The sequence below is a fragment of the Eptesicus fuscus genome, chromosome 16 (assembly GCF_027574615.1).
Source record: "Eptesicus fuscus isolate TK198812 chromosome 16, DD_ASM_mEF_20220401, whole genome shotgun sequence".
Taxonomy (NCBI): Eukaryota; Metazoa; Chordata; class Mammalia; order Chiroptera; family Vespertilionidae; genus Eptesicus; species Eptesicus fuscus.
The window spans coordinates 54,332,468-54,402,630 of record NC_072488.1 but is presented as its reverse complement, the minus strand read 5'-3'; the positions used below and the strand labels follow the sequence as shown (position 1 = coordinate 54,402,630).

The 70,163-nt window shown below is 56.1% G+C and overlaps 1 protein-coding gene and 1 long non-coding RNA gene across 2 annotated transcripts in view; one reads left to right on the top strand and one right to left on the bottom strand.

Annotated features, from left to right (window-relative positions):
* Positions 1–27,786: 27,786 nt before the first annotated feature.
* On the bottom strand, positions 27,787–59,009 carry ATOH8 (atonal bHLH transcription factor 8). Its single transcript, XM_028131785.2, has 3 exons — positions 58,135–59,009; positions 50,624–50,815; positions 27,787–28,841 (listed from the first exon to the last, which is right to left on the bottom strand). Exons 1-3 carry the CDS (start codon positions 58,888–58,890, stop codon positions 28,836–28,838), a joined length of 954 nt encoding a protein of 317 aa, XP_027987586.2. The 5' UTR covers positions 58,891–59,009; the 3' UTR covers positions 27,787–28,835.
* A 9,522-nt stretch (positions 59,010–68,531) lies between these two features.
* Positions 68,532–70,163, top strand: part of LOC129151896 (uncharacterized) — a 7,699-nt gene continuing 6,067 nt past the window's right edge. Inside the window, exon 1 of the long non-coding RNA XR_008558610.1 lies at positions 68,532–68,553. This is a non-coding gene — a long non-coding RNA (uncharacterized LOC129151896). The remainder of the gene's footprint in view (positions 68,554–70,163) is intronic.

The window sequence follows — 70,163 nt, the reverse complement described above, 5'->3', positions numbered from 1 at the left end:
GGGGGACACAAACACATGTGAGCTTGAGTAGAAAGTGTTCGGAACAGGTAATGACTGATTTTCTGCCCTCTGCATGTGTCAGTCTGCTCAGCTTTCCCCTTGTAAGGATGAGAGAAATGAGTTCTAAGACCTTTACATGTTGGAGCTGAAATCCTCCATTAGCTTTCTTGAGCCAAAGGGAGTTACAAAGAAAGCGAAAAGTGTAGACAGCCCTGGGGTGCCCTTGAGGATGTGGGCAGAGGCAATGTCTTCATCATGTGTGTGGGAGAGGGAAAAGGTTGCCTTCAGGGGGTGAAACGTAAAGATAGGATGGAAAGAGGGACAGAGAAGGAGAGAGAAGTTCCTACGGGGATCTGAGTCTGTGGCCTCGTAACCCACTCACCATCCTTCTAACATTGCTCCTGTAAATAATGACCAGTTAACTAATACGTGACTGCAGATAAACAGCCTGTTGGCTTAAGAATTCTAGGAACTAACTTCAAAAGAAGCAGACTCCGACCTCCAGACATTCCGGCTCTGAGAGATTTGCTGACCTTCGACCAGTTATCTGAACAGACCGTGTTGGTTTGCACGTAGTCCCCTCAATAATGGAATATCAATCCCCTCCTTTTGATTCCTTTGGTCTGTTTCTGTTTCTTCCTCCTTCCTCATTATAAAAACCCTTGCTCTGCCCTGGCCGGGTGTGGCTTGGTGGAGCTTCGGCCGTGCACTGAAAGGTCTCGAGTTCGATTCCCAGTCAAGGGCACCTACAAGTTTCCATCCCCAGTTCCAGTCAGGGCATTGCAGGAGGCAACCAATTGATAGCTCTCTCTCTCTCTCTCTCTCTCTCTCTCTCTCTCTCTCTCTCTCTCTTCCCTTCCTCTTCCTCTCTCCCTTCCACTCTCTAAAAATCAATGGAAAAAATATCCAAAAATGTCCTCAGGTGAGGAACAACAACAACAAAACCCTTGCTGGGGTCAAGTTGCTAAGACCAACTTTGTGACGTCCGTCTGCCACCTTCTCAGGCTGCTGGCTCTTGATGAAACCTACTTCCTCCCACCAGCCCTCGTCTCTCGCTTATTGGCTTCCCAGCGGCTGGCAGCCGAACCTGGGCTTGGTCTCAGCCTCAGGACCAGGGACAGAAGGCAGCCTGGTGTTCCCACGGGGCATCCCACGGAGGATGTACAGACTCCGAAGGACTCTGGAACACAAGCGTGAGGGGCTCTGGGGGCCTTACGTTCAGTGTGCAGGTTGGATGCCAACCAGTCAGCATGCACAGGGCACTTATAGGATCAGGCAGACGGAACATGCTGTATGGAAGCTGAATAAAAATCTCCACCAGGCACTGGGCCAAGCAATTTGCTAAATCACCAATCCTCACGATAACCCTGTGAAGGTGTGTGATGTCCCCCGCTTCAGAGGTAACAAACCTGAGGCCCCAAGGGGAATAACGACTTACTCCGCCACACGGCTGATGAGTCTGGAGGCCAGCATTCACCTCACAGGCGAGGCCACAAGGGTCCGGAGAGGTGGCGTCATTGCACAGGGCCACACAAAATGGCAAAAAGCCTGGGATTCGATGCACAGGTACTCCCCTGCCCGACCTGCGGTTGGATCTCTGAGTCTCATCAACCCCAGGGAAACCCTGGGAAGGACCTTGGATCTGCAGAATTCAGGAATTCAGAGGAAGGGCTCGCCCAGCCACTGGCCTTGATCACACGGCCTGGGCGGACCTGTGGTCTATGGAGAGCAGGTGTCCCGAGTGAAAGGCTGTTGGGCGCAGGCTGGCACTGCCGCCGAGCCCCTGCGTGGTAGTCAGACAGTCTGCTAGGAATCACCAGCCTGAGTGGTAAATTTAATGCTATGTGTCTTTTATAATAATAATAATAATAATAATAATAATAGAAGCATAAACCTCATGGAAGCATTGTTGAGAAATAGCGATAAAAGGAAATTACCTAAATGTCCAACAATAATGGCCAGCGTTCCTTGGCTTCTTGCTAAATGCCAGGAAACACCTGGATACTTTTAGTGCATTTATCTCATTTAATTCTCATAACATCCGAATGAGGTAGGTACTATTATTATCTCCATTTTTAAATGGGTAGGCTGAAGCACAGGGACATTACACAACTGTCCCAAGGTCACACAGCGAGTGCACGGTAGCGCTGGGATTTTCAGTCTCATTCCAGAAGCTGTTATCTTAAACACTAGAGGCCCTGTGCACAAAATTCGTGCACAGGTAGGGTCCCTGGAGGCCAGCGGCTGCAGGCTGCTGGCCAGGGCCTCCCTTCCCTGGCTGCCAGCTGCCGGTCGGCAGGGGCCTTCCTTTGTTCCACACCGCCCCCTGGTGGTCAGCGCACATCATAGCAAGCGATCAAACTCCCGGTCGGTTGAACTCCTGAGGGAACACTTTGCATATTAAGCTTTTATATATACAGATGATTTGAGTTGTTTCAATAGGAATTGATTATAGTTCATTACCACAGTTGAAACGGTTTACATTTTTTGTCTTATGTAAAGTGGGAGAAATCGTTACAAAATGGCATATGTAGAATGATATTGGGGGGAGGTGCAGCTATTTAGGGGCACAATCTCACAGTACTTAGTCAAATGTAGTGGTCATACCTGTGATCTTTGGCAAAAACAATTTCACTCCTGAGTGTATACTTTTATTGCAGAGAAATCCTCACACGGTTTAGAAGGGGGGCATGTGTGAGAATATTTAACACAGCATGTGGGGTGGCCCTCTGGGTGCCAACCCTGGGGGTGGGGCAGGTGCAATGTGGTCGATACACACCCCTTGCTACCCCGCAGTTAGACGTGACAGACCTAGCACAGATGCTGCAAGATGGGTCTATCTTGAAATCCAAGAACTGGGCACAAAAAGAAAATGAGAGGATGAGATCTGTCAGCCAGTTTCCCATGTACCAGACAGAAACCACTGTAAACATTTCCAACAGGGGGAATTTAACACAGAGCTGCAGTGATAAAGGAGCTGGAATTGCTGCAGGAACAGGAGTGGAAGGTCAGGATACCTACAGTTTGGTACCTGCAGGAAACAGAGTTACTGAGAGCCCACACTCACCAGCTATTACTGCTGTTGTCACTGCTGCTGTCCTGCTACCATTGCGACAGAGAGGGTTGCTACCAGATACCCCACCCTCTCCCCAAAAGCTTCTCCCATACCCCCCTTCCAATCTCCAACCGTTGCTTCTCATTGGCAGAACTTAACAGTCTAGGAATATAGTTTTCAAACTTGCAACCCCCGCAGTCTAGAGGACATTATAGACAGGCAAGTGGGAGACACAGACATGACCCTGCACAGTCCACCCCTTTAACTCCTCCGCATCCAAACCACCCATATGAAACCTTCCAAGTGACTAAACCACTGCGCCCCATGCGTCTGCCTAGCAGGAAGCAACCTCATACGAATGAGGGCACACTGCCCTCTCCACAGAATATTAGACACATCCCACTACTCACTGCCTTGTCTCTGGGCCATGCGAATTCCTCTTCTAGTCCAGCCACCAATGCCCCCTGAATTTTCTGTTACCTAGAAACTATATTGTTACGTTAGACACCATTAACATTGCTTATGTACATGACTAGGGGCAAGACAGGCGGGAAAATGATTAATGTCTGTGACGAGGAAGAGAACATGCACACCTGGTCCCAAGGCCTTGGCGGATATCAGAATTTCAGTGTTTGTCGGACACAGACACGTGGCAGTTCTACAAATGGTACTTTGGGGTTCGGATCCAAGCACTCAAGAGCCTCCCATTTCTGTTGAGGACCGGGCAGGTGGGTGTTACTGGGCAGGTGGCTGGGCTGACAACATAGCATCTACTGATCTAAGTCAGGGGAGTTGTGGTCCGCTCTCCAGGAACCTGCGGGCAGACTCTAGAAACCCAAACCCTAAAGGTCATCCAACTCTGTGGTTAGCAGTGTAGCCTCGGGAGTCAGGCGCCAACGCAGGTCCAGCTTGCACTCCTTCCTCGAGGTGTGGACCGGGGCAAGCTCTGACCTCGCAGAGTCCTCATCTGAAGGAGGCCATCAGTGTGAAGCACTCCATAAGTGTTAGCTATTTGTGTTAACAGCTGTCGCTGTGAATTATTTTCTTATGTCTGAGGGCAGTCCAGAAAGAACTACCTACTTGGGTTTTAAATTAATGTTCCATTCATTAAACTAGAAATAACCGAGTTATCCGTAAGCTGTTATGCTCAGTTTACAAATCTTGTTATTTTGTCTATAAATATGGAAAGATAAGGACAGTGATCCTCAGTTTTCTTTGATTAGTGTCCTATTTACTCAACTTAAAGACCCTCAGCTTCCTTTAAGAATCATTTGCAAACTTAATTAATTAAATTCTCCTAAACACTTTGAACTGCGTCTATAAATTTAGTATAGTACATTTCCTTTGTAAGCACTTCAGTGGCCTAACAAAGGAAACATGATCCTAACAAGATTATAATAAGATATAACAATATCTCCAAGTAATACATTCTTATTAGCCTAAGAAATAAAATGTACGAAAGCACTAGTTTTCTTTAAAATCCCATTAATATACACAAAAATGGAGTCAATTGTTTTTTCCTTTTCCAACTTGAAATCACAATTTTAAGTCCTATTACATATTTAAACTGGAAGCAGCAGGTTAGTCTGTCAGTCTTTAATATGTTAGATCCTCTTGACTATTACAATATTTCAAAGATACAAATATACGTAGGTTACGCCTACACGTTTAACATAAAAGTTTGTTCCTTGGGGCTTAGTTTGTTTTGTCATCTTCATACTTAAACCTGAACTTCCCCGGGTTAGGGAAAGGCCCTGGAAGCAGCAGATGCTCCATGTCCTGCAGGCCCAGGGCGCCCCCCTCAGGGCACTGGTGGCACGAGCCTGGCCGTTTATGGCCACGAGGTGGAGACCTATTGGTCAGAGCTTCGAGACAGGATTGCGGATCTGGGAGCTGCAGAATCCAGAGGGTCACACTGGCACCCTCCAGATCACCCTTTTTATACTTGGGATGACAACTGGGGACCCCAAATTCACTCCTTCCAGATAGGATTGGCTTTGCAGCCCACGCTCTCGGGGCATTTAGCTCCTTATCCAACTTCCTGTCACTTCTTTTTCGACTTTGATTGGTTTAGTTGGGCAGTCAGCATGCCCATCCCCTCCCCCCAGGATTCTTCAATTGGATTCAACCAACCTACTCGCTGTCTACACCATGTCTTTTTGGCTTTAGCAGCATCATGAAGGTTACGCCAAGGACACAGCACGCCCTGCCCCCGCCCCCGCCACCCAGCACAGAGTTTAGAGGGGGAGGAACTTATCCGGAGATAATCATCGGCTGTTTGATCTTGATTTTCCTCCCCCTGAGTCAACCTACTTTCCTGTTTTATTTCCAGCATCTTGAGCAGTTTAAGGGGATTAGACTGGGGGTTGGGGACAGGAGAAAGAGGTGGTTTGGGGAGAACTCCGTGGGCAGGAGTAGCAGTGCCCCCCAGGGAGGGGGCAGGACCTGGGGTGGCAGGGCCGGGCTGTGTGGGCATCAGGGGAGAAGTGACCTGGCCCAAGGCCCAGGGCTGCCAATGTTGGCAAGGCTGTGGCACAGCCCCTGAGGCTTGGACATGGAGCTCCCACAAGGGTCCTGATACACTGAGGAGTTAAACCCTCCCCTTCACTCCCCCTCTTCCCCCCCCCCCCCATTTCCTGGCATCAAGTAAGACTCCTGAGCTCCTGCACAGACCCAGGGAGGGAGAGTCCCACTCCCACCTCCAACAGCAAGAAAGAAGACATTCCCACAGCCCTGGCAGAGTGGAATGAGACCTAATTTGATTTTAACGAAGTAAGGACGAGTGCTATTTCCAGCATGCCTGTCCTGTTACACTCCATGGCATGCGTCTCTCTGGAGTAGGAAGAGCCCAGCGGGATGGGTCTGGCTCAGCCGTCCAGTAGCTGTGGACGCTGAGCAACTTCCTTCATTTCTCCGGCCCTCCGTGCTCTCATTTGTAAAATGGGAATGAGCTTTCCGTCTCCCAGGGTCCCTGCTTGAGTCCAGGGCCCGGGAGACGCTCCTAGTGCTAAGGAGCAGCCTGCGCTGGCCCAGCATGGCCAGCAGAGGGCACTGCCACACCGTGCAGACCGTCCCTGCCTCGGAAGGCACAGCGACCTGGAGCAGGAGCTGGTGCCCATCCCCAGACCCTCAGGTCTCGCCAACCTGTGGGCATCGCCAACCTGTAGGCATCCCCCGAAGCTCCCACTCACAGATCTTCACCCTCCTCAGCACCCTGCCCTGTTCGGAAGCCCCTGGGGTGGCTCCCATGTGGTCACAAACCAGTCTTCCCCCACAGGGCACCACTGCAGCTCTGCCTGGCATCTGGGGTGTCCCACATGGCATCTGTGGCACCTCAGACTCAAAGCATCTTCTACCTGAACTTGGACCCCTCCCCCAGGGGTCAAAGCTGAGAAAAGGCCAGGGCTGAGAACACCCTCCCCGTCAGCTCCGAGCCCTGCAGGGGCCAGACCAGGAGACACGGGCCTTCCCATCGTCAGTTCCTCCCTTCTCACAGCTGGGGCCGGATGACTGGGCCATCCCCTCGGGCCAGCCCCCAGATGATCTCGAGGGTCTGGGTCACCCCAAGTGTGAGACTCTCACCAAAGCAACACTTGGGCCCCGCCAGTGTTCCAGGGCCTCTCACGCCTCTCAGGTCACTTGATCTGGAGAAAAGTCGATAATATCACCCCCGTGGGCTCGGGACAAGTGAAGCGACTTGCCAAGACCTCATGGATCTGCAGTGCAAGGACTCAAACCCAGACCCCGTTTCCTACGGCCATGTGATTCCTACAACACGGTCAAGTCTCTCCATGTGGGCACTGGGGGTCAGGCTGTTTGGGGAAGCAGGGTGGGGGCGCCATCTGCCCAGCAGAGTATAGGCTGGCGCGGCTCGAGCTGAGGTTGGTGTGATGTAGAACATGGGCAGGCCTGGAGAATAGACGCCCCTTGCAGGCTGCTGGCTCGAGGCAGCCCAGCCAGAGGGAGCTCAGACCCCTGTGAGGTGTCTGTCCTTCCCTGAGACTGAGCAGGGCCCCCCGGAGGCCCTCTTGACAGGACCATTAAGGGGGAGGTGGCGGCAGGGCTTGGAGAGCCCCACAGCACCCCTGAGTAGGGGAGCCAAGGCAACATCTCACTGTCCTGGCTGTTTCCTGGGCTGGCAGCGGTGCCAGGGGGCATGGGGCTGATGCCCACCTTGTCCCCCACCTCCTTAAAGCAAGCTGGCTTGGGCCTCTCTTCTGCTTCCTTCACACAGAGATGTCACCCCTCCCCCTAGATTTGCCATCTGTGCAAATTCATCTCCCCCCGTGGGGGACCCTGCCCTGCACAAGGGACTGGGCCAGACCTTCAGGGACAAACACATCCTCAGACCAGGACGGCCCAAGGTCAAGCAGTTAGGCGACCTGGTAGCAGGGAGGAGGCACAGCTCAGAGAAAGAATGAGCCTCTCTGGAGGGGGTGGCGAGAAGGACCTAAGGCACAGGTAGCCAGGAGACACACCCTCCCCGGGGAAGGAGCTGAGCCAAGGCCAAGAGGGGGGAGGGGGGACAGAGGTTCAGAAGCCAGGGAGATGCAAAGGTTGGGGGGCGGTTTGAGGGTGGAGGGGGGGGGGTTGCTGTAGGAGGTGCTTAAGGCACTTGGCAGGAATGAAACTGGGAAGTGGGCTGGGGCCCAGGTGTGGGGGCTCTGTGACAGGCTGAGGATGCCGTGGGGCACATAAGGTGACCAGCAGTTCCGAGGGTCAGCAATGCACCTAAGACTCTGACACAGCCTGCCTGGGCGCCAATCCGGTCCCGGCCCATCACTAGCTGTGTGACCTTGCATAAGCCAGCCGATTCCTGTCGCTTTCGTTTCTCACCCATAAAATGCGGTTCCAGTACTGGCTCAGGAGGCTCCCGTGAGGATTAGATTGAAGGGTGTGCGGCGCTTAGCCTGTGCGCGGCCATAAGGGTGCTGTTCCTACTACTTCATGGGAGAGCAGCTGCCACTGAGCGCGCAGGGATGACCGCCGGACTCTGAGCTGTGTCCCTGCCGCCAGCGTCTCGTCCACGTTCACAGAGAGCCTCGGGGGCGGCTGACCATCCACAGACGCCCACCGTCACAGCGCTGCAGAGGGCGAGCCGGGCTGCATCTGGCGGCGGGGCGGGCGGGGCGCAGAGAGGGGAGGGGGTGCGGGGAGCTAGGCCTGCAGAGCGCCCCGGGACCCTGACCCGCCTTTGTGTTCGCCCCCCCACTCCCCGCGCCCACACCCCGGGGACTTGGTGCAGGCAGCACATCAATGCTGCCCGTTTAAAGCGGAGCCAGGCGCGAGGCGTGGAGCCCTGAGCAGCACAAACGCGTCCCTCGCCGCTCCGACTCCCCGGCCGGCGCCCGCGCACAGACAGAAGTTGTGTACACAGGATTTTAGTGTTTCCTCTCCGGCTCCAGCCCCAATTTGAGGGCCTGTAAAAGCTTGAATGGCGTCCAGTGCGGCGTGGTTTGCCTGCGCTCGGCTCCAGCGCAGGCAGAGCAGCCCACACGGGGCCAACCGCCCGCGGGGGCGCGGGGAGAGGGCGGCGGGGGGGGGGGGGTAGGGAGGGGGCGGACCCCCACACGGCCTGACACCCGCGGGGGTGCAGGGAGGGGGCGGGGAGGGGGCGGGGAGGGGGGCACCCCCACCCAGGGCCGAGTTAAGTAGGACCTGGGAAGCGGGGGAGATTGCATTGCGTGACCCGGTCCTCCTGCTGCGCCCCAGGAAGAAAGTGGGGGCTGCAAACCGCTCACACTTTATTGGGTCGGTGGGGTACGGGGAGGGTTTCTAATAAACAGGCCCCCAGCTCGGGGCCCTGTCTGAAACCACCCAGTCTGGCTCCCTCTCTAGCTGTGTGAGTCGGTACAGCTCACCCGCTTTGGGCCTCAGTCCCCCCATCTGCATAAAGGGGCTGGTGGGCTCCCTCCAGCACCCCAAGGCTCCAGCGTCAGCGCCTGCCCTGTAAGTTGGAGGCAGGAGACAGCAGCCTGGGCTGCAGGCAAGGTCCTCCCCGCGGGCGGAGGCAGGCTCGCCAGCGGCTGGGCCGGGAAGAGAGACCCAAGGGAACCCCACACTCAAGAGACTGGTCGGGGTCTTCCAGGGGTCACCCACACTCTGAGCACGGAACCCTCTGTGGACACAGCTCACATTACTCAGGGCCTGGGCCTCCCACAGCGAAGTCATGGTAACCGCCTTCAGCCTGCACTTCGCAATCACTGCTCTGCAAATCCAAAAGCTCCGAAGACCAAGCGAGTGTGTCCACTCACGTGTGTCATTTGGGGAGCTAAGTCTGACCTGAACAGAACTCACTTGGTGACTTGAACTCACACTTAATCTTAAGCTGTGTTTATCTCATTTACTGGGACTATTCATACATCTCGTGAATGAATATTTATCTCAATGTGTTTGATTACAGGGAACCGCCCACCAACCACCCTACTAGTGGGGAGTTACATAATAAACACCATAGCACTGTATTCCTTTTCTAATCACCGTTTAAAAAAAAAAAAACAACTTAAAAACTTCCTGGCCCCAGGGGTTTCAGATAAAAAGCGATGGATCAATGAAAACCACAAACCAAAAAGACAGAGACAGGAATGTCTGTGGCAATGATTGGGGTGGTTTTTATGCATTCCTAACAGTGACACACCCATCCTGGAGGCCGTCATATTGGGAACAGCTTCTAGATGTAAGAGTGACTTTGGTATTTAAATATATGGATGCTTAGAAAGTCCAAGCCACAGCAATCAGACAAGAAGAAGAAATAAAAGGCATCCAAATTGGAAAGGAAGAAGTAAAACTGTCATTATTTGCCGATGACATGATACCCTATAGAGAGAACCCTGAAGATTCCACACAAAAAAACTATTGGAACTGATAGGTGAATTCAAAGAAAGTAACAGGACATAAAAATAATATTCAGAAGCCAGTTGAGTCTTTATACATCAATCACAAACTAGCAGAAAGAAAAATTAGCCCTAGCTGGTTTGACTCAGTGGATAGAGAGTCAGCCTGCAAACTGAAGGGTCCCGGGTTAGGGTTCCAGTCAAGGGCACATGTCTGGGTTGTGGGCTCAGTCCCCAGTAGGAGGCAGCAGATCAATGATTCTCTCTCATCATTGATGTTTCTATCTCTCTCCCTCTTTCTTCATCTCTGAAATCAATTAAAAAAAATATTTTTAAAAGAAAGAGAAATTAAGTAAATAATTGCATTTACAATTGCATAAAGAAAATACCTAGGAATAAATTTAAGCAAGGAGGTTAAAGACTTGTACTCAGAAAATTACGACATTAAAAAAAAGAAAACGAAGAAGATACAAATAAATAGAAACATATACCATGCTCATGGATAGAAAGATTAACATTCTTAAGATGTCTATTCTATCCAAAGCAATCTATAGATTCCATGCAATCCCTATAAAAATACCAGTGGCATTTTCCCCAAAACTAGAACAAGTAATTCTAAAGTTTGTATGGCACCACAAAGGACCCGGAATAGGCACAGCCATCTTGAGAAAGAAGAACAAAGTGGGAGGTATTACACTACCTGATATCATACTATACTACAAGCTATATTAATCAAAACAGCATGGTGCTGGCATAAAAACAGACACACAGATCAACTGAATAGAATAGAGAGCCCAGAAATAAATCCATGCCTATATGGTCAATTAAATTGTGACAAAAGAGGCAAGAAAACACAGTGAGTATAAAGACAGCCTCTTCAATAAATGGTGTTGGGAAAACTAGACAGTTAAGTGCAAAAAAGTGAAACTAGACCACTTTCTTATACCATATGCAAGAATAGACTCAAAATGGATTAAAAACTTAAATGTAAGACCCCAAACCATAAAACTCCCTGGAAAAAACAGGCAGTAACCTCTCTGACATTGCTCTTAATTATATTTTTTTGGATCTGTCTCTTTGGGCAAGAGGGAAAAAGTAAAATAAACAAATGGGACCACATCAAGCTAAAAAGGTTTTGCACAGCAAAGGAGACCATCACCAAAATAAAAAGACAGCCTACCAAATGGAAGGAGATATTTGCCAATGGTACATCCGATATATCCAAAACACATAAAGAGCTTTTACAACTTAACACCAAAAAAGGAAAACAATCCAATTTAAAATTGGGCAGAGGACTTGAATAGACATTTCTCCAATGAGGACATTCAGATGGCCAATGGACATGAAAAGATGCTCAAGGTCACGCATCATCAAAGAAATGCAAATTAAAATCACAAGGAGATATCACCTCACACTGTCATGAGTGGACCTAGAGGGTGTTATGCTAAGTGAAATAAGTCAGACAGAGAAAGACAAAATACCATATGATTTCACTTACATGTGGAATCTAAAGAGTAAAACAAACAAACAGAACAGAAACAGGCTCATAGGCACAGAGAAAAAACTGATGGTTGCCAAAAGGGAGAGGTTTGGGGGGCTGGTGAAAAGGTGAAGGGATTAAGAAGCACAAATGGGTAATTACCCAATAGTCGTGGGGATATAAAGTACAGCATAGGGAATATATATCCTATATAATAGGAGCCTAATATGCTAATTAGACTGAACAGCAGAACGACCATCCGGACGACCTTCCGGACGAAGCTGGGGCTGTGAGGGCCGAGGCAGCCAGGGCTGTGAGGGCTGAGCCCCTTGCACGATTTCGTGCATGGGGCCTCTAGTATAGTCAATAAGAGTGTAATAACTGTGTGGTGTTAGGTGGGTACTAGACTTATCACGGGATCGCTTAAGAAGTGATATAATTGTCTAACCATTAGGCTATGCACCTGAAATAAATATAATATTGAATGCCAACTGTAATTGAAAAGTAAAAATAAACGTAAAACCACATTTTTTTTTTTAAAAAAGCATGATGCCAACCAGGCTTGCGGAACATGGAGAGGAGTATAACTGAGTGCTCCTCACCGTCACCAAGGAGAAGGCTTTCTGCGTGCACCGTTGCTGCCCTCCGCGGGGCACCTGTTCCCAGCATAGCCCTCCGACCTGCAGCACCTCTTCTCCAAGAGAACCGAATCAAACACCTTGCCCGGCACGACCAGATGTTAGACGCCACGTGGAGGATAAAGTGAACGAAGATACAGGAGAGGAGCTGATTCCAGGTTTCTTATGTGTCTGTGGGAATTTTGCAAAACGTACTGGAAAAACCAACCCTGGTGAAAATCCACTGATTAAAAACTTAATCTTCAGCCACAAGATGGAATGAAGCTCTGGCATGGGCTACAACATGTGTATGAATGTTGAAGACAATATGCTAAGTGAAATAAGCCAGACAAAAGAGGACGAATATTGTATGATGCCACTTGTATGAGGTACCTAGAAAGTAGAAACAGAGACAGAAGGTAATAAAAGTGTAATATGCAAATTGACCAAATGGTGGAATGACCGGTCGCTATGACACACACTGACCACTAGAGGGCAGATCCTCAATGCAGGAGCTGCCCCCTGGTGGTCAGTGCACTCACACAGGGGGAGCACTGCTCAGCCAGAAGCCGGGTTCAAAGCTGGCGAGCCCAGTGGGAGCCTCTCCTGCCTCCACTGCAGGTAGGAGGTAAGGAGCGAGGGGTCCCGGACTGCGAGAACCCCGGACTGTGAGAGGGATTTCTGACTGCTGGCTTAGGCCCAATCCCCGGCAGGAGGACATCCCCTCGAGGGGTCCCAGACTGTGAGAAGGTGCAGGCCGGGCTGAGGGACTCCCCCTCAGTGCACAAATCTCGTGTACTGGGCCTCTAGTTTGAAAATAAGAGCCCTGAACCGAGGAGACACCCAACTCCAAGACCAGCAGCGTAGAGACAGCACAGTGTGGAGGGCGCAGGGAGCAGCAGGGCTTGGCAGCAGAGGAACCGCCAGGTCCCCGCGGGCACCCTCTCCTGGCCCGCTGCTCAGCGTCCCCCTCCTCCCCAGTTATTGGTGAGCAGTGACACCAGAATGCTGATGGTCACATAGATTTGAGTCTATATTTGTGGATGGGTGTCATGTCCCAATGTAAGGTCATCACACTAAAACAGATTCTTTTGTTGAGTCCTGAGTTTAAACAAGAGGGAGGACCCCTCCCGCTGATGACCTGGGTCAGGTGACCCTTACCACGCTGTCAAGACTGGGATTCTGCTGCTCGGAGCGGGTGCTATCAGGGAAGCCTAGGCCCATCCCTCTTAATAGACTTCTGTCCAAGTGAGGCTTGGTTCTGTCTGGATGTGTGACCCGTGACTGTCGTCAGGGAGAAGTGACAGTATTCAACAGCCCACGGGGAGATGGGGTGCGTCCACCTCTGTTCCTGAGGTGGGCAGATCCCAAGAAGGAAGGGACGTTGGGGGATGGATGCAGCTCGATGGACGCAGCTCACAGGGAGGAGAGCAGGAGTCAAAGGCAGACCGAAGGCAGCTCTGGTTCTCTGAGGCTGGAGTCAAGAGCTCGTCCCTGTGGTTTGCAGAGTCAGCCCTGTGTGCAGGCAGGGAGAGTGGCGACCAGCACGGTGGGGCCTCTTGGATGTGGGGGAATCCCGACCACCTGCAACACCCATTAGGCTCACTCGGACAAACTCCTTCGGGGCACGTAACTACTCAGGGACCTGACTAAGGAGGGCAGCACGTGTTAAATGTCCGAAGCAACATCTCATTTTGCAGGGTGTATTTGTTAGGACAAAATCTGGCTGTGGTGACAGAGATCCAAAGCATTCCACATTTCATTCTCATCATGGCACACAGAGGAAATGGTAACAACTATGTAGCTCAGCGGGGTGAAAGCATAGGCTGCGAGTGTGCAAAGGCCGCTGGCCCAGGGTTGGAGGCGATCAGTAGCTTCACACACCTGTAACCCTTTTACACACATCTGGGAGGCCCCACATTGGCTGGGAAGTTCTGGCTTAATTAATACAGATGCTTCTTTTCCTCTCATATGGAAGAGTGATGAGTTGTTAGTTGACTCTGCTCCATGAAGCCATCAAGGGCCCAGACCCCGTCCATGTGGTTGCTCCTGCATCTCTAGCATTTTGTCCTCACCTGCAAGATCCAAGATGACACACCACACACCCACCTCCAATCCGGAGAGAGGGTAAAGGGCAAGGGAAGTCCCCTTCATCCTGTTAAGTTGTCTATTGCTGCACAACAAATTACCCCAAAACTCGGTGGCTTAAACATTTATTATCTCGGTTTCTGTGAGTCAGGAAGTCAGAGGTTGCTGTCAAGATGTCAATGGGGCTACAGTCATCTGAAGGCTAGACTGGGCCTAAGGATTTGCTTCCAAAATGTCACACTCACCTGGCTGTTGGCAGGAAGCCTTAGTTCCTTGCCACCTGGGCCTCTCCATAGGGCCGCTTGATTGCCCTCATGACATGGCAGCTGGCTTCCCCAGAGTGGATAACGAGAGAGAAGCCAACTGCTTCTTCTGTCCTAAGCTCAGATGTCACACACAATGACATCATTCTATTCATGAGAAGCAAGTCCCTCAGTGTGGCGTCAACTTAAGGGAGGGGAGTTAGGCTTCACCTTCAATGAAAGAAAGGGCGTCCAAGCATCTGTGGACCTATATAAAACCACCACAGTGCATACAGGAAGTTGTACACATCCCTCTTCTGCTTGAACCCCGGTGGCTAGGACTCAGGCACATGACCACAGAGCCCACAGAGGACTGGGATATATTGTCTTTACTGTAGTGGCTGTAAACACCCAACTAAAAATCCGTGATCTCTTAGTAGGGGAGAGAAATCGGGAATGAATAAAGTTTCCGCCTCAGAAAAAACAAAAATGAAGATATGCTGGGAGGGAAAATAATCCTGTGGGATATAATTTACATTCTAGGAGAGGAAAAACATGTTTCCCATCACGGGCATCCTTTAAGATACTCATGACATATGGGTGAGTGAAAAACACAGCTGAGCAACAGCATGATCCCATTTAAGACAATGTATGTACACACATCTCAGCGGGTGTGGAGGCAGCGGTGACTGGAAGGGTGTTCGCCAGCACGATACTGGTTACCGCCAGGTGGCTGAATTACTGCGATCTTTTCATACATTTCTATGTCGCTTTTCCATATCATCCCCTGTTTTTCCCCAAACAGAAAAAGCTTTAAAAATATTTCTTCCTGATAAAAATTATGAACAACAAATACATATCTATCAACAAGTGAATCTAAAATTCAAGTGAATAAGAAATCTGATGAACAGAATAAACTGGTGAATATAATAGAATCAGGGGCATAGAAAGGGAGTGGACTGACAATCCTCGGGGGGAAAGGGGTGTTGGGGGTGCGGGAAGAGACTGGACAAAAATCGTACACCTATGGATGAGGACAGTGTGTGTGTGGGGGGTAAGGGCAGAGGGTGGGGTGGGAACCGGGTGGAGGGGAGCTATGGGGGGAAAAAAGAGGAACAATTGTAATAATCTGAACAATAAATATTTATTTAAAAAAATATTTCTTCCTATCCTTTCCAATCAACCCACTTCCCCAAGCTGGGCTAGAGAAGGAGGGTTGGTGAGGAATCCCTGAGCGTCCTATAGTGAGTCTTGCTGGTGAGTCTGTCAGCTCTGAGGCAAGCCAAGGGCAGGGCAGGTAGGAGGGGCAGGGCCAGGGGCCTGGTTAGACAGTCAGGATGTGCCACAACCTCATGGCACAAAGTCACAGCTGGGACCATGGGGGGCGGTCCTGCCAGGAATCATGGGAACAGAAGTCAGAGGCTGGAGAGTCAGGCCAGGAGCGGCCAAGGTGTGGGACCCGGGGGGATGTGCCAGGGTCTGGACAAAGTCACATCTGGGCTGAGGACAGTGCTCCTGGTTCCAACCAGCCCCAAGGTCGAGGAGGAGGAGAGATTCCAGGAAGTGATGGGAGCCAGTGCGGGTTCAAAAGACCCAGGTGCCCGGCCAGGCACACGGCTGGGCAGGAGAGCCGCCTGACTGCAGCCCCAGTGCAGCCATGATGCTGCTGGGAAGCACTGCCTCCTGCCCTGGGCGATGGGGCATCTTGCCTGCCGGCTCTGATCAAGTCTTGAGCAAGGCCGAGTCTGGGCTGAGGAGGACCCACTGGAGTGATGGGTTAGTGACGCCTGGGTTGTAACCTGAGTGCCATCGTTCCGACAGCTCATCCTTTCCCATAGGGCTTCGCTCTCACCTTCCCTGCCTGCCTCCCATCCTAAGAAAGAGCTACCCACAATCCCCCCTTTTCTCTTTGGTTGATTCGCTGCTGGCGTTTCTATTTACAGAGAGCCTTTTGATGTAGCTGTCATCAAAACGTGCACCCTAATCGTGAATGCTTTTTCCACTTGGCATGGCAGCACCAAGATTTTCTGATGATTGTTTCTAAATATCTTTTCTTTTTTAAGTAACACCAGTGTATTGTAGAAAACACAGAGAACCAACAGGGGGAAATAACATTAAAACATCTTTAGTTCCAAAACACATGGGGACCCCAGGGCGTGCCAGGCAGTGCAAACTAATGTGCTCGCTCTGGAGCGACTGCTTCGGAGCCTCCATGATTAGAATTACCTGGGATTTGCTTTTAAGAAATGAAGATGCCCTCTACAAACTCTTAAGGGAAGATCAGCTGTGTCTCCCCCCAGCCCCTGCCCCCCGCAAAAAAAAGACCAACACACATTCACAGAAATAGAAATTCAAGTGGTCCATAAACAAGAAACATGTTCTTCTCTAATTAGTCAGGAAAACGAGCCTTGAAACAATGAGCGGCCTTCCCCTCCCGCAGCACACTGGCCAGAATTCAAGTGCGGTGACATCCAGCACAAGTGGGGAAATGGGCATAATTGCTACAACCTCTTGGAAAAATAATCTTGAGAAATAATCTAGAGTTGTTTATTAAAGTTAAAAATACTTGGTATGAACATTTGACAGAACAGCCTGACTTCCAGGATCTGCTCTACAAAAATAAAAACACCAGAACATGAAAATGTCCGTACAGGGACATCGAGGGAGGAAGCCACTCGTTTGCTCAACGAATATCTGTTGATCGACGCCTGTGTGCCCGGGCACTGCTCTAGACACCAGGGAGACAGTGAGCAAACAACCAAAACCCCTGACCCCGTGGATCCAGAGGAAGGAGATACTCAGCGAACAAATGGATGCATTTAAAAGACAATAGCATGTCAGTGGGTGCTGAGTACTATGGAGAAAAATAAAGCGAGGAAGAGAGAGAGAGAAAGTGGGGTGGGGTGGGGTGGGAGTTGCAATTTAAAGGAGAGTCATCAGGGAAGGCCTCACCGAAAAGGTGGCATTTGATCAAAGAACTGAAGGTGAGGACAACTCATGGGGATAGAGCATTCCAGGTGGAGGAACAGCCAATGCAAAGGCCTAGAGGCAGGCTGGGTCTGGGGTGTCTGTGAACCACACAGGGGACCGGAGTAGGCAGCGAGGTCAGGGAGATGACGGGGCAAGGGGTGCAGGCCTTGGGGGTCTTTCTAAGGATGTGGCTTTCCTCTGGGTGGGATCCAGCCATCTCTCGGAGGCAGACATGCATTTGGAAACCAACAGCCTACAGAGGGCAGGGCACCCTGAGTGAGGAAGGAGAGAGAAGAACAGAGACCCAAGGACCGAGCCCCCGGGCACGCCAACAAGCAGCGGGGTGGGGCAAACAGGGAGACTGAACTCTGGCTCAGGGAGCGGGACGGGCTGTGCCAACTGTGCCCACAGGTGGAGTCATGGGGACTAGGATGACTGCGGACTTAGCAGCATGGCCATCCCGACGGAGAACGGCTGGAAGCGGCAGCGCTGGGCGGGGAAGGGCTCCGGTCCCTGAGGGTGGGCACCTGGACAAGCCCCTCGGGGGGCGGGAAGTGGGACAACCCCCGAGAGCAAAGGCGGAGCACGCGGGCCGCAGCTGACAGACCCCGATGAGCAGTTGCAGCGGCAGCTGGGCTTCCCCGGAGAACAATGGGGTACCCTGTGTCCTTGAGCTCCCCAGGAGGCGCCTGTCACCAGGGCCAGGAGGAAAGCAAGTCCCCACGGTCATTAAGTCTCATCAACAGCAAGGAGGCGCTTGCCAAGCCGATGCCGGCCCTGCCTCTGAGGAAGCGTCCAGGCAGCAGAGACAGTGCTGGCTCCCGGGGAAAGCACGGGGCGGGCGGGCGCGGAGGAGGAAATGAGTCCCAACCCAGGGCCTGGCCAGAGGAAGGCCACAGCCCTGGGAGGGGCCCGCGGGCCTGGGGAGAGGACAGGCCAGCTGAGGCCAGTCCTGAGTGAGAAAAGCAGATGGCACGAGATGCCTCTTCCTTCCCCCTGTGGGTGATGCCTAGCGGGGCAGGGCAGCCTCAGCACGGTGAATTAAGAGTCAACACTCAGCAGCGTTTGCACTCAGCCTGGTGTGAGTGATATTTTCTGGAGAGCTAGGGCTATGGAGCGGGACGAGGCTTCAGCCATCCTGTCCTCTAACTGCATAGTTTGCAAATGGAGAGACTGAGGCTCAGAGAGGGAGTGATTTGCCCTGAGTCACACAGCCAGGGAGTGTCGGGCTGAGCAGCAGCGCCCAGGCCCCTGGCACCCGGGACAGCCCGCATGCCCGGGCAGCCCGGGAGATGCTGCTGCCGCCTGAATCCACACCCGGAGACACCAGGCTGGGAGGGGAAGCAGGACCCAGGAGGGGCAAGGTGGGCTCGGCAGAGGAGGGGAGGGCAGGGGGGCCTGGCTGTGAGGGCAGCGTGGGCTCTGTGGCAGGGAAGAGAGGTCCTGAGAACAGGCTGGCCGGGCGGGCGGGAGACAGAGCGGGAGCTCTGTGAAGGCAGGTCTCACGGGGCTCAGCTCGGGGAGAGCGGACCGGCGGGGAGGGGTGAGCACCTCCACCTTGTGCTGCAGGGGGGCACCTCTACCTCCACCCTGAGCACAGCCTTGGTGGAGAAGCTCAGTGCTCACGGGTTCCCTCCAACTCCCACTTCTTACTCAGTTTACAATCTGCAAACACTCGTCTACTTAATGCCTTTCTCCCTCACCCGAGTCTCCCCTGGGCTCTGCAGGACCGCCTCTCTGGCTGGGGTGGGACAGGCAGCCCCTCGCCCTGCAGCCCCTTCCCCAGGGCAGAGTGGATGCCTCAGTCCCGGGAGCTGTGGGAGCTGTCCCTGCACCGGGGCCAGAGCCAGAGGTGCACAGCCCCCTCCGGAGTGTAGACCGAGCCCGGAAGGTGGGGAGAGGCAGGTACCACCGCCATGAGGGGAGAGAGGGGGTGTCCTGGGAGGCCCACGGTGTACGGAGTTTGGACAAAGGTTCAAGGACCTTTAGTTGAAAGGCAGGTCTGGGTCTGGGAGGTGGCCTATTCCCAGATTAGAAGGCTGAACACTCATTTATTTACCATTTCTCCAGAGATGCTCTGTTGTTTTTGTTTTGTTTGACAACTCCAGAAGGTTTTTGCACCTTCGAATAATTATCTGGCTCAAAAGATAATCCGTAGGGAGGAGAATAAGCCGATCCAGCCAGAGCTGCTTTGGGGAGTTGTAACCTGAGCCCCGAGCCCGGCTAGCAGGCAGGGCAAGGCAGTCTGGGGCCCAGGTTGCAAATCGCTGTGAGGGGTCTTGGAGGTCACAGAGCCACTGTCAAGAGGGGTCACACACAGAGTTGAAGGTCAGGCCAAGCTGGCCCAGGCCTCCAGGTTCCCAGAGGGGCCCATGCTCGCCCCAGTCTCAGGGCTCTGGGCATCTCCCCACTTGCCTGTCCCAAGTCCTCCCCGGGAGAGGAGGGCTGCAGCCAGGCCCTCTGAAACGGGGGTGGACCCCGGGGGGCACGCACCTCACCCCACTGTCCCCAGCAGGTCTGCTAGAAAGGGGTTTCGCACGGGAAGGGCCGGGGGGGGGCGGGTTTGGGATGGGGGGGGCACTGGTTGGGAACAGCCTGTCCAGCTCCCTGGAGGAGGACAGGGCGCACCTGTGGGGCTGCCAGAAGGGGGCCAGGGCCTCTCGGGCAACTGCTCCCCTCAAGCTTGGCTGCGGTCCAGTGCTGTCATCAAAGCCAGGGAAGGCATCCCCGACAGATGTCACCAATACTGAGCTGTCAGTCATCCCCTCGGGGCCCCACAGCACAGCCGGGTCCTGTGTCCTGTGAGGGCTAGAGGCTCGCCCTTGCTTGCCCCCGGGGCAGACCACTGACCACCCCTCCTGGGTACCTTCCAGGTGGCTTCCCCCCTCAGGCTTCTGCTTGGAGGCCAAGCAGGCCAGAGCCCTTCTGGCAGTGCCTGGGGCAACTGCCTGGCTAAGAAAATCCTAGCCTATCCCAAATCCAAGCATTCTAGCGGCTCCATACACCAGCGGTCCCCAGACCTGTTCCAGGGACCCTCCCTGGTGGCCCATGAGAGATCCTGGCATGAAATAAAAACTAAGCACCCTCCATCAACAGATGAATGGGCAAACCAAATGTTTATCCACACAATGAAACATTATTCAGCATAAAAATGAGAGCAAAGCTCTGAGGCATGCTACAATGTGGCTAGACCTTGAAAGCAGTATGCTTAGTGACATAAACCGACAGAGAAGGGAAAATATTGTGTAGAACAGGCAACTTCCTAGAGACAGAAAGTGGAATAGAGGCTACCAGGGGCTGGATGGAGGTGGGAAGGGGAATTTATTTTTTAATGGCTACAGAGTTTTTATTGGGGATGATGAATAGTTCGGGATATAGACAGTGGTGATGGTTACACAACGTTGTGAATGCATTTGATGCCACTGAATTGCATACTTAAAAAATGGTTAAAAGTATAAATGCTATGTTAGGTATACTTTACCATAATAACAATTTTTTTTTTAAAGAATAAGTGCTGAAATAAGTTTGGGAGACAATCAGTTCTCACATGTGAGTGGGCCTCCTTACTGCAGGACTTTTCAGAGCCTTTACAAAAGGGAGATATTATGCGGTGGTCCCTGGTGGAGAGGATCATCGAACCCTTTGTTCTTAGGAGGCCTTCTCCTATTCATCTTAGAGCTCTTTATCACATTGCAATATTTGCCTTCCTAGGCTGCCTCTCACACATGGAAGAGGTATGAAAACTTTGTCAAACCCCTTGCCCTGATTTTTACTTAGAAAATAAAGTTCAGCATAGCTATCCCAAAGTGTACCCCAAAACTTGCTCTTTCGTTCTATTTTCCTCTCCAAAAAAAATGGAGATTTCTTTCCTGGTATTGGAAACATTTTGAGTTATTTAAAAAAAAAAAAAAAAGCCCAACCAGTATGGCTCTGTGGTTGAGCATTGACCTATGAACCAGGAGGTCGCAGTTCGATTCCCGGTCAGGGCACGTGCCCGGGTTGCAAGGCTCGATCCCCAGGAGGGGACTTGATGGAGGCAGCCGACGATGATTCTCTCTCATCATTGATGTTTCTATCTCTCTCTTCCTTCCTCTCTGAAATCAATAAAAACATCTTTTTTAAAAAATAAAACAGAGAACTGGCGTTGTTGTTTTAAAAGTGTGCGTGTAGCATGCATGTGCGTACGCGCAAAGGGAAATTCCCTGGGAACTTCCGGTGTGGAGTTGGGAAAGAAACCCAGAGGGTGAAGGCATGCTGTCTGTGGGCCACATAGCTTTGAAGGTAGCTTGGGGTATGGGTTTGAAAGGGGCTCAATCAGGGGTCTCGGGGCTGGGGTGATGTGGCTGGTCCAGGGCCTGCGTCTCTCCTCCCTCTGCTGAGGGGGGTGAGTGCCCAGGCAGCTGCCGTGTTTGCTCATGACCTTTCCAGTGGGACCATATGCCACAGTCTCCTGTTTGCAGGCCTCGGTCTGAGGGTGCCCTGGAGTTGGGTAGGGGGTGTTAGAGTGAAAAAAGGAGACTGGACTCACTCCCAGCTGTGGGACAACTTCGTGAGTCACAGCCCAGAAATGCAGTCAGGAAGTGGAGCCAGAGGGGAGGGTATTTTTAACTGCCGGAAACATGATGAACCTGTCAAAAATACATGAAATTTGCTAAATTAATTGGGAAGAAAATGGCAAGGTCTTATTTGTTTGTTTTGTGTGAGTGTAAACATTGTTTAATGGCCGTGTTCCCTTGAGCTGAAGCATCAGTCATAGGAGGCAGTGGAGAGAGAGATTATGAGTTCAGAGGACCCAAGAGATCAAAGCCAGAGATAACCATGGGGATACCAGCCCCTGAGAGTCCTCAGAGACCCGGGGCAATGCTGGGCTTCTCACTGGGTGGAGGGGGGATGATTTTATTTCTAAACTAGAGGCCAGTGCATGAAATTTGTGCATAGGGGGTGGAGGGTCCCTCAGCCCGGCCTGTACCCTCTCGCAATCCAGGACCCCTCAGGGGATGTCAGGTTGCTGGTTTAGGCCCGATCCCGCAGGGGACCACTGGCTCCTAACCTCTGGCCTGCCTGCTTGATTGCCCCTAACCACTCGCCTGCCTGCCTGATTGCCCCTAACCACTTGCCTGCCTGCTTAATTGCCCCTAACCACCTCTGCCTCGGCTTCCCCCACTGTGGCTTCATCTGGAAGGACGTCTGGAATGATGTCCGGAAGGTCTTTCGGCTGTCTAGTCTAATTAAGATATTATGCTTTTATTATTATTCATGAACAAGAGCATGTAGGACAGGAGGACAGGGGGACAGGCACCTGGGCCACCGCTGTTGGGGAAAACAGGGTCTCTGTCTGCCCAGGTTCTGGGCTTGAGAGCACTGGAGTTCCAGGGACACCAGAGGGCCGGGTGGGTGCAATGCAGAGGCAAGTTAGATTTAAAAGGAACCGTTTCTCTTTTTCCTGGTGCCTGGGAGGTGGTCAGCTGCTTCAGAGTGAAGCTGAACATCTTTTTCCCAGCCTCTGGCTGCCAGAAAGTCATTGAAATAGACAATGAACACAAACTTCCTACCTTTTAGGCACAGAAGTTGCAGCTGATCCTCTGGGTGAAGAACGGAAGGGTTATGTGGTTCGAATCATTGGTGGGAATGGCACACAAGGTTTCCCCATGAAGCAGGGGTCTTGACCCATGGCCCTGCCCGCCTGCAGCTAAGGGGCGTTCCTGCTATAGACCCAGGAGGACTGGAGAGAGAAAGCGCAAATCTGTTCGGCGGGGGCGGGGGAGGGGGGAGGAGTGGCATTGTGGATGTCCGTCTCAGTATTCTCAGTGGTCATTGTGAAAAAAGGGGACAGGGGGAGATATTCCTGGTCTCCCCGATACCACTGTGCCTCGTCGCCTGGGGCCCAAAAGAGCTAGCCGAATCAGCAAACTTATCAATCTCTAAAGAAGATGATGGCTCTGGCCAGTTTGGCTCAGTGGATAGAGTGTTGGCCTGTGGACTGAAGGGTCCAGGGTTCGATTCTTGTCAAGGGCACATGCCTGGGTTTCGGGCTTGATCCCCAGTAGGGGGCATGCAAGAGGCAGCCGATCCATGATTCTCTCTCATCATTCATGTTTCTCTCTCTCTCTCTCCCTCTCCCTTCCTCTCTGAAATCAATAGAAATATATTAAAGAAGAAGAAGAAGAAGAAGAAGAAGAAGAAGAAGAAGAAGAAGAAGAAGCAGCTGTGCGCCAATATGTTGTGAGAAAGCCCCTAAACAAAGAAGGTAAGAATCCTCGGACCAAAGCACCCGACATTCAGCATCTTGTTACTCCACGGGCCCTGCAGTGCAAACCCAAGTTGGTGTAACTTCTCTGAAGAAACAGCATAGTAAGAAGAAAAAAGGAAGAGGCCACAAAATATCCTAAACTTTGGGATAAGAGAATGAAGAGGCCAAAGAAAATTCCAGGAACAGACCAAGAGACAGAGGCTGTCCTTTCTGAGAGCTTCTCCCTCTCAGCCTGAGTCCAGTCAAAAGTGAGCTTTCCTCAGAGTAACAAATAGATAAGAACAGACACGGGGTGGCGGGGTGGGGGTTGGGGGGAACTCTTTCATTGCAGCAACCAGTAGGGTTCAGAATCTGACGTCGTGGGCAGCCAGAGAAATGGAAACTGGGACGTGCCTGAGGAAGGGGGGCTGCTAGGATGTTAGGCTGAGATTCAGCCAGTGCCCCCAGATGGCCAAACGGGAGGCCCGGAGACTGGAAGGTGCTGAAGACACTGAGAAGAGGATGGGACCATCGGCGACAGGTCCGATGGGCGGCTAAGGCGCCTGGACGTTGACCCGGAGGTGTGGGCCCAGGGAAGGGACTTCAGAAATAAACCTCTCTGTCAGCCACAGCGGAGGAAGGGCTGGCCAGGGACGCATCAGAGGGGGCAGGGGGGGGGGGAGCTAGGAGGTGGCCACCCAGCCCCGGGAGCAATAATGAAGGGCCCTCCTGACACAGCCTCAGGCACGCCACGGTGGTGCCCAGGAGGTCTGCCTGAGGTGTCCCCACTGCAGTTACTCCAGGCAGGGCAGCCCTGAGGCCAGGATGGCAGAGAGAGCGCGCCTCTTCCATTGATGGAGAGCGGCTGCCTGGAGCCCTGAGAAGAAGAACTGCCCCTGATTGGTGATGTCTGGGGTGGGAGGTGCGGGAGTGAGGCGGCGCTCATTCATATTCACCCTCACGCACCCAATAAATGTTTACTCAGCACCGGCTACCTGCCAGGCACAGGTGCTGTGAAGCCATCCTCTCTGCAGGGCTCAGTTCTCTAGGGCTCAGCCACAGAAAGAGCAAAACGCCCCTCTTGCCGCCCCCCCCCCGCCCTGCTCCCCGCACCCCCCCGCCCGGACTCCGCTTCGCTCTGCACCTTCTCCCTCGGAGCTCCTCGGAGGCCTTGGGAAAGGCCTGTGTCCCATTCTTCCAGGGTCTCGAACCAATTAGCTGCTTGGTAGTTATTTGTGGAAGAACATAAATGCATGAATTACCATATTTTCCACTTTTAGTCATTTATTTAACAAGGTAACTAATATAGACATTTTGCAAGACCTTTCCAAGGATTTGGGGGTGAATTATGCCCAAGCTTTGCCCTCTAGGAGGCGCCACCTGAGGATTAAACACGTGCCCAGACACCTGTAAAACCGTCCCACTTTATAAATCCAAACTCCTCGGGGCACCTGGCTTCAGGAAGGCAGACACGCTTGTCTGGGGTCCAGGGGACCAGAGGGAATGTGCATGAGGTGAACACCCATGGGGCAAAGGGTGAGGCCAGCTGCCCCTCCCCCGCCCATGCCAGCCCCAGCCCAGGCAGGGCCCCCTCCATGCCTCCCTGTCCCCCCTGGAGCCTCGAAACAGAACACAGCTGTGCAGGTGGGGTGGCAGCGGGAGGTCAGAGTGAGAATGGCAACACAGATCCCCTGAAAGGAAACACGCGGAGACGTCCGAGTCTTGCTCTCCAAAGGCCAGGCTCTTTGTCACCCCGGCTGCTGGCACCGCCCCCTTTGTAGCCCAGGAAGCCGCACGGAAGGAGCAGGGCAAGCGCAGTCGAGGCTCCAGCCCTGTTGCCGGCTTCCCATGCTGACCGCACGGCACCTGTCTCAGCCCAGTCCGCTGTGCCCACGGCTCTGTCCTATCGCGGGCACAGAGGGGCTCTGTCGGTTCCCCCAGCTCCGAGCACAGTCCCTGCCCGTGGCTGTGCTATCCAGTTCTCAGCCCCTGGGACCTGCCCACTCCTGCCTCCCCGGCTTGTGAGAAAGGGGAGATGGTGGTGGTGGTGGTGGTGGTGGGGTAACCAGGAAAAGAAATAGGACAGCACTTGGAGGACATGGTGAGGTAGAGCGGGGGAAGGAGGAGGTCTCGGGGCAGAGTGGTGGGCCATGGGGACAGGAAGTAGTGTGGGGAGATGGAATCTCCTAGGAAAGCAGGCACGCTTGTCTGGGGTCCAGGGGACCAGAGGGAATGTGCACGAGGTGAACACCCATGGGGCAAAGGGTGAGGCCAGCTGCCCACTCTGACCTCTCGCTGCCACCCCACCTGCTGTTTCGAGGCTCCATGGGGACAGGGAAGCATGGAGGGGTCTGCCTGGACTGGGGCTGGCATGGGTGGGGGAGGGGCAGCTGGCCTCACCCTTTGCCCCATGGGTGTGTCTGCCTTCCTGGGCCAAGCCATGAGCCCCAAAAGGGACCCAAGGACTTGTGGAACCCCCTTATCTTTCCTCCTGCCGAGAGGAGGCAGCATGGGTGCTGCAGGAACCAGGCACGTACACAGATGTGCACACACAGGCCTCTCACGCAGATCCCCAGGTCCCTGGAGAGGGTCCCCGTGCCCCTGTGGCTGGTGGCTGATGAGCCATCACTGCATTTGGGGCCAGGACCCAGAGCAAACGACAGAGCAAGGAGGGCGAGGAGAAACAAACCTGCAGGTGGCTCTGGGACCCGGAACCCTCAGCCGGTGTGGGAATCCCTCACGGGGCCCCAGGAGGGTGCTCGTCAGCGTGTTTATTTTGGTGAGGGTCTTCTTGTAGGGCTGCTTACAGAAAACTGTCTAGCGGCTGCTGATGAACTATTACCGTCTGTCTGTCTGTACAGAAGCATGAGTTCTGTGAAGACAGGCGCTCCGTGGGGTCCATTTCGTTATCACCAGCACTCAGCCTATGGCGGCACGCCGCCGGTGGTCAATAGAGGCTTTGGTGTGACAGGGAAGTGTGCAGTGAAGGCCATAAACAGGAAAGGAGTGGGCAGTGGAGGCCATGGGCTGTTTCTGGGTGGTAAGGCCGTGGGTCTGGTCCCCTGGCAGTGGGATGGGGGTACTCCCCCCCCCGACACCCGTTAGTAACAGAGAGAGGGTCCCCTGGTGCCAGGTTTGATGCTGATTGGTCCCATGTCCTGCTTTCCTAGGAAGTGCCACAGGCATTACTCAGAGGTTCAGAGGGGCGACGGGGTGGGGCTGTGACCTGCGTCTGGAGTCCCAGGGGGGCTGACCTTCCTAACTGTGCCCTCTCAGCCCCCATTCCTGCCCACTCTGGCTGGCTGGCTCCCAGGAGCTGATGAAATTTGAATCTATCTGAAATGAAATTCCCTTACCTGGGAAGGTACATAAGTGCACGTACACACAAGAAGGTGTGTGTGTGTGTGTGTGTGTGTGTGTGTGTTCCGGGGACTCTGAGCAATCTTGGTCCCTGGGTTCTGCCCAGATATTGGTCCTTGCAAGGGGCCACGCAGGGGCCATGAGCGCAGGAGGAGGCTTCTTACCGTGTTTCACCCGCAGACACCCCAGCCCAGCCCAGAAGCCCCCAGAGCAGACAGGAGAGGAAGACACGGGAGGGACAAGGGACAGAGGTGCATCCTGCACGAGCACAGCCTTCTCCCCTCTTCGCCTCCCTCCCCTGGGGCAGCCCTGCCCCACCCCACAGCCCTTCCACAGTCCTTTCCTGGTTCTTAGTACCCTCCCCTGTCTGCAATGGGCCCTTATCGCCCTCTTAGGCACGCGTACTGGGATGAGGTGAGGTGATAAGGCTACCCAAGGACTTTGAGCTGGGACCGACTGGGGGCTGGAAAGGGGATAAGAGCACAGGATTTGGAGTGAGGCCACCCTGCTTTGAGAACCAGCTGTCACTGACGAGCCATAGCTCCATGGGGCCTCAGTTTCCTCAACTATAAAATGGGATTGAAAGTACAGCCCCCACCTCATGCACTTGTGCTATGGATTAAGTGAGGCACGAAGTGGAGCGAGCTCTCCACATGTTCCTGCCAGGCCCCTGGTCATTAGTGCAGGCGGAGGCCATGGTGAGTGCCCCTCTGCCCCTTGCGCGCACGCGCGCGCGCACACACACACGCACACACACACACGCACATACATACACACACACACACACTGCCCACTTCCTGAAGGGCTCCCAATCTCTAGGCAGAGATCCACCTCTCCCCTCCTCCAGCGCGCCCCCCTCAACTCACCAGTCAGAGCCCTGCTCACCCACAGAGTCCACTCAACACAAGCAAGTGTTTTCTTTACACGTTGGGGCTTTTACTTCAATTTGAAGCAGATGGTTGAGCACAGATATGAACAGCTTTGGCCGTTTGAGCAAAGAAAGGAGAAGGCCTTGGCTTTAAACATGCCCCACTCCCCCACATACTGGCCCATTCCGCTGGTCCCTTCCTCCCTCTGCCCCCTGCGTAACTAGTAAGAGAACACTGGCCTCCAAGCAGGCGCCATCTCGTTGGCCCAGCCAGGAGGGCCGGCCATGGGCAGGGAGTGTTGGCTGGGGAGCAAAGACCCCCCCAGGCAGGTCACCTAGAGCCGGTCCCTGGGGTGGGGTATAGGGTGGTCAATATTGCTTCTCTCCCCCCATTCCCCCTTCCCATGATGCTCAGTGCCCTAGGAGAGAAGCCTGGGCCCAGAAAACATTGAGAATCAGGGTCAGAGGCCTGGGCAGCCGGTTAGAGGGAGAGAAGGGGGCCAGGACCTCAGATCCCACTCCCGACAGGCACCCCAGCCCGCCTCTCACAGCCCCCAGGGGGCTTATCTTGAACCCCACTAGCTCAGGGCTCAGTGTAGAAAGAAGGGTCCAGGTCAGAAGCTCAGGTGCACCCAATGATCACCAAACGTCCATCCTTCCCATGAGTTCTGGTGGAACTGCTGACCCGTCTTTGGCTTGAGACGGAAGGCGGGCACCAGGAGGGCACAGGACACAGGGCAGCAGTGTGGCTCTTCTCTGTGGGGCTTCCTCACCACGTCTTGTTCAGTGTCTCTGTGGTGTCTTTGGCAATGAATTGCTGCAGCCGGAAGGTGGGCCTCGGGCCCCAGGCAAGAGGGAGGCTGAGCTCTCCCCTCCCCGCCAGGCAGAGGGCAAAGTGCAGTCACTGTGGAGTGGCCAGGCGGGCGGGAGGGTGAGAGGGAGGCAGCGTGTTCCTGTCTGACCCTGAGAGGCAGTGGTCTGAGCATCGGGCGGCACCTTGAAGAAGACGAGGCTGGATTTGGCGAGCTCCCTTCTCCTCAGGCTCGACTGGAAAGAGGGCCCACAGCACGTCCTTGGTCCAGCGCAGGGCCAGTCACTCCTGAAAAAAAAAACCAGCCAACCATCAGAAGCTGCCCCTACTCATTCTGACTCATTTCCAGAGGCCGACCAGGACCAGCCCCCCAGGCCCTGCTCTCACTCAGTCATCACAGCGGCCCTGGTTGGGCCCAGGCAGGGGGCTGCAGAAAGTGGATGAGCCAGCATTTGGACCCAGGACTGGCTGCCTCCAGGGGCTACATTGTCCCCTTACCCGTCCTCCACCACGGTGTCACCACCACCACCACCACCTTCACCATGACCACCATGATCACGTCCACCATGACCACCACCCCAACATCACCACCACCATCACCACCACCACCACCACCATCACTACCACCACCATCACCATCACCACCATCACTACCACCACCATCACCACATCCACCACCACCACCACCATCACCACCACCATCACCACCACCACCACATCACCACATCCACCACCACCACCATCACCACAACCATCACCACCACCACCATCACTACATCACCACCACCATCACCACCATCACTACATCACCATCACCACCACCACCATCACCACCGTCACCACCCTCACCACCATCACCCCCAGCATTTCAGAGCCACTGCTGATTGTGCTGGTTTGGGGGAGTGGGCAAGGCTGCAGGGTTACAGGCAGCTCAGGGACTCCTGGTCCTGAGACCACAATGCCTGGTCACACCTCTGAGGGATGCCAGTCAGGCCTGCCCCCAGGGGGACGGTGCCCCGGCCCTTTGCCCTGCCCTGGTCGACAAGAGCACCACGCCAGGTGTCAGGGGCGGGCTACTTGCAGCCCCTCCCCCTGCAGCTGGATGACCTGAGACGAGTGACGTAACTCCTGTGCCTCAGTGTCCTCGTCTGTGAAATGACACAACTGGAGCAGGTCGAGAATGTTCAAGCTTTCTCTTAAGCGTTAGAAGTAAGTCTGAGCCGTGGACCCTAACACAGAACCCGGATCAACACGGTTCTGGTCTGCCTGGAGCATCGGGGCGAGGGGGACACCTGGGGAGGGGCCCAGAGTCCTACTGCGTTCCCTCAAACACTGCATCCCTGGGCATCTCGAGAGCCTGGGGCGCTGAGGAGCGTGACTTGAAAATCCCTAGGTTCGTCCACCTTCAAGGTCCTCACAGCCCTAACCCTCGGAAACTTCTCTGGGACCTGAACGCGGTGTTGCTTGCGAGAAAACTGGCCGGAGGGTGTGTCCTGCTCCCAGGAAGGGCCAGGAGATGGGGAAGGTCATGGGGCTGCTGGGGTTTTGGTGTTGGGGGAGGTCAGAGCTGGTGGGGAAGGCCCTGTGAGGGCCCCAAGTCCACCCCAGACATGCGGACGGGTAACGGTAGTCCCTTAACCAGGCCCAGCACACCCTGAATAAAGCAGCTCCAAACACTTCTCTCCCGATTTGCAACAACCCTGACCAAACAGCTAAGCACTTCTTTTTGAAGCCAAACATCTGTCAGGCACCTCCAACGTGCCAGGGCACTTCCTCACTTCCCCTCTCAGCGCCGGCCAGGCAACCCCGGCTCGGGCTCAGGGAAAGACGCGCTAGAAGTTGGCAGCATCAGGATTTGAATCCAGATCGGCAGCGTTAATCCTGCCACACAGGGGCTGCTCCTGCTGAAACGGAGGCTCGGGGAGCCGGGAAGGAGCCAAACCACCAGGCTGGAGGGCCTGCGGACCACAGGCCAGGGGCGCCCCGCTCAGCAGGCAGCCAGGGGGCGAGGCTGGGGCAAGGCTGAAAGCGGGGTCCAAGGAGGGCGAGGGAGCTAGGCCAGCAGGAGGGTGTGTCCTCCAGCAAACAGAGGCCGAGGAGGAGCAGGGGAAAGTGAGAGCGGGGAGCATCTTGATGTGGTGAGTCCTGGCTCACATCCTCCCAGCCACTGCGGTGCGTGGCTGGCCCCAGCAGGAATCTGCTTTTTGTTACCCAGTCTGAGGAGGAGGATTAAGAAGCAGGAAAGGAAACCCGTGGGGATGGCACTGAGTCTGTGGTCCACGGGGTGATTTACAGCCCACGTCATCCTGGCGCTGGATGCCTGGGCGGGCCCCGCCGAGGACAGCGGAGTTCCTTTCTTGTTCGGCTTGCCTGTGGTCTGGGGGAAGACGTGGGGGGGGGGGGGGGAAGCGTGAAAGGCTGGGTCGGCTGGAGTGGCCCCGGTCAGCCGGGGCCCAACCCCAAGACATCTATCAGCTCTCAGGCCCTACTGAAGCCAGGGCTGTCTCCCAAGAGCAAAGCAGAAGAGGTTACTCTGGCCAAGACCTGACCTTCAATTCCTGACCCCACCCTTCCCCTCGAGTCTACACCGGACCTGTGTTCCCACCACCCCGCTGGGCCCCGGAACCCCAGCACATGCATCATCCGTCCCAGGAAGCCTTGCGTCAGTTGGGGCGTGGTGGGAAGACGCCTGGGAGGCCTGAGGTGCCGGGACCTTCCCTGTGATGACCCAGCTGTGTGACCTTGGGGCGTGACCTCCCTCTCTGTGCTTTCAGTCCTTCGCTTGTGCAGCAAGGGGGTTGTCTGTGGGTTTGTACTCCCAGAGGGTGCTCTGCGGCACGCGAGCCAGGTGAGATGGACCTCATGAGTTTGGGAAACATCGCAGACCTTGGCCCCTCCCCGAAAGTTACTATGTCCACTAGCCTATGAAAGGCTCTGTGAAGTCCTGCAGTCGAGAAAGCCCTGTGGCTTTATTTACCCAGTGTTTTCCGAACTCATTCGCTTGATGATGCGATTGCAAGTGCATCATGAGGAGAAACTTACTCAGCCTTCTGGCAAAGTAAAGCTTCTTGAAGGCTACAAAAGGGCCCGGGGAAGTCTCAGGAACAGCAGTAAAGGGCTTGCAAGCCTCAGTCTGCAATCTGTGGGCCTTCCCTCCGGGTGCCCGCCCAGACCGACACGAGGCCACTTGCGGGGACCTGCTTCTTTCCTGCCTGATACCCGCTGGCCCAGGCTCTCAGCATCCCAACCCCAAACGCCGAGTGGAGACCTCGATTGGTGCAGCCTCAGTCCGATTTCTTCCCCTGGACCCGTCAGCTCTGGCTGAGGAACGGGAGACAAACCTGCCTATGCCATCTCTTCAGAAGGAGCTGGGGGGGGGGGTGGAGGGGGGTGAGGGTGTGCACATAAGTGAAAATACAGGGGAGCAGGAGGACAAACACTCCCCACTGTGTGACACTGATACCACAGACACCTGGCAGCATCCCCCCACCCGACCCCCGTGGGAGAAGCACAGCCTGGGAGGGCCTCTGCCATCCCTCCCCCTCTGCTGTTTGTGCTGTGGGCCAGGGCTCTGGGTACGGCTGGGTAAGGCTCTTGTCCTTCAGAACCTCCTGCACCACAGCCCCTCACCAGGGAAGATGCCCTTCAAACACGGGCTCTGCTGCTGACACAAACTCTGAAAACGAGGCAGCCTCTCCGTCCCTTTCAGGGGTCTGCCGTGCTGAGTCGGACCCGGGCGATTTGGTCAGTGAGTTGAGTTTATCACACTCAGAAGTCATCTTTTCACTGGCTCGCTCATTTGCGGTCAGAACATCCGCTCCGCGAGAACAGGGATGGGGTCTGTCGTGTTCGCTGCTGTAGTCCCAGTGCCGAGAACAGTGCCCAACACACAGCAGCATCTCAATAAATATTTGTGAACAAGTGAAAAAATATTTCTAGTTGCAGGGATTTTATTTACTATAGCTTCTCCTCCTCCCACCCCCACCCCACCCCCCCGCATTGATTTTTAGGGAGAGTGGAAGGAAGGGAAAGGGAAGAGGGAAAAATCGATGTGAGAGAGACACATAGATCAGTTGCCTCCTGCACACATCTCGACCCAGGCCAGGATCGGGCTTGCAACCCAGGTATATGCCTTTGACCCGTAATCAAACCCGGACCCTCCCGTCTGCGGCCGATGCTCTAACCACTGAGCCACTGGCCAGGGCCACTGTAGCTTTTATATACCGCAGGGTGTGTTTCCTATTTCAAATATAACATTTGAGCATTTTTGTCAATGTGCCTGTGCTTTAGGGGAGCTTTTGGTAGTTATTGTGAATCCTGAAATAATTCTGCATCTTTTTTGCTCTTGTTCACTTCCAGTGTTTCGTTCCTGATTACAGCCCCTCTGCTCACTAAGCTTGCCTCTGGCTTTAAGAGGGTTGGTTTCCTCTCCTGATCACTTCCGTGTGCTGCAGGGTAATTTCACCACATTGGGGCATTACATAAAGACAATTATATCTGCTTTCTAAATTACTTTACCTTCTAAATTCATTTTCAGTCACTGGTGTCCACTTTATCTGCTTAACCATTTCCCACTATTTTCAAATTAGACATTTTCCTGTATTTAAGCAATTCGGACACAGCCTTCGACCTGCAAAAAAAAGTTATCCAATGGGATTGAAATTCTGAAAGTTTTTTTTAAATTGGTTTGTCCTAAAAAGAGAAGTCAGGTTTCACGTGTTATTTTAAAACTAAAATATGATAGACAAGCAAAGAGGACAAACTATTTGTGGAGACCCACACTATAAAGCATTATTTCACCTTTCCCTTTTAAGTACACCAGCATGTGGGCTAGAAAGGGGGGTTCGTGTCCCATTCTGAATGCTGAACGCTGGGGTTTGTTCATCTTGGCCACAGCGTCAGTGGGCTGTGGGGCCCTGGGCAGCTGGTTAGTCTTTCCAGGCCTCGGTTTCCTCATTGTTATTTTATTTTTTTAAATATGTGTTCATTGATTTCAGAGAGGAAGGGAGGAGAGAGAGATAGAAACATCAATGATGAGAGAGCATCATTGATCGGCTGCCTCCTGCACGCCCCCCACTGGGGACTGAGCTCGCAACCCGGGCATGTGCCCTTGACCGGAATCTAACCTGGACCCTGCAGTCTGCAGGTCGATGCTCTATCCACTGAGCCACATTGTCTAGGGCTCGGTTTCCTCATTTTTAAATGAGCACAGTAGTAGTACCCACTCCTTCATTTACAAAGAATCACGTTGACAATGGAGCTGTGTCCCGTCGGGCCTGGCGTACAGTGGAAGCGCCGGAACGCCCTGGCTTACTTTCCCGCAAAGAGCTGGCTCCTCAGTTTGACTAACTGGTATTTAAAAACATAGAATAGACAGGCTGAAAAGTCTCAAAGCAAGGAACCAGAAACAGTCACTTTGAACCAACTGCCATCTTGAGCGATTTGATGTCAACGTATTCTTTTTAAAAAATAAACACAATTTTAAAAATCGCATTAAGTCACGTCCATCATCTGATGAATGGATAACCAACGTGTGGTATACCCATACAGTGGAATATTACTTGGGCATAAAAAGGAAGGAAGTACCAACATACATGACAGAACAAGATAAGCCTTGAAAACAGCATGCTAAGTGAAAGGAGCCAGACACAAGAAACCACCTCTCTCTGATTCCATTCACATAAAACGTCTTGAACAGGGAACTCCATAGATGAGTGGTTGCCTGGGGTTGGGGCTGGGGGAGGAATGCGGGAGGGAGTGATCGCTAAAGCACAGGGTTTCTTTTCAGACGGATGAAAACGCTCTGAAATGGACTGCGGCAATAGTTGCACATATCTGTGAAAATACGAAAAACCACTGAATGGTGTGTTTTAAATGGGTGAACTAATCTTGATAATAGCTGTTAAAATTTTTAAAATCTGCGTAAGTAGCACTTGTTATAGAAAAATTAGAAACTACAGAAGAGTGAACAGAAAAAAAAAAAAAATGAAATCACCTCAACCTCCCCATCAAGAGAAAACCACTGACAGCGTCGGGTGCCTTTCCCTCTGCGACATCGCCGATGCGGTGTTTTGTGGAAGTAGAATTATGCCGTGCAAACTGCGCCGTAAGCTGGTGTTTATATTCTCCCTAGCAGCCCATGCATCTTTGCATCTGGCAGATCTGCTTCCACATCTCCTCGGAGGGCCCGGCTTCGCTGAGGTTATTCTGGGCACGAGCGCAGGCCGGGGCGTCCAGCCTCCACACGTCCCAGGGAACTGGAAGCAGGTACGACCAGGCCACCCCCAGCGCCTCCCGCCCCGCCTGGCCTGGGCGCCATGGGTGACAGGCAGGAAATTTATGAGCAGCTGGAGTTGGCTGCTGTGTGCCGAGGGCAGGAACATGGCCTGAATCAAGGATCACACTGTGTCCAGGCTGGGAGGGCCCGCGGAGGTCTCAGGCGTCTGCGAGTTGCGAAGTTAAGGCCAGGGCCCCTGCTGAGCCAGGAGAATCTGCCTGGGGACCATGAATTGGGAGAAAAATTCATTTGCTCAACAAAGATTTATTGAGTTCCTCCTGGAAGCCAGCTCTGTGACAGGCACTGGGGCTCTGATCCCTTTCCCGCGGCCGCGTTCAGCCCGGCTCCAGGGGGAAGCTGCAAACCACTGCTGCTGGTAAACGCTGTCGGGGAGGGGGGGGGGGGCGCCCATCCCCCGATCTGTTCCGTTCCTCAGGCCGCTGACCAGCGGTGGCTGAGCTGGTGGGGATCCCGGCCGCCGTGTGGAACAGCGGCCCGAGCTGCTCAGAGGCCTCCCTGCCCCGCACGCCCCAGCTTCCCAGGTTGGGCATGGGTGGGTCCGGCAGGCCAAACCACTCATTCACTGAGGCCAGTGGGTATGCCCAGACCTCAGGGTCAGTCGATGTCATGCAGAAGAACTTTCCTTCCAGTGAGAAACTGCCACCGTCAGACAACGCTGAGGATGATGAGAGCAGGTGACCCCGGGGCCCCTCGTGTGCTAAGGTGCTCGGAGGGAGCTGGGTCTTGGGTTTCCTGTCCGTGCGCAGCACGCACACCCGCACTGTCCTGGAGCCTCGCTTGGGGTTCCTGCCGCCCACTGACAGGAGAGCTCCAGGCGGAAGAGGTTTTGGTGGCTGTGCCCCCGCCGTCTCCCCGTCCAGGGCAGTGAGGGCCGGCTCCAGCCCAGCCTCTTAGCCCCTGGCTCCCACCTCCACGGCAGGTGGAGAAACTCCCCCTACATCCCTCCGTGCCACGAATCATTGTGGAGCCACCGCCATCATTCCCTCGCTCACCCCACGGATCTCCAACCAGAGCTCCTGAGGGGTCTTCCACACCCCTGTCCTCCCCCAGGCCTGGGAACAGCAGCGAGTGGCTCAGTGCTCAGAGCCACCATCATTCGGGCACTGATCTTGCATTGCCTTGTCCCAGCACCACGCTGCACCCCTTCGCACTTGTGGTCGCACACAGTCCCCCGGACGACCACTGCCGCTTGCGTTTTGCAGACTAGGAACTGGGGCCTGAGCGGCTTCCTCCCTCGCCCCAGGTCACCCTGCAGGGATGCAGCAGAGCCAGGCAAACCCGGACCCCTGCAGAGTTCAGCTTCTTCACTGGCCAACGGGACTGGCAAGTCCCCAAACCATCCACCCAGCCGCCACCGTCCTGGGTTCTAAGAAAATCTCAGCCGTTGTCCCTTGGAGCCTAAGGGAAGGTGGCCGGCCCTGGGAGTCCTGGCGATGGCAGGGCTGGGCCAGCGCTCACATGGAGCCCGCTAGGCTGCAAGGGGCCCGGGAGACCGAGGCCCCCGCCGGGCTGACTCCTTCCTGGGCTGCAGGCCACTCGCTCTGGCTGCCAATCTCTGTTCCTCTCTCCATGTGCTGCCTGTATGTCTCTGTGCCAACTCTCTCTTGGCATCTCCTGTGTTTATCTCTCCACGTCCATCAGCCTATCTGTCTTTCTTGGCCCCCCATCCACCCACAGCGCAGGGCACCGCGAGGGTCGAGCTGGCCCGGGGACGCCTGCGGCCCAGCTGCTGCAGCTTCCCATCTGCTTCCCATCCTGTGACGCTGTCCGGCCAATCCCACTTGGCTGCCCGCTGCTCTTCCAGACCCAGAAGCTCAAGGACCCATGACCTTGCCCAGAGCCAGAGGAGGCACCCTGGCTGGAGGGGAGCAGACAGCTGTGCAGACAGGGGGCCAGCCAGGTGAGGAAGGCCTGCTCCCTCCCGGCCTCCACACCACACAGACACCCTCCCCCCCAGCCACAGTGTCCAGGGATCCCCATCAGGCCTGCCTCTTCAGGGCGGGGCTGCTCCCCAACACTCTTCTGCCCTCCCCAGTCCTCACCACAGAGTGACAGCAGGAGTGATGGGGCGCCAACCAGACAAGCCATTCATGCCAAAGTGCTGGCCGCCTGGTCTGTGCACAGACCACAGCGTGTCTCCCCAAGAGGAGTCTAGCTCTGGGTATTTCAAGATCAGTGGCGGCAACAATGGGGCGGCTGGGAGAGACCACAGGGTCCCTGGACAGCCCAAATAACCTAATGATTTCTGCAAACAGTGTGAAAATGCAGCTTTAAGATGAGAAAAGCACCCCGCTAGCCCTGCCCATCACCCCTAAGCCCTGCATAGACTGACTCTGGAGCCAGTATGGGATTCAGCAGGAATGGGACATCTCTGCTCGGGGGCTCTTGACTCACTACCACCCTGACCATTAGTGACAACACGAAAGTAGCTCCCAGATGCATAAGGGAGAGGCCACAACCGGAAAGAGAAACAGCTCTTCCGCCCACACTCATGCACACACACACACACTCGCCACGCCCACGGGTGTGAGCATACCCAACTCAGGTACCAGCTATGGCAGCAGGCAGCCTCTGAACCCTGACTCCCCCATTCTACCAGCTGTGTGACTTTGAGCAAGTTGCCTAACCTCTCTGTGCCTCCGTTTCTTGATCTATAAAATGGCAATAATAACAATCTTACTGCATGAGATAGTAAGCAAGATTAAGGAACACAGTGGCTACAAAGCCTAGCACTCAGCCACATGTCAGAGCACACACACGTGTGTGTGTGTGTGTGTGTGCCTGTGTTTACATGTGTGTCTCCCCCCACCCCCATTTGCTCCTCAAGGCAGGCACTGTGTCCCACTTCAGAGTGCCAAGGCCCCACTCAGTACAGGGCACAGAGGAGATGCCCGTTAGCTACTGTGGATGACAACTGGGAAACATTATTTCCTTGAGCTTCCATTATTCCAGGCATTTGGCAAATACCTTCTGAGTGTTTGGACCCAGCCAGGCTCCATTCAAAGCACGGGGGATCCTGCGGCGAGCAGAACACGCGAGGCCCTGGCCTCCCCACGCGGACATCCCGGGGGGAGCCAGTCTCCCTAAGGAAAGGAAGCCTGCCGCTTTCCGTGCCAAACAGCGTGGGCAGGTCTTTCCCCCTGACGGATGCACTTCCCTGCACTCTCCGCCAGATGTTACTGCATGTACTTTAGCTTCCTCTTGACAACTCAGGGTCGAGCCCCGAAGTGTCGGTCTACAGAAGGCTCTCCAGGTCCCTGAGACTTGCGGGGCCCTTTGCCCCGGCGCTCCACGGCCCCGAGTCCCTTGGCTCTTCTCAGCCTCTGGCGTGGCTCCGCGCGTTTTGCTGTTTCTTCCCAGACGATCAGGCCCCTGGCTGCGATTCTGGGTGCTGTCCCTGCACCTGCTCCAGGGGCTGGCCTCCCACGTCAATAGGTCGCGTCTGTTCAGCTGCTCTGACTTGAGACACCAGGGAGTCACGCTTGTAAGCACAGACTGCGAGCAGTAGGTCCCGACGGGCTCTCCTCGCCGGTGCGCGTCCGTGCTGTGCTCCAAAGGCCGGGGCCTTGGTTTGGTGCTCCAAGGGACCCGGCACCCAGAACACGGCCTGGCACGCGGCAAACACCCAAAGCTATTGATTCTCAAATAAATGTGCGGGGCCTTCCTGCTTTCTTCACCTTCCTCTGCTCGTGTAACTGAAGAGGCTGGACGGGTGACGTGGGCGGGCAGTGAGGAGGATGTTAGAGGGGGTGGGTTTGCAGGTACAGCCTGCAGGCCGCCCGCCCTCGTCCTGTGTGCGTGGTGGTGGGGCGGGTGGCAGCAGCGTATCACGGTCATGGAGGGGGCGGGTGGTTCTCAGCAACGCTGTGTAGCCGTGCTCCATGTGGGTGGGCTCACGGGCTGCCCCCCATGGGCCCATCTCTGAGTGCTCCTGACCCCGGGGGAGAGGGACAAGCTCCGAACCCCTCGGGGACCTTCAGTCATCACCCAGCGTGCACCCCCTTCCCACCTGGAGGGGAACTCGGCCCACTGAAGGGGATGCCCTCCATCGGATCCTGACAGATGGTGCTCACAGACGTGCCAGCACACCTGTGCAGGTATGTAACGCGCCTCTCTCTCTCTCTCTCTCTCTCCAGACAGCAGAGGGGCAGAGGGGCAGACCCGGTGTCCTTTGCCTGGCAACGGAATCAAGCCCTTGGTCAGCAGCCAGCCTGGTATTCACTCTCCACGTCTCTGGGTGGCGAAGGGGCATTCGGGGTCCCTCTGCCCACCTTCCCGACGGACCAGCCGTGCCCTCCGGGCAGCCCTCGGCCGGCGCTGCGCTCCTAGCTGACAAGCCCTTGCCTGGCCTGTTTCCTGGAGCCCTCCTCACCCGCAGACACCTTTTCCCGTTTTATGAACAACGTGGAGCTTGCAGCGGGCAAGTGCCTGAGGTGACAAGGCTCCCGGGTGGCTGGGCTGGGAGGCAGACCCAACCATCCCGGCTCCAGGCCCTGGACTGCCAGACACCCCCTGCCGCTCACACCTTCCCCTGCCGGGAGCGGAGGACAGTGAGGGTCTGGATTCAGGAGCAGCTACTTCGTGGGGCCAGATGAGCCTGCCTGGACCCCATCCAGCCGCCAGCTGTGCGACCCTGGGCGATCTGGGTCCCAGCCTGTTCATCTGGCCCCAGGGTCAGTGATGTGGCCCTGAGGAGGCTGCCACGGGAGTCGAGAGAATAACGGGCACGAACGGGCTCTGCAAACGGTGCAGTGCTGGGCACAGGCACCAGGCTGCCGGCTCTCCACTGGCACTCGCTTGGCAGGGCTGCCGCGAGGGTGGGCAAGCTCGCGGAGGTGGGCTCTGCCATGGTGATTGAGGCGATGACACTGGTTAGCCGCACTGGGGAGGAAACCTCTTGTCCCAGGTGAGGGTCAACCCTCCAGGGATGAGCCACCTGACTGTGCACCCTGCCGCCTTCCCAGCCGAGAGACCTGCATGTCTTTCTCAGTTTCAGGAGGAGCCCCCGACTCCACGGAAGGTAGGGGATGTCCGGGCAGGACTCGCTGAACTGGCGAGGAGACGTGTTCTCTGCGGTGAGGCCGGCGCCCTGCCTTTGGGCGCCGTGTGAGGACGAAGTGTGCGGGGCTCTGGCAGCCACTGTGCGGCCATGAGGTGAGGACCCAGGGCCCGGGGCCCAGGAAGCAGCCTCCTCCCTTCAGCCTTCCACGCAGTGAGGAACAGGGGCCCCTGGGAGTTGGAGCTGCTGCTGGAGGGTTTTCTGTGATACATGCAAAGCTTTCCTCACCGAGTCCAGGGAGAAAGGCACCAGCTTCCCGAACAGAGGTCTGGGCGAGCCCTGGCCCTCCTCTGGCTCCGTCCGGAAGCCCCTGGCTCGTCCTTCCATAGAGTCTTTGCCGTCAGCACAGCACAGTCAGCCCCCACAGTGTGCATTTTAGTTGAAGGAACAGTGTGTGGTTATTTGGGGGCCCTACTGTGTGACGGGAGCTGGGACACAGAGATGAAAAGGCTCCCGGGCCAGCTCGAGAGGCAAGCCCCAGATAACACTGTGTAAGGAACGCAGCGTATTGGTCATAGCCCATCATATATCGTGTAACAGGTCACCTACAAATATAATCTAACGTAACGATAGAACATGAACTCTAATGTATCACATAATGGCGTGTCTCATAATAGGACACTTTCTATCATGACTTCATAGTGGATCATCTGATGCTCTCCTGAATTAGACGGGACACACCCCTGTGGGAAGCGCAGTGAGGGGGCCATGCCATGGGGCCTGGGAGGAGGCTGCGGTAGGGGTCAGAGAGGGCTTCCAGGAGCTGAGCCTTCCAGAATGAGCAGGAGTCAGCCAGACAGGGGAGAAGGCATGCCAGGCGGCAGGGGTGGCATGAGCACAGAGGTCATAAATAGCCCCTTTGCGCGAGGAGTTCCGTGTTGCTGGGGTGTAAATTGGGACACAGGGAATGACCGGCTGGAGCCAGGTCACTTGAGGAGGCGGGTCAGGTGTCCTATAAGGAAGTCCGGCCTCCACCCTCGGCCTGTGAGGAGCCCCTGAGGGTCCTGAGCAGGCCAGTGAGGCGGTGAGACCTGGCTCTCAGCAGAGCTGCTGGGAGGGCTCAGGTGGGGGCAGACTGGCAGAGGAGCACTGGGCACTGGGCCAGGCCCCAGGGGGCTGCAAATTCTGGGTGGAGGGCCTTGATGGGGGGAATGGGTCCTACTTTGCTTTCTAAAATATTTGTACCAGGAGCTGAGGAAGGCAAGGATTTGTACTTCCCCTAGAATCAGCTTTCTGGTTCACCGGGGCAGGTAGAAAGGGGACAACCTGCTCCAAGACAGGCGGGAGCCAGGACCTGCCGGCGCCCCTGTCCCCCGCCTCCCACTGTGCTGGGCCCAGCGGCTAAGGCCAGGCAGTGGGCAGGGCAGGCCCAATCACCCCTGTCTTCCTGCCCCCCCCCCCCCATTTTCCTCTTGAACAGTGGTCCCCAACCTTTTTTTGGCCACGCCCCATCTAAGCATCTCTAAAATCCTGAGGCCGCCCTTCCCCCGTGACGTATAATTCTTATTGTATTCAAAAAGTGAACTCCTATCCACGTGGAGGAAGCCTAGAAGGCCATTAGTGTGGTCTAAACAAGCTTCCAAAGAACATGGCATCCATGAAAGAGAAAAACAAAAGAACAAAAGGACAGTGGAAGTGCTGAGGAAGAAACCACTAACAGATTGCTAAAAATAATAATAATATGAAGTGATAAGAAAAATAGCAAAGTTTCACCCAAAACATATAATAGAAAACTGAAATGCATAAATATGTCACAATATATATTTATATACTGTATATGAGACCCCTAGAACCATAAGAAATGCAAAAAGTAACAACTCATTCTCGAATTGCCCGCCCGCCCTTAAAAAATCAAACTGCCCCCCTGTGGGGCGTGTGCCCCACGTTGGGAACCACTGATCTAGAAGCAATTTCTGGCCACGGGGCCAACGCCACATCATCGCCAGGGGCCTGGGCCGGCGGCCACTCCTCTCCCCCAGGTCTTCCTCACCGTGGGCCCCACCAAGTACAGCTTCGCAGGCAGGAGACATGGGAGGGAGGGTGGAGTTCACAAAACAATTTCACATTCTTTTTGTGCCATGGATCCCTCTAGCGATCGGGAGGCTGGGTGGGCACCTCCCAGATAACACCCTGGAGCAAGGCCACCCAGCCACGCAGCCGAGGCTCGCTGCAGAGTCCGGACCCAGACACCTGCCCGGCGGGGCCACAGTGGGGGGGGGGGGGAGGGAACTCATCGGCCTGCACTGAGCCCTTCAGATTAATGGCCCTGAAACGGCGATAAACATAAATATCGGGTCCTGCTGGAGCTGCCATCTCTCCAACTGAAACGGGAGGAGAGCAGAGAGGACTGCAAGGAGAATGAAGTCCGGGGCCAGAGTACAGTGTGGATGAAATGCACAAACACCCTGCAAAGCCCAGAATTTTTGCTTGTGAAAACCTGGCCACCCACAGCAGCACGGATGACAGGCTTTTTCCACGGCCGGGGTCGGGGGCTGCCGGAGCTTCTGGGTCTGATGCAACTGTGGGGGTGGGGGTGGGGGGGCAGGCAGTGTGAAAGGGGTACAGGGACTTGAGAAAGTAAGGGGGAAACCTCCAGTGCCCTGGCCCTGACCTGTGCGCACCCCCCGCCGCCCCCCTCCCCCCTCCGCATCACATCACCTCCATCTGACACCTGGGAGGTGCCTCCTCACCTCCACCGGGCAGCCAGGCCGCCGCCTCGCTCCTCCTCCAGGACCCAGGGGGCGAGGAAGGCGGCCAGGCCTTGGCCTCTCCTGTCCTCCCCACGGCTGGCCTCCCGGCTGCCAGCACAGCCGCAGCACCCCACGGGCCCCCAACAGGCTACCGGGGACCGCTCCCAGGAGGCGCCCCGATCCCAGGCAAACATCTCCCAGAAGTTTTTTTTTTTTTTTTTTTTTTCCCCAGAAGTTTTGGCAGTGGTGGCAGCCAGTTCTTTAAAAAGGTTCCATGTCACTCTGCAATCAGCTGGGCGACCCAGGACCTGGGGTGTGTATTAACACCGCCGTCCTCCCAACGCGCCCCGTGTTCTCTCTGATGAGCTGATGGGTCTCCCTGCTGTCTCTGCCCCACCCTCCCTCCACACGGACGCTGTTCACACCTGTGTGTTCGGTGTACGGCTGTGCTCACTTTCTGCTGAACGCGTTGATGGCCTGGGCCCTGCCCACTCGGTGTCCGCCCAGGCACCCCTTTCTCTCCTGTCCCCTCAAGCTGAGGTTTTGCAAAAACAGTCACTTCCAACCATCCCCGGTTTTAACAGCTTTGAGAAGAAGGAAAAAAAAAAAAAAAAGTTCAGCAGCACCCAGGGTAACTAATTAGGTGGCCTTCGGGCACCTCGGGGGGAGAAGGAAAGTCACGGCGGTGTAAGAAGAGGAAGAAACAACATTAAAAGAAAACACGGGGGAGCAAAATAAAAACCAGAGATAAAAAGTCCAGAGAAAACAGCGGCGCCTGAGAAACAAGAGTTCCAGCCGCCAACTTTTACGGCGTCCAGCCCTGTTATTCATAAGCGAGTTTCCTCTCTCACAAAGGACCTTTTGCACGGTTCTCCCGCGGCCTCCAAACCAGCTGCTCGCGCTGTTGTATCCTGAGTGATGATGAGGCTCTGAAAGGGTGTTTTGGGAACAGATGGCCAGGGGAGAGCTGGGGAATGTGCCAGCAGAGGCTGGGCGGGCTGCCAAGGCCTGCGGTGACTGAGTGCTTGGGCTTCCAGCTCGCGTGCTTTCCCTGCCCTCTGCCCTCCGTGGCGCCAGCAGGCCTTCCCAGCGAGAGCTCGGAACATCTGGAGTCTGGGGCTGCCAGGAGGGGGGGCCGCAGCGGCGGCGGGCGGGGGACCCTCTGTTCCAGCGGAGCTCCCATGGACTCACCACCAGGCCCGCCTCGCGGAACAGCTAATCAAAACCACAGCGCCCGAATGGGAACCAGGCGCGCTCCCAGCTGCAGCCGGAGGCCGCCAGGCGGCTTAACCCGGTGTCAGGCCTCGCTGGCGGCACCGCGCAGGGCCGGTGACACCCCCGGCCCACCCCGCCCCGTACCACCCCCAGCGCCGCCACCAGTGGGGTACCGGCTCCCCGCAGCTTAATGAAGCCTCCACGTGCTGCCGCCTGGCTGCTTACATAAGACGGCGGCTCTGGCGAGGCCCCGCACCCGGCCTCTGCTGGGCGCCACCTGGGCGCAGGCCACCCGGCGGGGCTGTGCGTCCGCTCCAGGGCCGGGCAGGCCTCGGGAGCTGAAGAGCTCGGGCTGTGGAACCAAGAGTCAGACTTGTAACAGCTCCACCACTTCCAGCCACATGGCCTCGGGCAAGAGCCTTTCTCTCGGCCTCAGTTTCCCCCGTGCTATGGGGTGCCACAGAGATCACGTACGCGAGGTGCCTGGCACCGCGGGTCCTTACCACACAGTCAGTGTGACGGGTGGGGGTAATCGGTCTATTAGCATTATTTCTGCGTGAAACCAACGCCATGCATGTTCTTTTGCTGGGAGTCCGTGAACTTCAGAAGCCGAGGGATTTCTGGTCTGGCTACATACTCGCCCCCTTTTACGGTGCAGGAGCAGGGGTTCAGCCTAAAGTGCTAAAGAGGGAAGAACCCCCGCTCAGAACTGCTTGCCCTCACCTGCGTTTTGGCTGGTCAGTCACTCCTCCAGCCCTGGGGACTGCCCTTTTCTGAGATGCTCCTCCCTGGGGTTCCACATAAGGTTACCTTGTAGCTGTAAATTCCCAAGATTTCCTTTCCGGCACTCACAGAAAATGCCAGCCCTTTCTCATAAGGGAGGGATCTTGTTTCATCCTTCCAGCGAGGCGGCACAGAAAGCACGCAGGCTCTCACTTCAGGGGTGAGAGAATGGGGGTCAGAGAGGTTAGGTGACATGCCCAAGGACACACAGCTAGGAAGCGCCAAGATCAGGACTCCAATGCAGGTCTCCAGCCCCAAATCTCTACACGTCACCTACTTCACGGTCTTAGCAAGGGTCTCCCTGTTGTGTGCCTTAATGTTAAATGACAGCACCACAGGGAACCGAAAAGAACTGCAGTGTTCTCTCGACCTGACCTCCATCTACATAGACATCTTCCTCCAGGTTCCAGAAGGGAGGGAACAGCCTCTGCGGGGGCTTCCAGAGGGGCGCCCTGGCTCAAAGAGGGCCTCCCAGGGGCTCTCTGATTGAGTCTGCATTCCAAAGGCTGATCACTGAGAGCCTTAAAGGGGGCCTCCCATGTCCCCTGATGGTTAGTTCTTACTCACTCCTAGAGGCCCGATGCACAAAATTTGTGCAAGGGGCTTGGCCCCTGGCTGCCTCTGCCTGGGCCCTCCGCCCGCCGTGGCGGCTGCCTCAGCCCTCCCAGCCCCGGCTTCATCCAGAAGGTCGTCCGGAAGGATGTCCGGAAGGATGTCCGGAAGGACGTCTGGTCTAATTAGCATATTACGCTTTTATTATTATAGATACCCGAGACCCCACGTTTTCATTCATACACAGCATGTTAGGGATCTGTGAGTCCATGTCAGGAGGGGAGCGGTTTGAAAAAGGAGAGAGGAGGGGGGTGAAAACAACGTGAAAGGGGAGAGGAAAGCAGCGCCCCCAGCCTCTACCCCCACGGTGGGACCACCCAGGGAACGTCTGAGGGCAGCGGGAAGCGGCTCTGAGCTCACCTGGGAGGCTCTCCCGCCAGTGATCCCTCCAGCCAGCCCCTGCCAGGCTTGTGGGCTCACGGTGTCAAATTGAGAGGAGAAACAGCAGCTGAGAGAACACTCCGTGTTAGAACAAACAGCTGGTGACAAACGTCTATGTAATTGGAATGCCAGAAAAAATAAACTGCATCCATTTTTATGACAAGAAGGAAATTTGATGGTGATTTCCCACCCGCCCCCCGTTTTCCCAGCATAGACGGACTCTGTGGGCTTTGAAAGCAAATGGTATTTAACTCAACAGCTTGGCTGGCGGACTTGGAAACACAACCTCCTCTCACCCAGCGCACTTCCATTGGGGCGGGCAGGCCAGGAAGCGGCGAGAGCCCGGACACCTCTCTCACCGGGTGACCCTGGGCCAGTTCCTGGGGCCCGCACCTGGCTGTCATTCTCTGTGCGGTGGGCACGCCAGCACCGAGGCTGCAGGGCTGGCAGGAGGAGTCGGTGGGGGGAGTGTCGGAAGCAGTAAGCACCACGCCTGGCACGGAACCCAGGCTCTGAGGGCATCAGGTGAGCTCAGCGTTCTGGGGCGCGTGGCACTGGGGTCTCCACAGTCTCTGGGGGGGACTTTGCTGTCCTGTGACGGGCAGAGGGGCACGTGAGTAACGCATTTCGTCACGTGGACAGCAAAAGGGGCTGCGGAGACCTCAGCTCAGAAGTCTACCTGGAAAGGGCCTTAGAAATCACTTCCAGCAACAACTCACCCGACAGAAGGGGAGACGGAGGCCCTAAGAAGGTGACTATGTACACGGCAGGTGGGGACGGAGCCAGGACAGGGGCGCGCTGGGGGCACAAGAGGCCCTGCACACGGAGGGGGTGGGTGCTCTGGAGACTCTGCTCGCACACTCAGGGGCTCGGGAACAGCCCTCTGGCGGGCTGGGCTCAGCCACCCAGACGGTAAGCAGCCCTTCGGATCCCACGGACCCCGAGCCCCACACCAACCTGCCACCTCAGCTTGATCCCAGGCCTGAAGCTACAGACGTCGGCACCCGAGACATTCTTCCCAAGAGGAGCCAGGCCACTCTCACACTTGCCCAGAGCACGAAGGGCCTCCCCCGCCCAGAGGTCGGCAGGAAGAGGAAGGCAGGAGCAGCGGGGGCGGCGGGAGCAGCGGGAGCAGTGTGAGAAGCATCCCCAGGCCCCACAGAGCCAGCCTTTCCCTGACGGTGCCGGCTACAGTCACGTGGCTCGGGGACCCTAATCACTGTCCAGGCCTCTGCCCAAGCCCTTAATTCAAGGCATCAGGATTCCTCTTCTCTCTCCCCATCTCCAACCCGGGGCCTGAGAGCAACTTGAGTGCAGGAACTTACTGGCCTAAACTATGCCATCCATGCTAGTAGCTGTCGCTGTTGTTAATACTCAGTGGCTGAACATCACTGGAAGGGGTGCCCTGGATTGTTGGGAGAGACTGAGGGAGATAGAGACAGAGAAACATCAGTGTGAGAGAGAAGCATCAACAGGTTGCCTCCCCCAGGCTCCTGGACCCGGGATCAAACGCAAAACCTGGGTATGTGCTCTGACCAGGAATTGAACCCGCCACCTTCTGGTGCATGGGATAATGCTCCGGCCAACTAAGTCACACAGGCCAGGACCCCTCCCCTCCTTCCCCTCACCACCTCTCCACCCCCCACCCCCCGCCTTCGTCCTCCTCCTCCTCCTCCTCCTCCTCCTCCTCCTCCTCCTCCTTCTACTCCTCCTTTTCCCCCCTCCTCCTCCTCCTTCCCCTCACCACCTCTCCCCTCCCCCCTCCTCCTCTTTCTCCTCTTTCTTCATCTCCTCCTTTTCCTCCTCCTTTTCCCTCCTCCTCCTCCTTCTCCTCCTCCTCCTTTTCCCTCCTTCCCCTGCTACTCTTCCTCCTCCTCCTCCTCCTCCTCCTCCTCCTCTCCTTCTCCTCCTGCTTCTCCTCTTCCTCAGTTCCCAGGAGTTGCTGCTTTAAAAACAGGAGCTGCAGAAACATGGCCCAGAGCCAGGTGCTTAAAGTGCATTATCTCTGGCTGCAGCCGGAGTCAGAACTGAGCTCTCCAGGGCCCTTCAACTCCTCCCGCCTGTCTCTCTACTGGGCGGCCTCTGACATGGGCCTCTGCACTACTGGGGCTTCCACACGGGGCTCTGAACCCCCAAAAGCACATCCTGCGAGGACTCACCGACCAAGGGATGCGGTCCCCGAAAGGTCTGGGATGGGGAAAAGGATGCGCCTGCGGCTCAGGGGCGAGCCGGGTTCACTTTAAATCCCATTCTTAACACACGACTGGAGGGACGGCAACCGTCAGAACTGCAAGGGATTGCAGGGGACCTGAGCGCCACCTCTCCGGGAGGCACCCTGAGAGGATGGCCCAGCCTTCTGGGCACAGCAGCTGTGAGGGAGCGTCCTCACGTGGGACAGCTCAAGTCTCCACCGACCGCCTCAGAGATCATCACCATCCGGCTGCCATTTATCCAGGACTTTGTTTGAGCCCATCACTTACATCGACACGTCTTCCAGTTTCTTCCTATCTTTGCTTTCGCTCTACCTCATGAGGATGTAAGCCAGGCTCCTTCCCATGTCCAAACCCTCAGTGGCTGCAGGGGAGGGGGTAACAGGGCCTTGATCTGAGCCCCAAATCCATACCCTCTGTCTACAGGGACTATGGAGGGTAAAGCCCGCTCTGCCCATCACAGTGCCCATGTGCTCAGCATAGAATTCCCCAGTGTGCAACTTGTTGTAGGTGCTCAATAAACACTGAATGAATGAATGAATGAATGAGTGAGTGAATCTGTAGAGACACCATACCCCTTGGTTTGGTTAACAAAACAGAGGCCTACTCCAGCCACTCAGGTCCACTGGGCAGGTCACCTGGGAACTCACACACCTGCATGGTGACAGAGACGCAGGAAGGCGCAGCAGCAGGCGTGGGGGGGGGGGTTCTGTGAGCCCCCAACCTGTGGGGACAGAATGCTGGGCCTGAGAAGCCCTAGGAGGTCCCACAGCGCCGGGACCCTGTCCTGTCCTCCCATCTAAGTCCTCTTGGCAGTGGTGTCTGCCCAGGCCCAGCACTTGGGAGACGGCAGCCCAGGACAGCCTGCCTGGTGGGAGGGTGATGCAGATTGCACGCTGCTCAGTGCCCTTCAGAGGTGAGGCACGACCTCCTCTTGGAGAGTCAGACCGGAAAGGACCTTAGAAATCGCTGATGATTTATCATCCCTGTCCCTGTTTATCAACAAGAAAACTGAGGCTCAAAATGGTGAAGAAATGGGTCTAAGATGACACAGCTGGCAAGTGGCAAGCCAGGACTTTGAAGTCAGAGCTGTTGGATGCTCTTAACCACAATCTTCCACCTCAGTCTCCCAATCTGGACAATGGGGAGGTTGGACCCGATGGTCTTTAATGTGGCTTAGATTTGAGGTGATTTCAGGGGAAACCAAAAGCTCTTCTCCCCTGGGCTTCTTCACCCCACCCTCCCTTCTTTCCTCACCTTCCAGCGTTGGCCTCCTCCCCAGCCCAGGACACTGCTCCAATCTAGGAACAGGGAAGGGAGGGGCTGAGAGGGGAGGAATTGGGGGTGGAGGGTGGGGAACAGGAGCAGAGATGGAGAAAAGATGCCTGCCCACTTTGTCCCTCCAGCCCTCCAGACTGGCGAGTGCCAGGGGAAGTTCACAGACAGTTTACAAACCTCCTTTGTCACAGGGCGCTGCACGGAGCCATCCATCACGCCCTTCATTTACCCGCGTCCCTTTCCAGTGGGAAGCCGCCCTGGGAGCAGCCTAGCCACTGGCACTTCCTCTCTCACCCACTTGCTGAAGATTTCATCTAATTGGTCCGTGCTAATCACTCCCAGGAATGCAATGTGCAATTATCACAGCAGCACGGCTGGCTGCGAGGACATGCCGTGACCTCCCCGTGTAGGCAGGAGGGTCCATGGAGGGCCCCTAGCTATGGGGCCCAGGGCCCTCTGGGAAACTTGGAGAACCCCCCAGGGAGGACGTGCTGGGAAGGGGGAGGGGGAGTGATGGTCAGGGATAGGGGGAGGGCAGGCCAGGAAGGAAGGAACCATGGAGGGTGCCAGTTACAGCTCCCCACCCTCCTCACGGATGTAGACTCTCCCTCTAGCCTCGTGGGAACAGAGTCCGGAGGGTTTCCATAAACCTTGCTTGGCACTGCCTGGCCCTGGCCCCCAACTGGAAATGCTGGAAGCACAGGCCATCTGGGAACCAGTTATGCCCAACACCGTTCCTCCAGCACAAGTTTCTCCAAACACCAGGCTTTGTGCAGGCTGTTCCCTCTGCCTCATCCGCCTGGTGGCCTCCTGGTGTCCTGCTGGTCCCAGCTCAAACACCACTTACACTGAGATGCCCTTTCAACGCCCTTGGGCAGGAGAGGTACCTGTCCCTCCTCCGCCTGGCCTTCCACAGCCGCTAGCACAGGCCCTCACCGCACTGCCCTGCCCTGCTCTACCGGCCGGAGGGGCTGACCATCCTGTGAGGTGCGTAGGGGCTGGGACCATCTGTTTATCATCTTTATGGTCCTGCCCAGCATACTCAGACTGGGGCTCAGCAAACCCCTCCAGAAGGAATGAGTGAGAGAGTGAATGAATATTATCTGCCTTCATGCACAGCCTCAGATAACCCACAGGCCAAGTCCGTTTCCCAAAACATGCCCAAGGGTTCTCGGGGCTCTCCTCTGCTCAGGGGATCCCATCCTGATGCAGCTTCCATCAGGGCCCACGTGGGGAATCAGCACCAGAGCACAGAGGCTGAAAGGGCTTCAGAGACAAACTGCCCTCTTTTCGGTGATAAGCAGACGCAGGCCCAGAGGCCCGGGGTGGCTGTCCAAGGTCCCCAGCAGCCCATTACCAGGAGTGGGGTCACGTGCTAATCCCAGGGCCGTGAGGAGCTCTGAAGCTGGGGCGACCCCAGCAAAGCTCCAAAGAGGCGGATCTCACTGGCCCTTTGGAAGCCTGGGTGAGTGTGGGCACCCCAAGCTCCTGTCCCCCCACCCTTAGCCTCTCCCAGAGGCTGCTGCCCGAGCGGTGGCACGTACCTTGCGCTTCTTGGCACGCCCCTCGGCCTGCAGGGTGCGGGTGCAGCGCTGCACACACTCGGAGAAGCTGAGGTTGCTGCGGTCGGCGCTGTAGTCAAGGTCAGCCAGCCGGGCCAGGGACAGGATGTAGTTACAGGCGATCCTCAGGATGGCCAGTTTGGATAGCTTCTGCCCATACGAGTAACACGGCACCTGGTGGGCGAGAAGGCGTCAGGAGGAGCTGCCGGGGCCTCTGCAGAGCATGACCCCGTGGGGCAGCGGGCCAGGCAGGCGTGGGGCTGCTCACAGTAACATCTGCACCACCTGCGAGGGACGGCTGGACAGCGGAGGCGGCCTGTCTAAGCCCTCAACCCGGGTTTTGGTCTCTGTTCTAAGCACCCGCACACACATCTCAGCTCATCCACTCACACACTCGGGGAAGTGTACACAAGAAACTGAGGCTCAGCTCATGCCCGAGAGCCGGTCTGAATGAAGCACAGTGTGTTCCCACCACGACAGAGCTCTGTCCCAACCTCCCCGAGAGGGATCTCTCTGAGAGAACAGACACTTCTTATCAGCTCTGATATTCCTTCCTTTCATTCATTCATTCATTCATTCATTCATTCAGTGAGGCTGGTTTTGCTAGGCACTTGAGGTTCTGACAATGAATAATGTGATTCCTACCTTCAAAACAGAGTCAGGGACTCTGGGAACGTACGAGAAGGAAACGTGACAGACAGTGCTCAGCAGGGAGGGCACACACATGGTGGGCTTTCTTTTTCTTCTCTCCTTTTCTCTGTGCCCTCTGAACCTGAGACACTGCTGGGCATACAACACGTGCATAATAAATACTTACAGCTCCAACCAGACCTGACACGTTTGTCAGTGACTCACCACCAACTGGACACTCAGTAATGGCAGCGGGATGTGTACCAGGGGAAGAGACGGAGCCTCTGATTTTTTGACACTGTCACCAGCGTTTGGGCTGCACGAGCAGACACCTACGAGGCCCGCAGCAAGGCCTGTGCTGTAATGTGGGAAGGTCACCACGAGTCGCCAGACAGGGCGCATCATCAGAGCCACCGCGGCCACGAGGCATCCTTCACCTGGACGGCCCCCGTACTCGCCCAGCCACCAAGGCTCCGGGTTTCCTCCCCTCTCTGGGCTCCAGGATCTATACGCAGCAGGTCTATCTGCCCCTGGTATCTGGTCCCGATACCCTCATCCCACAGAGAGGGGCCCCCATGGCACGTCCATTCAACAAGTATTTAGTGAGCACACACACACCCATGCCAGCTACTGTTCTAGGTCAGTGGATCTCTGCCGGGGACAATTGTGTCCCTTGGGGGACAGTGAGCAATGCCTGCAGACATTCTTGATTATCACTACTGGGGAGCAAGGGGGGGTTGCTACTGGCCTGTTGTGGGTAGAGGCTAATCATCCTACCATGCACAGGATCCTACGATGCCCCCACAGCAAGGAGCTACCCGGCCCAAATGTCAGCAGTGCTGAAGTGAGAGACCTTGTTCTAGGTCCTGGGGATAAAGTATGAACAAGATGGGCACCTCAGAGGGGTACGCTAAATGTAACATCCACTCTGACCTCACTTTAAACCTCACTTTGTCCAGGAGCTTTCTCTGACTGCACCCCCCCCCTCAACCATGAGGCTGAAGGTAAGGTGGGGAGGGGGTACGCCTGCCCTTGATAGTACTCCAATAGCGCCCCATCTGTCCTTCACTCCTCATTTAATGATCAGTCTCCCTGTAAGTGGGGAAGCCCCTGTCTGCAGAGCCCAGAGCAGGTCCTGCCCACAACAGGCACCTGAAAGGGTTTGTTGAATGAGAAAATGAATGAGCTCCCTCCATATTCACCAGGTGACTCCAGGATGTATAGAACTGGGCTCCAGAACCTTTCCTCATGCTGACGATGAGGATTTAGCTGTTAGGCCCAGAGCGTAAGCACACAGACCTCTTGGTCACCTGGTTCAGCTCCTGGCTCTAGCTCTTCCTGGCTATGGGGCCCTGGGCCAGTGGCAGAATCTCTCTGAGCTTTGGCGTCCTCGTCACCTTGCTAGCAGGACTGACCTCACAGCGTGGTAGGGAGTCAATGCGATGGCACAGGCACTGCCCAGAGGAGGGCCGGATACAGCTCAGCGGAACAGCACAGTCTCCAAAGAGAGGCTCCAGAGGGGGCGAGAGGCAGGAGACCCGCAGCCAGGACACAGCACCTGCTTGTCCCCTACCCCCTGGGGGTCCTGAGACGCCCCCACACCAGAAGCAAGGTTCGCTGTCACCTTTGAAAAGGCTCCAGCAGCCGAGGAGTCGCCCCTCACCAGACTAGGAAACCCGGGGAGGGGCAGGGAGGTGACAGAGAGAGCGCCAACTCCCATGCATTTCCCCTTCCTACCTCCCACTCCCAGCCTGGCCGCAGCTCCAAACCCATCCAAGAAAAGCCGGCAGAACAATGCACTTTGCCTGTTCCCGACCAGAGGCCAGAGAATCCTGCTTTATCAACACGAACAAATAAACAGGTCTGTGGGACAGAAAGGTGCCTGAGAGTCCTGAGACAGGGCAGGCACCCCAGGGAGGGCGTGCCCGCCCCGCGGCCCCGGACAGGTCTGTGACACAGGCCCTCGCGCTGTGTCCATCGGAGGCCATGCTGGGAGTGATTCAGCTCTGCGAGCCCTTGGCCCTTGAACAGCTGGCTGCCCTGCCAGTTGGGAGCAGGGATCTCGGGAGGGCTCTGCACGTGGGATCCAGGGTGACTGCGCGAATACAGAGCAGCAGATAAGGTCAAGGCCGACCTAGGGGCTCCTGTGCCAGGTTCTGGGCCAGGTCTGTCTCAGATTTGCCACTCTGTCCCACTGCTTCTGTCAAAGTCCACGTCCAACAGGAAAACTACCGATTGAGCCCTGGTTGCATAGCTGGCACTGAGGAAGCTATTGATAAGGGGTTTTATCCCACTTAAAACCTTCCTCCCAGCCCGAGCTGGTCTGGCTCCGTGGATAGAGCGTTGGCCCGTGGACTGAAGGGTTGCAGGTTCGATTCCAGTCAAGGGCACATACCTCAGTTGCGGGCTCCATCCCCGGTACATGCAGGAGACAATCAATCAATGTGCCAGTGTTTCTCTCCCTCTGTCTCCCCCCACCCTCTCTAAAAATCAATGGAAACATATCCTCAGGTGAGGATTAACAAAAACAAAACTTTAAAAATAAATAAATAAATAATAGCCCCCCCCCCCCCCAAAAAAAAAAAAAGATTATTATCCCATCTGCACTTAAGGAAGCAGAGAGGTGACATATTGAGCCCCAGGTCACACGGCTAAGACCTGGTTGGAACCACACGCTTGTCTGGTGCCCAAGGAAGGCACATGGCCACCGGGCTCTCCCGGCTCCCACCACCAGAGGTGGCCATCTATGAGGCACCAAAGGCAACTTCTGGCCACCTCACTCCTCCTCCACCCCCTGCCCCGGTGGGGGAGGGGGCAGGGTGCTCCTCAGCTGACCTGGCTAATTCCAGGTCCTCCTGGTGCCTGATCTGCAGGATGAAGCACCTGGGCCCTGACAGCCCAGCTCGGAGGCGCCCCAGCCTGGGCAGCGACTGCAGAGTGAGAACCAATGGCAGGTTCCAGTTCTGGGAGGCCAAGGTCGGGAGGAAGAGCTGGTCTGACTGCCGGGCACTTACCAGCAGCGTGACTCAGAGCAAGTGCCTCAGTTTCCTCATCTGTAGAGTGGGGGGCTGGCAACCTCTGCCTACCCTCCAGGCCCCCTTGGACCAGGCCACCCCTTGCTGTTTATTGTGTTCTACTAAGGCAGGCAGAGAGCTGAGGATCGTGAACACAAAGCCTCCGTTCATCTTAAAACAGCCCCAAGGGATAGAAAGCATCACTTCCGCTTTACAGGAAGGAGCATTGGGTAGTGGAGGACCCTTAGCGGTGGGAGACTTTTTGGGTTTTGAACTCCCACCTGAGCTGGGCTTTTTCCAATGAGCCAGAAGGACCTGCTTGGAGGTTTGGATGGGCATCTACAGCACAAGGTGGGGAGGTGGGCAGGTCACCCTTCCAAGCTGCAGACGGAGAGTTCTGGGCTGATCCCCTGGGACCCCAGCCTTTGAGCATCCACAGTGAGTCCAGAGCCCAGCTACCCCGCCGCCTGCAGAGAGCCCCAGGGCAGTGGTCTGCCCATTCTGGCCGGAGGACACAGGACAAAGGAGGCAGCAGGGTGGCTTGGCTCCAACTCCCGAGACTGCCCAACTTCCGGGAAAGTAACGGGACTGCCTTGTGCTCGCTCCACAATAACTTTTCAGCTTCAGAGGAGCAAATTTGGGGGTTTTCATGAGGTCCCATATGCCCTCAGAACATTCCACCCACCCACCCCAAGCTGGGCCCTCTCCAGGCTCCAGGAAGCAGAAGAAAGTGAAAAGGGCACTGGGCTGGGCGCCTGAGGACCTGGCTCTACCCCTGGCCGTCCATTTGACCTTAGGCAGGTCCATAACCTTAGGGGACCTCCGTTTCCTCACCGATAAAAAGGGCACCGGAATACCTGCGACCTCAGAATGGAATCAATGTGGGCAAAGGTGGGAAGGTGCCACAGAGAAGTCAAGCCGAGAACCTACCCAATTCAGGAGGGGCCTGGAAGCCCTCTGGCCTCTGTGCCAGCTCCCACCCCCTTCACCCAGCCCAGACCCCCTCCGGGAAGCCCACCAAGACTCCTGACCCTACAGAGCTCCAACATCGCACACAGAACACAGCGTAGCAGCTGATTTCATTTGAAATCACTGTGTTAGTTGAGTGCAGACTTCCTGACACAAAGCCCCTCTAAACAGAGCGAGGTCCCTGTCAAGTTCTACTGAGAAAGGTCCTTTAAAATCCCAACTCTCTGCACAGCAACGAGGCTAGACCCTGAGCATTTGCGTCTTAGTAATTAAGTCATGGCCCCAGGGCCAGATAGTCCCAGGTACAAATCCTTGCTTAACCTCTCTGTAAGTGTCCTCGTCTGCAGCATGGGAAGATAGCACCGCAGATGCCCAACCACAGGCCCAATGCAACGAGGCTCCGAAGCTGCCGCCCTGGTGACTGTGGACATGGCTGGAGGGGTCTGACGCTGAGAGGTGCAGGGGTGAGGGCACCATCCCCACAGCCCATCCTGGGCCACCCTGAGCCCCCTTGGTGAGGATCCACGGGGAGACCCTAGGGGCAGCAGAGGAGGGGACCCAGGCCCCACCTACGTGGCGCCTCCTTCATGAAGAGGCACCTCAGCAAGTCCTGAGGGCTCGTCACTGATGCCTCAGGCCTCTGCCTGCCATTCCTCCGCCAAGGCTGAGGGGCTTCCTACTTTCGGGGGGCACAAGCAGTCTGCACACACGCCAGATGCCCCAAGGGTGAGCACAGTCTGTGAGCCAGAAGGTTCTGCCCCTCCCCTCACCCACCCCGCAAGGCCAAGCTTCCCCTTTGAGCCCCTCCCACCTGGCCCTGGAGCAGCCCTGCACATGGGCCAGGCCCAGCTGTGCACACATGGCCTTCACATGAGGCGTGGGGAGGGCCCTACGCAGCTGGGCTGGTGGCATGTGCTGAGGCCTGACCATCTGCCCTGCACACCCACCATCTTGGCCTCGCTGTCACGCACCCCCCAGACCAGAGGGCCCGGCCCCCATCTGCACCGCGATGGCTGAGCAGCCAGTCCCCCGTGCTCCCTTCCTGGTTGAGTGGGGTGGACAAAACAGGCTGGCTTCCTTGTGCTGAGGGTGGGCAGCTCTCGGGCAGTCAACAGCCTGAGGAGCAGGGCTGTCAAGAGCCTGGGCACTGGAGTGACTCGCTGACACCGACTCAGAGTCAGGCTCGGCAATGGCAGTGGCACAGACTGTGCAGGCTGCGGCTGCACCAGGCCACGGAGGCACCAGCACACTGGCGTCTAGTGAATGGCGTGCCAAGGAGGCGTGCAGTGCAAAACCTGCGAGGCTCCCATCACCTGGCATAAGCTCTCTGAACCCCCGTCTCGCCACCCCTAAAATAGTTTCTTCACTCTGAAAGAGGAGGCCCGCGGGAGAGAAAGGGCCCTGAACTGGCCGTCAAAGGACCTCAGTGCCAGCCCTGCCCTGCTACCCACCAGCTGTGCTGCTCTGGGCATGCGGCCCCCCCAATCTGGGAAGCAAGGTGAGCAGGTGGACAGCCTTCTGTCATCCTTCTGTCCTGAGAGGTGGGTTGCAGGACTCTAGGCTGCCGCCCTCCCTTGTCATTCAGAGGCAGGCTACTGACTGGCGGTGGTAGGACTGAATGCTCCACCGGGCCCGCTGCCCAGGGTCCCAACTGGCATGTGGCTCAGCCTGGTCTGGGTCAGCTACTTGACCCCCCCACCCCAATTCACTGAGCAAACATCTTACCCAAATCCGGGCGTGACACTTTGGCTCAATAGTCACAGGGCTTTTCCCCCCAGCAGTTCAATTCCCTGCCCGCGGATGGACACAGGCACCTCTGCCCGCCCCACCCACAGAAGGAAAAGCAGAGTGCGGTCCAAAAAGAAGATCATGTTTTCTGAACTGTTTTGTTGCTGGCGAAAGCCCAGAGAGGTTGAGTAACTTCCCTGGAGTCACACAGGAAGTCAGCTGCTGAGCAGGAAAAAAACCTGGCTACTCAAACCATCCACCCCTGCCCTTCTCCATTCCCTGTGCAGGTGGGAGCAGGGTGTACTAACCACCTCTTCTTAGATCTCCCTTCTCTCTGAGAAGATGAGAAGCCTAGAACCAGAGGGTAATCTTGTCTAAAAAGTGGAATTGGAAAACTGCCCTTCCCCTCCCATCCGCCGCAAGAGACACTGTGGGGTGAGAGCAACCCTCACCATCCCCAAACTGAGAAGTCCCTGACCTACCCCCAAACCAGGCTCTGAAGGTCCCCCAACGAACCAGTCCCTCAGCAGAACTGCCTGCCTCACCGGAGAATGGGGGGCAGCGGGGGAGGGGATCCCCTGGGAAGGCCCTCAACAGCCAATTCTTGAGGCCGCCCCTGGGGCGAGGGAGCAGGCTTGTAGCCCGCGGCATTAAGAACACCAGGGCAAGGGGTGCAGAGCACAAAAGCAACCTGAGTGTAGGGGCATCCTACACTCAAAAGCCTGAAGAGGTGTTCTCCCCTTCCCCGACCGAGACAGATTCCCACATTCCTCCTTTCCACTCCCCACCGCTCCCAAGGAACTCCGGAGACACATCCTCGCTGTCATAAAAGTTAACTACGAGTGCTGAAGTCTGACGCGCAGGCAGGGTCACCCCGCGGGGAGGGGAGGGGAGGGGCGGGGCGGGGACGACCAGAGCATGCCTTAGGGGGACCTTCACCCCCCACTTTGCAAACTAAGAAACGTACCAACGCCGTAGCAAAGGTCACTACTCCAGGGGGACCCAAACCTGTCTGGGTCCTGGGGCCCCCCGGGCGGGGACAACTTGCCCCTCACAAACACCCCTACCCTCCGTAAGTCCCCCGGGCACTCACCCACCCACTCGGGCACTCTTCCCCGGGCGCAGGGAGAATGTGCGGCCGCGAGCCGGTACCTGCTTCCGCAGCGCCTCGAAGGCTGCGCTGATGGTGTGCACCCGCGTCCGCTCCCGGGCGTTCGCCAGGAGCCTCCGGGTCTGCTGCAGGGCTTTGATCTCCGAGGAGGCGGCCGTGGCTTCGCCGGGCCGTTTCCTAGGCGACGCGGAGGAATCCGGATGGTTATTGTAAATTACGTGTGAAATTGACGAGTAGGAACTTTCCCCGGGGCGCGTGGGGGGCGCAGGGCGCACTGAGGTCTCCGGGGGCGCAGGGGGCGCGGAAGGCATTGGGCGGGCAGGCGGTGCGCACAGCAAGATGCGGGGACGCAGGCCAGGTTCCCGGAAAGGCTGTACCTCCGGACCCCCAGGTACCTGGCCCTGGGGTGCTGGAGGCGGCGGCGGCGGCGGCGGCGTGGGGAGTCCTGGACCCACAGCGCCCAGGGAGAAGCCGCGTTTCCGCGCGTCCAAGACCTCTGGCGCCCGGGCGCCCCCGCGCTCCCCAGCAGTGTCCGGGCCTCCACCTGAGGGAACAGCCGGCGCCACTGGGGCTGGCACCGGGGTCGGGACCGGCTGCAGCCGCTGGGTCCTGTCCCGCAGCCCGTTGGTGGCAGTGGCGCCTAGCTCGGGCACTTCCAAGTCCAATCGGAAAGTTTTATAGCCATTCGCGCGCCGCGCCGGCTCCTTGCCTTTCCGCTTGAGCTTCTTGAGGCCGTTCAGCTCCTTCACGCACACGGTCTTCCACGGCCCGTCCTCGAGAACTGGGATGTGCTTCATGGCGCGGGCAGCGCGCGAGGCAGAGGCGTGGGGCTGCCCGGGACGCGCGCCCGCCGCGCTCGCTCTGCACGCGGCGCCCGGCTCTGCCCGGTGGCCGTCGCTCTCGGCGCCTCGGAGGCTCGCGCTCTCCCCTGCTCTCACCCCCCTCCCTCCCGCCCTCTCTCCTCTCTCTCTCTCTCTCTCTCTCTCTCTCTCTCTCTCTCTCTCTCTCTCCTCTCTCCCCCGCGCGCGGGGCAGCTGCGCCGCCGGCTCCGCGAAGCTGCCGGGCAATCCGTTCCCGGAGCGCTCAGAGTGTCCTCTGAAGTCGCGGCCGCAGTGCCAGCATTTCTGGAGCACGCCCGCTGCGCTCCATCTGTGTTTGTTTAGCCTCAGTTTACACAGAAGCCCAGTTCGCGAGATCAGTCAGCGCCGCCGCCCGGAGAGCAGGCAGCTCCCGCCGCCACCGCCTCCCAGCCCGGCCGCCCGAGCCGCGAGCGCCTTTAAAGAAACAGGAAGCATTTTTCAAAACAGCTGGGCTGCCGGCCGCCTCCTTTGTCCGCGTCCTCTCTACCTCCCCCCACCCCCACCCCTTCTGCCCAGAATCGGCCTCCCCGGGCTCTCCCTGCCCACTGCCTCCTCCACTTGGGAGCGCTGCTCTGTTCCAGAGGATGGTCAGCTCTCGGTAGAACTGCCCGAGCACGTGGTGTCGGGGCCCTTCGGCCCTTCCCCAAATCAGAACTGGGCCTTCTCCACCCTGCCCTTCGACTTCTCGGGGATGCAGCATCGAACTTCCGCACCTAGCACCTCCCGGTCCACCCCTCCACCCTAACTCTAACCCCGGGCTAGGAAAAAAACGGAACAGCAGCTTCTCCTGGAGTGGGTGGGGGCGAGGGGGATGGTCGATGCGGGGAGGAAAGGGCTCTGGAGTGTCCTGAGACCCGCACTCGCACAGCAGCACGACCTCTGTCTGCCACTTACTGGGGCAAGAAGGCCAGGGGCAGAAGGCTTAGGTGGTAGGGAAACTGAGGCTCGGAAAAGCAGTGTGCTTTCCCATAGTCGCACAGCAAGTCCAACAGGCCTTCCAAAGCCGAATTGGGTGCAAGCTTCGGATTTAACCAGACCTAGCACCTGTGAGAATCTGCAGTTACCTCACCCCCAGCAACCCGCCGGGCCGGGATCTGCTCACCTACGAAATGTGGAGAGCATCAATGCCTAAGTCACTGCCTTACTGCGAGGAACTAAGTACCGGGCACCAAGGAGATAGTGGTCAAATGGTAGCTTTGGTTAATATTATTCATAAGAGGCAGACTAGCTCTGAGGGGCAAGTTTTCTGGGCTCAAAACCCAGCTCTGTTCCTTACAAACTGAGTGACCTTGGGCAAGTTACCGACCCTCTCTGTGCCTCTAAGGCTACCTTCCTCCCGAGTGCTTGTGAGGCTTCATTGAACGTGGGTGTGCAAACCACTCGGAGCAGTGCCCGCGGTTATTGGGCCAGACAACTCCCCAGGCCCTCAGTTCTTTATGCCATTCCACTGGAGATCCCGGAAAGAAGAGGTCAAACTAGCAGGCTCTCCTCCCAGACCCACATCCCGAGGCTGCCCTACAGAGCCAGCACAGGGCTTCACTCCTCCGGGGACCCTTCTGTGGCGGCTCCTCCTCAGCACAGCGGTGGTTGTTCAAAGCAGTTTGGAAAGAGAAGATGGACCCTTGACCTGGCCTTGGGCTCTGGCCTCTGCCCCCACTGGGATCTTCATCTTTGTGGTTTCAGCCCTGCACTCCCACCCCCAGACCGGGTGGCAGTTTTCCTGTGAAAATGCAGGGCCCACACACTGTCCAGAGTCCAGGGGAGAACCAGAGCATGCCACAGGGGGACCTTCACCCCCACTTTGCAAACTATGATGCCTACTAACGCAGTGGCAAAGGTCACTGCTCCAGCGGGTCCCAAGCCTGCCTGTGGCATACAGAATCCTGGGAGGTAGGATGGGGTCTGGGCAGAAGGTTCGGGGGGCCAGGAGCATAGAGCTGGGACTGGGAACCCGAGAGGGGTCGTGGCTTTTCAACCATTGAGTCCCACGACCCTGGGCCAGACATTCCATCCCACGGGGGTTCTTGTTGTCTCATCTGACCTTGAGAATATTTCTGTCCAGCCAACCTCTCAGAGTAGTTGGGCCAGTGAAAGGAGATCATGGATGTAAAAGGACTTCGACATGAGGCTTCAAACGTACACGCACACATCCACATCCCCACAGGGACACACGCGGAGGAGGCAGGCAGTTTTCTGATGATAGTAAATGCAAAGCCTCATTCTTTCCACTGAGATGGGTTCCAGCATCATCGTGCGTTTGCTCCTCGAGGCCCCTCCTTCCCTGGACACACAGTGTCTTCCTGCACTTTATGTCCTGAAGGCCGGAGACCCTCATGCATGGCCTTTGCTCAAAGATCTCCCACACTCCCCTCTGCGGGGCACGCTGTTCCTCACCGTCTGGTGACAGTTCCATTCCCCGCCCCCCACACCCCCTCCTGTAAGCCTTGGCTGATCACCAGAGCCCCCTGTGGCCCCTGCTGGCCTCTGCACATGCTCACTCACAGGTATTGCTGCCACTTATCCTCCAGCGGGGGACCTGTCTGAGCTCCCCGGCTTGTAAGCTCCTGAAAGGCCTGCTGTTTCCTTCCTGTCTGCGCCCAGGGTCGGTGGCCAGGATACCTTTGCTGAAAGACAACCAGCCCGCATGCCCGTTACATTCTCCAGATCCCAAGCAGAGGCCCAGAGCCCAGCCTGCCCACTCCTCATGCATCCAGCCAGTCAGTGGCAGAGATGGGAGGCAGCCAAGCCTCCTCTCCACCTGCTAAGGTACTCGCCGAACCTCAGTTTCCCCCTCTGTAAAATGGAGACGATAGTAGTGTGCCTCACAGGGCTGGCATGAGGGTTAAATGAGGCTGCATGTAGCACGGGGCACAAAATAGAAGGAATAATGGCCTTCAGCACTCTTGTGGCACCAGGCGGTCTCACTCCGTAGCACAGATGCCCAGGCTCCGTCTAGCCCAGCACCTGCCCCAGACTTTGGGTGCAGTTGCAAGCTGGGGTATCCATGGCTTGGGGGAGGGGGCGTGTAGAAGTCTCTGGCAAAACTGAAAATCGTCCCTGAAGAGACTAGGCTACGTGCCAGGAAAATCACATGTCTTGGTTGAGTATTGAGGTCTTCTCATGCTTATCCGGAGCCCCTCACCCACTGCCCCAAAAGAGGAGGTGCTCCCTGAGTCCCATGACCCTGGGCCATCCATGGGGTCTCAGGAGGGGAAGGGAGAGGGTGGGAGTGGCCAGCTGTGCTGGGTGGAGGTAGAGTGGGATGCAGACCCGGCTCCAGTCTCCAGGGCATGCTTCTCCCCCCTTACCTTTCAGCCTCTCCTGCTGGCCAGATGTTGGCATCAGGCAGCCTAGGAGGAATCTGCTTTGCCACTTATCAGTTGTGTGGCCTTCAGCAAGCAGCCCCTTCACCTCTCTCAGCCCCGGCTTGTTATCTGGGCATTATCCTCTTAGTCATCAGATGGAATGGCATTTAGGGGAACAGGAGGCAATCTGTAATGGGCCCGAGTGATGTGAAGAGTCCCTGTTGCCAATCCCAGCCTGCCAGGTGGCAGACCTTCAAAGTCGGGTCTACCTGTCCACAGCCCCCTAGTCTGAGCTTCAAACCTGGGGCTTCTGATTCTGCCTCCTTGAGAAGTGGGAAGAGAGCCCAGCCAGGCAGCGCCCCCTGGTGGTATGACACTGCCGGGCCTGCACACAGCATTGTGGTCTCCGGCAAGGAACTGCTTGCTGACTGTGGAGCCAGGTTCGTGGCCCTGCAAGGACAGTAATATGGATTTCGTGGATTCATAGAGTTGCCAGGATGAAAAGGCTCTCGTGGTGCCAGGTGGTCTCACTCCCTGCTTGGTTTGGGATAATGCAAACCCCCCAAGAAAACATACACCCTACATCAGTGATGGCGAACCTATGACACGCGTGTCAGCACTGACACGCGTAGCCATTTCTGATGACACGCGGCCGCTGAGGCGGGCCACATGCCGAGGATGAAACATTTGCAAAATAATGTTTTTTCCTCAAAGTGACACACTACCCAAGTTATGCTCAGTTTTTTGGCAAAGTTTGACACACCAAGCTCAAAAGGTTGCCCATCACTGCCCTACGTGAAAAACATCCCCCACTGAATCAACGGTTTGAGGCTGGCATGATGGTGCCCTCGGAGGTTCCACAGCCCCTGAATGGCTGGTCCAGGGAACAGTAAGAAAACTAAAGAGGGAAGGGAAGGCAGTGGCTTCGGGCTTAAGCCACTGGGAGCAAATGCTAGAAAGCCAGGCCGTAATAGTGACTGCCACACAGGGAGAGATTTCACCAAATCCTTAGGACAACCCAAGGAGGTAAACCCATCCTGCAGGTAGGGAACGGAGCTCCTAGAGGGGAAGCCTTGCCAACAGAAAGGAAATAATGGAAGTGGCATTTGAACCCAAGCCAAATAGCTCCAAAACCTAAGCTTCGAACCCTGTGCTTCATTGCCACTAGCTGGGGGGGAGGGGGCGTATCCGGGCCACACATAGGCCTGGCCTGTTTGGCAGCCTGGCTGTCCATGCGTGTGCCGTGTGCTGCCAGCCTGGGGGAGCTCTCTGCTGCCCACCTCTCCACTGACGCCGCTGGCCTCCCTTGGACCAGCCGGTGCCCCCCTAGCTCCTTCCAGGAAAAGGTCTCTGGACATTCAAGAGTCTCAGGCGTATGGATCCCAGATCTTGGCATCCAGGCTGGTGCCACCGAACAGCACCTTCTGAGTATACATTTTTTTAAAAATATATTTTATTGATTTTTTACAGAGAGGAAGGGAGAGGGATAGAGAGCTAGAAACATCGATGAGAGAGAAACATCGACCAGCTGCCTCCCTTGCACACCCCCCACCGGGGATGTGCCCGCAACCAAGGTACATGCCCTTGACCGGAATCGAACCTGGGACCCTTCAGTCCGCAGACTGACGCTCTATCCACTGAGCCAAACCGGTTTCGGCAAGAACGAACGGCACCTTCTTGGCCAGGTGAGATGAAGCTCTACATCCCTGAATCCGGGGTCCCTATTTCTGATGTTCAGGTGGTTCCAAAGTGGGTGTGTCGCCCATGCGAGGCAGGGAGAACGAATAGAAAGTAGACTGGCAGAAGGAAACAGAAGGCATGTGATTGGCGCCCCCTGGAGGTGTACTTACAGCAGCCCTGGACAGGACCACCCATGGGAGGGAGCAGAAAGCAGAATACCGCCCGCCTGGTGGCCCCCAAGTGAGAGTACCCACACTGCACCGTTAACCATCAGGATGTTGGATCCAGAGGTGGTGCTGAGGCATCCAGGCCGGAAGCTCTTCTGGAAGCTCCTATGCTCCAATCTTCACTCTACCTTCCGCTATCCGTGTGGCCATGCCAAGTGCCAATTATGGAGAACGGAGTCTTTGGGGCCGGGACAGAGGCCAGATGAGGGTGCTACAGAAGGGAGAGAGGGAGGCCTCAGCACTCCTTCTCTGAGACCTGCGCGGTGCCCCTTCTCAGCAGTGCGCATGTTCTCTGCTGTGAATGGGGCAGGCTCCCTGCAGAGCGCATGTCTGCGGTGAGGGGCCGGGGGAAAGACGATGCTCAGTAAGCAACAGGAGGAGCCTGGCGTGATGAGCAGACAGGTGCCAGGTTTCCACACAGTTGGTCAGGTATACTGCTAAAATACAGGACATGTCATGTCATTCCTCTGCTCCAAACCTCCCAGGGACTTGCTACTTTTTCTCAGATGGGTTAGGAGATACCATCCATTTCTATTCTCCCAGCATCCCAGGGAGGTGGCGTCTATGCCTCCACCCCCGTGATCTGGGCTGACTAGCAACTACTTTGGCTAATGGAGCCGGCAGAAGTGGAAGCAATGCTGTGCTTTTCGGGGACTGGCTGATTCCTGCCACTTGGAGCCCTTAGTCACAGCACGAGAAGTGCCGGTTACTATGCTGGAAAGAGAGGCCACCTGGAGAACTCCATGGCGCCAGACCGGTGGGTGGAGCCTTCAGATGCCTCCGGCCCCAGCCTCTATCTGGTGGCAACCACGTGGGAGAACCAGAGCAAGAACCACCCAGCGGAGCCCAGTGAACCCACAGAACCATGGGAACAAATACTAAATTGCGTGTTAAGCCACTGCAGTGTGGGGTGGTTTGTTACGCAGCAGAGGCAAACGGGAACATTGGAATGGCAGCCAAAGTTGACCACTGGTCCCCCATTCCTCTCTGACCTCATCCCCTCTGCTCTTTCCCACCCCCACCCCCACCCATCACTCTGCTCCCACCACACTGTGCTCCTTTCCATGCCTCAGACCTACCCAGCAATTCCTCCCGCCTCAGGGCCTTTGCGCTGGCAGTTCCCTTTGCTAGAATGCACTACACCAGGTAGCCTCATGGCTCACTGCCTCACCAAGGTCTGGTGTTTCTATGTTACCTTCTCAGTAAGGCCGTCCCTCCCTGAACGCCCCACATAAAATTTGTACCCTCCCTCTTCAGTGTTTTCTACGTCTTCCCTATTTTAATTTTTCAAGCACTAACCACCATCACCTAACTATCCTGTATAATAAAGAGGTAATATGCAAATTGACCATCACTCCAACACACAAGATGGCCGCCCCCATGTGGTCAAAGATGGCTGCCCCCATGTGGACACAAGATGGCCGCCACAAGATGGCCAGCAGGGGAGGGCAGTTGTGGGAGATCAGGCCTGCAGGGGAGGGCAGTTGGGGGGGACCAGGCCTGCAGGGGATGACAGGGGTGATCAGGCCGGCAAGGGAGGGCAGTTAGGGCAATCGGGCCAGCAGGGGAGCAGTTAGGTGTCAATCAGGCTGGCAGGGGAGTGGTTAGGGGGTGATCAGGCTGGCAGGCAGAACTGGTTAGGGGCAATCAGGCAGGCAGGCAGGTGAGTGGTTGGGAGCCAGCAGTCCTGGGTTGTGAGAGGGCAGTTGGACATCCCTCAAGGGGTCCCAGATTGGAGAGGGTGCAGGCTGGGCTGAGGGACACCCCCTGCCATGCACAAATTTCATGCACCGGGCCTCTAATTAATATATATAGTGTATGTGTTCATTTGTTTGTCTCCCCATTAGAATGTCAGCTCCATGAGGGCAGGGATATTTGCCTGCCTTGCTCAATGCTTTTCCCTGGCCTCCAGTTCCCAGTACACAGTAGGCACTCAATAAGTACTTACTAAGTGAAGGAAGGCCCGCTGCTTGATTTAGATCAGGTAGGTCTTGCTCAGCTATTCAACCAGCCGCTCTGATAGAAGAAACCAGTGGATCCAGAGACAGTTAAATTGCGTCACAAGAACAGCTGTTCTGACCCCTGAGAACTGGTGGCCGTATGGAATTCACTCTCTTATCTCTGACTTTGGGTCTCCCTGGCTGATCAATGGAGTGGAGCCAATAAGTGCTAATCAATAGCCGTTCGTTCATTTGACAGATGTTAGGCTGAGCCTTACATGGGACTAAGGCAGGAAAACCAGGTGTCTCCTGTCAGGAGCTCAAGCGCTGAGGAAGATGATTCCCATCCCCAACTGGGTCCGCCTCTGCCAGTTCAGTGCGCATGTGTAGAACGCCACTGAGGCTGGGGGTGCAGCTGTGGGTGAGCACGAAGCTGCCCCTGGGAGCTGAGACTCAGGGGAGGAGACGCGGTGCCCCCACGCCGGGTCCAGGAGAAAGACAATTCAAGTCAGACCAGGACAGGGTGGTGCACGCCGCAGGGGGCACTGGGGGAATTCCGAGTGTGGAGCTCTGAGTGTAGAGACTTCCGGAAGAAGGGCATTTGGCCAGGCAGACCACTTCCCTGACAGATGCCTGGCTTGTCCCCCCTCCCCCCCCCCCCGCCCCAAGCCTCTGCTGCTATGTCACCTCCTCGCCAAGACCTCCCCTAAACGCCCATTTACAACAGAACCGCCAGGCCTTTGCATCATGCCATGGTCCGTGTTGCCACCCGAAGGAGGTGGGGAGTGCAGGGAGGAGCCGTTGGCCCAGTGCCGGTTCTTCCCATTGTCAGGTAAGACGGCAGGAGAGAGGAGCGGGCGCAGGGCGCTGCCTGCGCTGTGGAAGGTTTGCTAAGAAGCGACAGGATGCCTCAGGAAGACCTGTCCATGGAGGCACACTGCAAGCCAGGTGGTGCTGGGCAAACTCCCCCTAAGGAGGTAGGGAGGGCTGCCCAGAACCAGCCACGTCTCGAAGCCTCTGCTGACCAGCACCCGACTTTCCCTGCCTTCTCCCCCTGACACTAACTGCCCCCTCATTCCTTCCTTCCGGTGGCTTCTGACCGGAGGCCCAGAGCCTCTGCTGTTCTCTGCTCCTCTTCCAGGCCCCGTGGGTTCTGTTTCAGCAAAACCGTGTTATCCATCATATGAACTTACTGTTGTTCCTGTGAATTTCATCACCTTTGTGGTTTTGTTTATTAATTTATTCATTTGTTTTGGGTTGCAGTCACATCAAAATTAAAAGTCGAAGGCATAATTATATCCTAGGGATGGGGACAGTGTGTTGCCTGTTAAGACAGGGGCACATATCACTCCGGCTCGAGGAGCTTGGCAAACGCTCGCGGGATTTTCCTGCAGCGTGGACTCGCTGGTCTGGGTGTGAGAAATGCCTCCTCTTCCCGGGACCCGTTATGTGCCCTTCCCTCTGGCCCCTGCTTCCCTGTCTCCCAGCCCCTGCAAGCCTCAGTTTCTTCATCTATAAAATGGGGAGAGTGAGGAGCAAGTGAAGCCTACGTACCTCAGGCCCCTCCCATCCCTGGCCTCTTAGCATCTGTCTGTCCCTTCAAAATCCAGAGCACAGTGGGGAAAGGCACATCCCCTCTGAGGAAGAAAGCTCTCCTCCAGGTCTCGCCTCCCCTGCAGGCAGGACAAGCTCTCTCATGGAGCCAGCAAGCCCACTGGACCAGGGAAGCGGGCCCAGCCAGGGGGCGGGTGGGGAGCAAGGGGCTCATTTGGGCTTTGTTCATCAGGACCCAGTTGTCACCCAGCAACCTAATGAGACCAGGTTTAAGCCGTGATCTCCCGGGAGCCGTTACCCAGCCTCACAGACGCGCTCTGCGGCTCCATGTGAAACCAGCGTGTGATAACTTCTTCTTTATTTTATTTTAAGGAAAACAACTTTCCATTCCCCAAGGAGCACATTCCTTCGCTGTGAAGTATTCCCTACCCATCTCTCCCATTCCCTCAGAAAAGAAAGGGAACAAAAAGGCTTGGCTGCCTCTTCTGTGCAGGCTCCTCAAAAAAAACTATTTTTACGGCTCTTGAAAAAGTCCCCGCTGATGGCGGCCGCCGGAGAACAGGAGGGGGCAGGACGGAGCTGACGCAATGCACATTTATTAGCAGTGAGGAAAATTAATAAGGCACCGCTCAGCCCTGGCCCTGCTCAGGGGCAGCTCGGCGGACCTGGGAAGCCTCAGGGACAGCTGGCGATCTGGTGGTCTGTCTCCCGAGACACCCAATCAGTTGCAATTCTGAATCGGCACAGCTGGAGGGCCACTTGGAGATCACCGGTTGCCGAGAGGACAAATGCTTTTTATGACACGTGCCAAATCGAATTGATTGGCAGGGGCTGCGGGAAGCCCTGGGTTGAAAAGGATTCCGAGGCTGCATCTGGGTCCCACGGAGATGAGAGGTAATTGATTAGCAGTGTCCGCTGTGGATGGAAGAGCCAGGGCGGCAGTATTCACGCCAGGTGTTTGCTGCTGCTGGTCTAGTCCAATCCTCCCATTTTACAGAGGGGGTAGACTGAGTCCCAGATCCCATTGCTGGCAGGGTTTTTCCCAGCCTTCTTAGGGATCTGGCTGTTGTTGGTGAGTGGCAGGTGGCCCGTCTCCTGAGAACCAAAGATGTCAGATCCCGTTTGTCTCTGAAAAGCCAAAACAGTTCATGGGTTTGGTGAAGCCAGGAGATTGCCTGGTTCCCGGAAATCATTTGGTACAAATCCGTTGTCTCATGGAATTGGGGAGTCAGTTCGGCCAATACAGGTGATCGGGGCAGGTGGCCCCACGCCAGTGTTTACCTGTCCCTAGCGGTAGTTAGGTAAACACGGAATCGGCGGGTGAGACTAACCAACTGTTGAGCCTCAGGACCATAAAGTCCCCAAGTGGCCAGCGGAGCTGTTCCTATCAGACAGATTCCTGTCCCTCTGATCTCTGCGGGACAAGCGTGGGCCTCGCTGCCTGACCAGGACGCCCCCTCCCTCGCCCCACCTGCTCCCGAGCCTGTGCCGGACCCCGCTTCTTGGGGCAAAGGATCCTTCCGCCGTGGGCTGGACAGTAAGGCGAGCTCCTCTCACCCCAACACCTGCCTCCCCAGCCGGCTGTCTTAGGTTCTTGCCTTCCGCCTGTGGCAGCTCGAAGGCCATCCTGGCTGCTCCCCATTTTAGAGCGGAGGAGACAGACCTGAGCGGGGTAACCACTCGCCTGACGTCCCTGGGAAGGAGTGGCAGCTCCGGGTCTCCTGACCCCAAATCCAAGGCCGTGCTGGTTGCCCTGAGCAAATCCATCCGGTCGGTTCCCCTCTCGTCCACTGCTCAGAGCAGCGCGGACAACTTCGGAGGACCCCCAGGCGGGCAGTCCCAGAGCGAACATCTGGGTGGGAAGAACGTGGCAGCGGAGGGGGATGCGGGGGCGTGCGGGAGGGGCGTGGGCCCCTGGCGAGGTGATCCAGGTGTAGGAGAGGCCCGGCTTGGTGTGAAACGGGCAGGGTCCTCTCGGATCTCCAAGCACTTCCCACCCTGCCCTCTGGAAAGTCTGCCTTCGCATCTTAGATCCCCCACCTTGAATTGAACAGTTCTCTTTCCAGGAACAGAAAAAAAACTTAAAAATAAAAAAAAAAAACAAAAGCAGGCCCTTCACCAGGGAAGTTGGCTAAGTGGGAAAGGACCCTCAGTGGAGAGGAAAGTCGGGCAGCCTGAACTTAACTGAGGGTCACTACTGACAAGCTGGGCACTTGGTCAAATTCCCTCATCTCTCTGGGCCTCCGTTTCTCAGTTTCCTCATTTTCAAAGTTTCAAAAAAGATAGAAAGAGCCACGGCCAGTGTGCTCAGTGGTTAGAGCGTTGCTCCCCCCCCGCACCACCACCCCCCTCCCCCCGCTCCCAGCATCGAAGGGTCACGGTTTTGATTCCCGGTCAAGAGCACATTCTTGGGTTGCAGGTTCAATCCCTGCCCAGGTCGAGGCTCATGCTGGAGGCAACCAATTGATGTGTCTCTCTAACATCAAGGTCTCTCTCTCTCTCTC

What these genes read in the sequence shown, in the direction of transcription:
- ATOH8 (XM_028131785.2), bottom strand. Translation starts at nt 58,890, where the DNA reads ATGAAGCACATCCCAGTTCTCGAGGACGGGCCGTGGAAGACCGTGTGC. An exon ending in TCGAGGCGCTGCGGAAGCAG is followed by an intron (nt 50,816 to 58,134) that starts GTACCGGCTCGC and finishes CTCGCCCACCAG; the next exon opens with GTGCCGTGTTACTCGTATGG.